The following is a 60948-nucleotide window of genomic DNA, read 5'->3' on the forward strand; positions in this document are numbered from 1 at the left end:
ACACTAAGAGTAGGATGAATTCTCCTGCAGATGTGTGACAGCTGCCATCCAATATCCATCCACACAATAAAGGAAACCCACGGGAAGCACAGGTCCCTGAGCTCAGGAGTCAGAGGCTGATTCTGATCTTATCTGACATCTCTGGACAGCATCAAACGCAGCCACTTAAAAAGCATAGTTTCACAAATGCGTGTTTAGTTGCATTGCTTGTTTAAATCTGTGTTGCCTATATATCTATTGTTTTCTTCCATAGCACTTTCAGTGGTTCCATAAATCTCTTTTTAGAGCTACAACCCCAGTCAAAACAGCTGTTAAAATGCACTGCTGTACAGTCAGAAATGACAGGATCAGAAATACAAGAGCAGCTAGAGTCTGCATAATCTAAAAAAAAAAAAAAAAAAAATCTTCAAACTCTTGTCCTGCAGTGTAATTCTCCGTGGCCTTGGGTTTACTGGAGCCCACAGAGGGTTGATGCTGATTTTGGTGCTGCAAGATGTTAATTGCAAGTTAAGGCAGAGGCATTTTGTGGGCCAGTTGATAAAAGGGTTACATCCTGGCCTAGTCTGGATGGGTGTTGCATGTGTTTCTTTGGCAATGTCAAGATTCCAACCATGCCTCGTTTTTGGCATACCACACCTGTATTCTAACTGCAGGAGGAACAACACAGAACCTGTGCTCAGTATCACTTCTGTTGCCAAAGAAGGTCCTGTGAAATTGCAGGCAGCAGAACAATTCTAAAGTTTTCAAAGTGCCCGGAGAAGCTGTGGAAGTCAGATTGGACGGAGCTTTGAGCAGCCTTGTCTAGTGAAAGGTGTCCCTGCCCACTGCAGGGGGGTTGGAACAAGATGATCTTTAAGGTCCCTTGCAAGCAAAGCTGTTATGTGATTCTGTGAAAAACCAAAATTCATTGCTTTTCACATCCACTTTTATGTCCCAAATACAGTTTTGCTGTCTCAGGTGTGAGTTGTAAGCATGTGATTTCCTTGAAGATAGAACAATTAAAAAGAATCCTTTGTATGCCCTGGGGCATTTTCCTGGAATTACTATTTGCCTGGTAACCCCAGGGATTTTATTTTTAGGCGGCCATGGGATAAAAAATAATTAGCTAGATCTAGTTCCTCCCCTTTTTATCCTCTGTGATGCATCACAAATCAAATCTTATCTGCATTGAACCATACCAGCTTAATAGGCTTTCAAACAGCTCCAAAATATCCCAAACCCAAGGTGTTAGAGATTGATTTTTCTCTTAAAACTCGTAATAGGATCCTTTAATGCTATTCTTGGAACTTAAATATTAACCATCATGCCAGTGTGATGGTGTGTGTCTGTAGCAGGATGTTAAACCCTTTTATAATAGTAAAATGAAATTAGTCTGTTTTAAAGACCACTGTAATAAAATACTGTCCATATCTGCCCATAGGATAGCTATCTAAACATTAAGCAGTTCATCTGCTGAATATCCAGTGGCATCTGGATTTGAAAGGAGATCCAGATCTGCAGAAGTACTTAGCAATGTTGATGCAGTTTTGATGGTATTCTAGACTGCTAGGAAAAAAAAGATAGGATAATGTTTGTTGTTAAATACAATAAGACATTTATGAATAATGAAATATTTAGATTTACCTCAGGATATATCTCTAGACAAACAAAAAATAACTGAAGTATATGTTCTTGTCTCAACAAACTAGAAGTGCTGGCCTCACTTGAATTGATTGGTCCATGCAATGAAGTGGTAGATTGAGCTGCTTCACATGCTGAATGCAACCCAAAGAATGTTTCAGATCATTCTGGAACTGGGGTCTTAATGAAGAACAAACTTGGTGTTTCGTACAAAAAGTATTTCATAATCGAGTAGAACACAATCTGCTTGAACATTTTCTCCATTCTTCAGCCTGAGTTCCATTACATGAGGCTGGGTACAGCCAGTGTCAGATGCTGTTTGATAGGAGTGTTTGTGGTTTTTTTTCCCCCTTCTCTTACTGGCATGTTTTCTGGCAGTGGTGGGACTTAGAGCATGCAAAGTAAAGAACAAATTCTCTCCCTGAGCCAAGAGAGTGGTACTGCTGGCTAACATTGCAGTGTAGTGCTTGCACTGGGAAGTGCCAAATGTGGTTGACCTATGAAAGAGAGAAAAATGAATTTGTGGGAGCCTGAAAGATCTGTAGGACAAAAGGTCATATGTTGATTCATTTTTCCATTGCCAATTCAGATGCTATCACTTTTGCTAAAAACTTTTTGGGATGTAGTGAATTGGATGTCAACTACAAGATTAAGATGCTGTTAAATATGAGCTATTAGATTCAGTACAAGGCACAGGCTACCCTGTGGTGACTCAGTTATTATAAATTAGTACTTATTTAGTTGTTTAAATTTTGTCTTTCCTTTGAGCATCTTAAGGAAATAATGCCCCAGTAGACATTATTAAGTGCATCAGCTATTATCCATTTCTGATTTTATTGTTGTGCTGAATGCTACATATTTTACATTATAAAATATGCTTTACAAGATCTATGATTATTGTAAGAATTAGAGATGGTGGTTGTTTTTTTTTTTTTTGGCTGAAATACTGATACAGATTTGAGGAACACTAGAATTGTATTTATTGCATACGAGACAATTGCACCTGAATTTTAAAATGAATTTTTTTTTAGTGGATTTACTGGAAAGTCTACAAGAATTCAGTTTAATCTACTCAGTCCAAGCCTATTTCTGATTCTTATTTTCTTTGTCTAGCAAAAACAACTCTGATTTTTTTTTTAAATGTATGTTTGAAGAGTGTGCGTTCAAGCTGTAAAATTCTGAACCTAATACTTAATGTATTTTCTCTGTGCTGGCTGATCTCTTCCATGCTGAAAGAATCAGGACTTAGTAAGGGATCTAAATTCCCAGAATATTATCCTAATATATTGACATTTGACTAATTGTATTCTTCAAATTTTCTAGTTGCCAAAACACAACAGAATTTTATTTCCTGCAGTTTGTCTTCTCTCCTGCAGGACTTAGCAATGTGTAAAGTAGGACTGTGGGATGTAATGTCTTTATGTATAAACTTACTCAGATAACTGTATCATAACCTACTTTCAAGATGAAAAGTTAATTTCTGTAAGTAGTGAAGTTTTCATTTTGTTGCTGCTAGATTTCATGTGGCATTTCTTAAATGAGTGCATGTTCTCATTTGAAGGTCCAGGGTCTGCAGGATTTTCTTTGTGCTTTGAAGTAACTGATTCTGCAGGTGGCACAGAAGCTTGTTGGCCACTCTAAGAGGGCAGAGCAAAGCTTTTCCTCTCTGTAGATGTACTGGGACTTCTGAAGCTGCAGCTGGATTGAGTCATCCTAACATTGTGTGGCTAATGTATTAATTAGCCAGTTGTTCTTCTTTTTTGCAGGAGATTATAATGCACGTGCCTCTGACTGGAAAGCATTTGAAAAAGTGTGCTTAGGCTGGGTGACTCCTGGTCTTGCAGGCTGAAACTATCCCTCTTCCTTTTCCTTTTGCAGCGCTTTGTGTGGAAAACATTAATGTTGTTTTCACATTTCAGTCCAGAACGGTTGGGTTTTTCAAACCATCTCAGCTGGCGGACAGGAATGATGATTGATACAGAATCAAAGAATACACTGAGTTGGAAGGGACCACAAGGATCACTGAGTTTGACTCCTGGCCCTGCACAGCACCATGCCCAAGAGTCACACTCTGTGCCTGAGAGCATTGTCCAAAAGCTTCCTGAACTCTGTCAGGCTTGGTGCTGGGACCACTGTCTTGGGAACCTTTTTCCTCTGGTCCTGTCACTGGTCACCACAGAGAAGAGATCAGTGCCTGCCCCTCCTCTTCCCCTCACAAGGAAGTTGTGACTGCAGTGAGGGTTCCTCCTCAGTCTCCTCTTCTCCAGACTGAACAGACCAAGTGACCCCAAAACAGTGATCCTTCTAGGTGCTGTCTAGGTCAGCCCTAGGGTATATAATTAGGCTGATCTCATGGAAAAGCTGTTCAACCTACCCTCTCTTCTGAAGAATAATAGTAAGAAATGTTAAAAAGTAGTTTTGAGTACAGGCATTGCAGGCAATTTTTCTTACTATTTTTTTTAACCATTCTCTGGGCTCAAATCTGAGAATCATCAGGCTTGCTTATCTGCACACTGCTTCTTCAAAGAACTTCTGTATTCTGAACTTCTGGAATAGCTCCTGAAATAAAAGTAGGCCTGGGATTTTTCAGTTCTTTTTCAGTTTTTTTCAATACTGCCAAAAGGGCTGAAAATTAAAGCCAGGAGGCCAGAAGAAATTCTCAAATGTGTAGGCATGGGTGGGTCAGCTCCATCATAATTTGTTAAATAATTATATGAAAGTTAGATGACAAAGTATTTGGAGTAGTATTGTTTAAAGGTTACATCATTCTTGCAAAAACTGGGTGTTGTATTTCAGAAAGTTCCTTTAAAAAGGATAAAGAGACATTTGACTTTGAGTCTCCATTGTTTGTAATATCCTCTTTCAGCATGAAAATATTTTCCGTTCCCATCAGTTTTCCTTTTTTTTTTGTTTGGCAAACATGAATATTTTTCCTGAACTGTGAGTAGAATGAAAAATCGTTATTTTTGTTGGCTTTGAAGACATCGTAACTTCCCCTCCAATAAGACTGGCAGATTTATTTTTAGAGTTCTTACACAGTTATACATCTTTCACAGTTATTTAGTGAAAGTAGATTAGACAAGACTAAAAAATAGATTTAGTTTAGGGCTTGCTTACAAGATTTGAGAAGAGTGAGCTGTATGTGACAGAGAATGGGTTCTTTCTGTCTGTGAATATGCAGTAAGTTTTACTCCATGGTTGCACAGCTATCTGCTCAGTGCTCTTGGCTGTCTCCATCTCCCTCTAATCCAGCTCCAAAGGGACTACTTCTGACATTCCAAACTGCTGAGCAGCTTTCCGACAGCTGCTATTGAAATCTGAATAAAAACAAAACTGTTTGCTTTGCCTTCCTCCCAAATGGGGATCAGGTGAGAACGGAGCCAATTTCATGTGTGTGCCAACTCTACCCCAGTGCTGCACCACCAGTGCAGGGGTGGTCACCTCTGATATGCTTCAAAGACAGAGAGCTGGGGTTGCACTTGGAGAGGACAAGCAATAAGTTCTAAGGGCTGGACACGTGAGTCCTGTGTACAGAGGGACCTGCTTGGCACTGTGAGTGAAGTGCCCTAAGATAAAGAGCAATCATGGGTGACCCTATCATCATGGTCCTGTACCCTTCAACTCTAACATTGAATCTACAGGAAAACTATCTTAGGTATTTCAAGGGTTTAATGATCTAGATGTTAGCTTTCCTGTTCCTGGTAATTCAGTTAGTTGAGTAAAAGATTAGGCACACTGTAAAAATATATATTTAGAATGGGAACAAAAATAAAATGAAAGACTGCAAGTTGAAGAAGATTAGAAATTAGTCTTTTTTTAGTTGAGGGGTTTTTTTCAAGAATGCTGGGAAGCAGCTATTTCCTTTCTAATGAAACATGTACAGAATGTTTATGATTCTTCTAGAGTGCAGTTTATTTTTCGTGCTTGTTGCTTACTGATATTTCTTCACTGGGGTTGCTTAAGGGAGACTTCTGTAATGCCTAGGAAAAAGTCTTTGAGAAAGAAAGAACACAGTGACCTCTTGTTCCATCCCTCCAATTTATTGATTCTTCCAGTGCAAGATGTGTAATGATGTTCTCTCAAGTTTCTGCTTGTAAAAATAGTTTCAATAATGTGTTTAGAAACAGTTACGGAAATTCTGGTTATACTTCATAACACTGGGACTGTTTATATTTCCTCAGGAAGATGATGGTATGCCAGAATTTTGGTCACACTTAAGAAAATTCCATTTTCTGAGTTACAATGCTGTACAGCCATGTACTAATTTAATTGGATTTCTTAATTCCATAAAAATACTTTCATAGATGGAATTTTAGAAAACAATATGACCAGAGAGATTTAGAAGAGGAAAAAGTGAGGATGAAGGAGAATAGGTGTTTTTCATTTCTGTATACATTGGCAAATGACCATGGGGAATGACCTTGAGTGTGCTGAATTCATCAAATCAACTTTTCTGAAATTTTACATCTGTAAGAAAGCCACTCTCTTAGTATATATGAAACAGAATGATACAAATGGGAGTCCACAGCCTGTTCAAGGTCTTTGGACATGAGCATCTGGTTTACAGAACCACAGGCAAAGAATTCACTGATCTAGTTTAAAGCTGGCTTCTATTTGCATTCTCTTTAACTGTCTGGTTCTACAGTATGTGGATCTCAAACAGTTGGCTTCCTATTTGATTAACTTAAAAAAAAAAAAGCTTCATCCAAAGCTTGAAAATACAATCCAGTCTTAGAGCCACTTCTTCATAAAGTTTCACATATTCTAAAATGGAAAAACTCACTACTGAGCCTGCAGCTCTCATGTCCAGGTACTTGTGTATGTAGTTTTTGGGATGAAGGATAACTGGAATATTCAGGTTGAATGAGCACTATTTGCTTGGAGGAAGACAAGGAATTAGGGCTTAGCCTTTCCCTGTGTTACTTCTCAGAAGGCTCTGCAGAATTCTTTATATTTTATTTTTTTAAGTTGAAAATAAATTTTTAAATACTAAAGTTACATTTGTTCTCTTACATTGAGAAAGACTAATAAACTGTGCAAGACTGCAGTTCAGGAGAGGTCATTCCCAGAGACAGGCAGACAAAGGCATCAGGCCCATACCTACCATGGGAAGATGCACACTCAGATCATGGAGAATTGGCAAAGGCAGGTGAGCAGGAGGGCTCTGGACAGAGCAGATACTCTTAGACTGACAGGGAATGTGACAACAGGTACAGTGGCTGCCTTCAGGCAGGTTCACCTTCTGACCTGCCCCCCTTCAGCTTCTCCGCTTCAGGTTTGGTAACCCATCCTTCCATCTGCATGCAAACCTGTGGAAGCTGGAACATGCAAAGGCAAAAGGTCAGTCTTTGACTCTTACTGTACAGTCTTTGACTCTTACCTGCAACAGTTTGATTAGAGAATCTGTGAATTTAAAACAACTTGGAGTAAGTCCCAGGCCTACAGATTTCTATTGTTATGAGGTTTTTTTGTGCTTATAATGTAATCATGTCTATTCCACAGACATTGACCATCTATTGGAGAAAAACGTAGAAGTACTAGATAGTAATTGTAACTTCTTCACTACCTAAAAGTGGAAACTGAAGAGTAAAGGTAATCTTTTACAGTAACCTAGCAGTAGATGTGCAGTTTTGGCTTAGATCCATTTTATTTTGCAGAATCTGTGCACTTTGCATGTAATTACACTGTCATCCTGGAGGAGAATGTTTCAGGCAGAAAAGCGAAGTTTTCCTTCCTCCTTTTGTTTGCTCAGGAAAAGTACTTAGAGTAACTGTTGGAGGGACAGAGGATGGAGGAGCAGCTTTTGGAAGGCAAGTGTCTACATGAGTAAGAAAGTTGTTGCAGGTTTCTCTTATGGTGACTTGTTCATGGTGATAAGCACGTTCTTCAGTTCTAATAACAAACATAGAGAACAACAGGGGTTTGTTCTCCAGCTGTGGAAAGGATTTGTTTAGCACTATTTTGTTTGCTGAGCTCACTCTTGAGATCAAATTAATACCTTAGTACGTACTTTAGCTACTGGTGACATGTCTTTGCATTCACTTAAATTGCAGTGAACTTGTTGGCAACCAGTACTTCCTGCAGTGTAGACAGTACTTGTATGGATCAGTGAATGTTTACTTTTTGGAATTCCCCATTTTGCTTGCTCTTGTCAGGAACACGACTTGTGGGATTTATCTTTTATCCACATCATTGCTTCTTTCTACTTTGTGCCAGAGGGCATCAAATACTGTAGTTTTATAGCAGAATGTTGGTAGTTCCTGCCAAAGGTGAAACAAAGGTCAATGTAAATGTAAAAGGAGTAAAAATATAAAAATATGCAAGAGTGCAAGTGAGCAGTATGTGTTGGGGAGATGTGGGAGAAGTAGATTTAGTGTAATTACAGAATAGTAAGAATTTAGTGTGCATGTTTTTCAGCTTTCACACACAGGCCCCTCACTGTCTTTTTACCACATGGCAAGAGCAATAATAAATGCTAAACTAGAAGGTGGTACATAAAGTTGATTTTCTGCTGTGCTATGCCCTGCCCCAAAGTGTAAAAGTACCAGAGATGCATGTTCCATAAATGCAGCTCAGAATTTACAGCAGTAACAGGAACCTGTTTGTCTGCTTGGACAGCTTTGCATCAGAACACTGCAAAAACCAACTTAGGCTTTAAACTGAAATTCCCAGCATTCTAAATATAACTAGAACTAAAATGTCATCCAGTAATAATGACTCCTCTGCTCTTGCCAACTCACAGTAGACAAGTGGGGGAAGGATCTGGTTTTGGTAGCAAGGTGTGTGTCTGTCTGCCCAGCAGTTGCATTGAACTTGGCTTCCCCTCAATCTGTTGATGACGATGTCCAAGAGCAGCTGGAGTGTGTAACAGCAGCTGTTGCAATTGCTGCCTGGGCCCTGGAGCACTGAGATCCCTCCCACAGAACTGCACAGGGCTTTGCCAAGTGTCAGCCTATGGGGCTGGAGTTTGGCATTTGGTGAGTTTACAGTAGCAATAGTTCTGAGGTACTTGTTTAGCCCAGCCTGAACAGGAGAAGGATGTGTGGGAAAGACACAGAGCAGGCACTAATTCAGCTGGGGAAGAGAAGGGCAGGATGCCTGGTTATCACCTCATCTTCAGCCCTTGCACTTGTTACACTTGGCAGACATGAGAGTTTAGCAAAGTGATTTTCTCTTCAAGTATGAAGTGGCTTCTGCTTTTGACACGTGTCCCTCCATATGAATTAACAGCAGGGCATTCAACTTGAATGAATGGGGACTACTAAAAAAAATTAAATTGAAAACCTTGCCCTTGACTCCTATCCTTTTTTTCCAGATTCCCTTGCATTGTGATCTGCCTGAGACATTGATGGAGCCCTAGCTTATTTTCTTCCTCAGATATGGCTATAAAAAAAAGTAATTGAAAAGTAAGATATGTGGCAATTCCAATTTCCTGACAATTTTTATTATGAGTGCTCTGAGGGTGGCAGAACCAGCCCCTTGTTCCAAACTGCTAAAGTGCATGAGACAACCAGATTTTGATAACATTTGCAGTTAGATGTGGGGTACCTGGGGGTGGGGGAAGAGTGAATTAAAAAAACAAGTCACTTCTATGCATGTCAGACTTCATATGGAACAATGGTGGCATGATAGGCATTGGGAAGAAAAAATGCTTAAGGGATATATAGGCATGCTACAAAGGAAGACAAATGTAAATATTTTACCATATTATTAAATATGGTGGGGTTTGCTGGGTTTCTACTAAAATGTCTGTAAGTGAACTCTGGGATTTAAGAAGATGTTCCCAGTAACATTTCCAGGAATTTTATAAGGTAAATTTTCTGTTCTTTTTCTTGGGACTCATGGAAGCTTAGAAAAAATTATAATATCTTAATAAATTTATATGTAAATTATAATATATGTCTAAATAATTCCTAAAATAACACAAAATGCAAAAAGTTAAAAATAAATAAGAAACCACTTATGTATATGATTTTATGTATATGTTGTAAAGCATTTTAAGATAAGTTTGATTAACACTTTTGAAATGCTCATTGTGAACAGCAGTTTAAAAGTCTATGCAGTTGTAATGGAATTTTAAATATTAGTTTGCAACCCATTTCCTGTAAATATTTTTAATATATCTGTAAAATATTGATTTTACTATCCCAGGGTGGTTTTGGTGGTGATTTTCTTTTTTAAGGATTAAGAGGTAAAGGTGCAATGAAGGGGGAATTTATTTTCTACAATCTTTCCACATTAGTTGTCATTTTGCACTGTATGATTTATAAAGAATACCACATAAGCAATTACATATTATTATGCTGGCATGTACCATAAAGTCCCCATCAGTATTCTGATACTCAGTAGCAGGTATCTGTGCAGGCCATTTGAAGGGAAGAACATCAAAAAGATAACACTTTTTAGAAGGAAATTGTCGATTTATTATTTTGTGGACATAATCAATTCTACTGTTTATTATATAAGCATGTAAATGAGCAGTATGAATGTAAAACTAGAAAATTTTAAATATAGAAATATTCTTTTATCTTATAGCAATCGAGCTTCCCAGCAACACAAAGAACAGAAACAAGAGTGGAACTGAATGGCTGACACATGCTGAGTGCTACTTGTAGACAGTTTATGAAGTGCAACCATGACAAAAGTCATAGAAGGGTGGTGATCTTTGTGCCTTTAACCAAGAGTAGTTATGAGCACAGTCAGGAGGGAGGATTAGCTCCTGGAGAATGGGTGGTGGCTTCAGGCCCAGGTGTGCAGAGGTCTGAGTGTGGGCAGTGGTTCCCCCCAGGGCCCTGCTGGTGCTGCAGGACTGATGTCAGCAGCCAGGGCTGCATCAGAGCATCAGCTGTGCTTGCTTTTCACTCACCCCTGTTCTTCAGGTGCTCAGGAATTCCTCTCAGGGTGGGGGGGAACCTCACAGCACAGGCATGCAGAGTCAGTGTCAATGACAGAAACGTGTGTCAAAGGTGAACAGTGCCTGCTGCCACAGCCCTGCTCTCACAAGAGAGTTAGAAATGTGTGTAGGAAAAGAAATATGGTGACATGGCAGTGGGAACCCAGAGTGTCTGCTATATTGGAGTGTTAGCCTACAGGTCTGTTTAAAAAGAAGAAGAATTTACCTTTTTGATCTTGATGCTCCTGTGAGGAATAAGAAACTAGATACTTTGCTTGTAAAACAGGGACTGGGTACCAAAATAAGGAGAGTAAATGGCAAAAATACACCGCTGCAGAGGGAAATGAAAAAAGTTTCTCTCCAACTTTTTAAAATAGCAGCCCTACAAACTGTTGTATCACAAATTATAAAAAATAAATACAGAATGATGGTAGGAAATGGCAAAGGCTATACTTGAGCTAGCTAAGCAAAATTATTACCTTCAAACATGTCAGCCAAGATGTAAGAGATTACAGTTCAGGCATTCCAAAAGTGAAAATATTTTTCAGTTGCTGCACTATACTGCAGCCAGCTAAGAAAATATTAGAAACAGAGATTTCTTTCATTAAGACAGACTTCTCTGGTATGTAGTATTATTATTCTCAACAATGATCTGGTCAGATTTGTCTGATAATCCTCTGTTTGCATGTAGCAAGCAATACCTATAGATACTGCAGAGGTTCAGAGTGGTGCATGGTGGGATGGTGCACAGCTTGGAAACTGCTTTCCTGACAAGTCATGGCTGCTTTTAATAGGACCATTTGGACCTGCACATTTCAATCACAGCAGCCTAGAGACTGGAAAGCTGAAATAGGGAAACTGTAGTCTCTCATCTCCTGATCTTCGGTGAGTTCATGCTGGATTCTGTGGCGCCAGTACCATACTAAACATCTGTTGTTTTGATTCCTCTGTTTAAATAGATTGGATTAGAAAGGGGAAAAACCATCATCTCCTCCCCCTCACCATTCTGTCCAAAGCTTAGTTACTATGAAGACAAATCTTATTTATTTCCTGTCAGAAAAGGCTTCACTGACATGGAGCATTTGAATTTTTGGAGATTGGTTCTGACTCAGTTTTTTAGCTACATTAAGTTATAAATGTAATTATTGTAAATTGCATGCAGGTAGGCTGCATGTAAGCTCCTCTGTAAATCTGTATTAATGCCATTAATTTGGGTAGGCTTTACTGTATTAACTGACATGCTCTGGAATTAGAGCAGGTTGACTGAAACCAGGATCTCTTTAGATTTGTGCTGTTTAGATCTAGGAAACACTTTATTTAGTATTGTAGCTGCAGCAGATAAGTGCTGTTTTCTGAGAAGCAACAGAGAATATCCATTGAAGGTCTCTGTATACTCTTAAACCTAAAAACAAAACATTATGATGGTTAAATCCATTATTCTTTCATATCCTATACTTATATCAAGAGTACCATTTGCATGTTGATGTAAGATGGAAACAAGATCTTTTGTGTAACATCAAAAGTGTTTTTGATTTCTACTCCAAGCATTAAAAACCTACTGCTGGCGAATTCTAACACCTCATCCTGTGCTCAGAATCCACCAAAAGAAACTACCAATCTGAGACCTGAGAGATAAGATCTCTCTAGTGGAACTCAGGGAAGTTCTGTCAAATGTTGACTTTTCTTTTTCTTTTCTTTTTTTTTTTTTTTTTCTTTTCTTTTCTTTTTTTTTTTTTTTTTCTTTTCTTTTCTTTTTTAAGACCAAAAAATTTTTGCAAATTTGCACAAACCTTTGCACACTTGGGTTTATGCAAAACCTGAAAGGAAAAGAATGGGAGAGCGAGGGAAATTTGTGCTCTCTAAATTAGAAAGTTAATTACTGGCTTTAACAGGGGACATTAGGAAACATGTTTGTTGTGAATTCCAGGCATCATAGTATGAACAACACTTCCCACTAATGCACACCCACACCACACCTTTCAGGCTTTGATTCAGTCTGTGTTTTGAGCAGATGGCTCTGGGTGTCCACATCCACTGTTCAATCAGCAGGGTGCCTAAGGCTTGGAATCACACAAATAGGGAGTTTGTGTCACCTGGTAGCCTTCAATGCTGCAAGGATTTTAAAAAAGGAGAGTGTAGCTTTTTTGTTGTCATCCTCCTGATCCCCAAACAAGTCCACATGACAAAGAATTCTCAGCCTGGCTGCCAGACTCTGTGGTAACACTTTGGTTACTGCAGCAAACTCAAATCTGCTAAGCTGTTCCACCAAGTGTGTGTGCACAGATAGGTGATGACACCACTGAGAGGGGAAAATAGCTTAAGATTCTCTTCCTCTCTGGTGCTGAACAGCTTCAGAAAACAATAATGTCATTCTAACACTTGATACTATTTTTTGGGCTTTGCAAATGATACAGGCAGCTGAGGGTGCTCTGTTGAAAGTAACTAGTATTTGTTGTTGGCACGGAGAATGAGCCATTTTCATCTGTTTATATTCTAACTATCAATTCATACTGACTCTCCTCATGGTTCATAGGTTTATCACTAATCTGGCATCCAGCTCTGCATCAGATGTTACCACATAGTCATCTTCATTCTTTGGTGAATGTTGCAACTTCCAGAATTTTTTCTGTGCTTTGTCAGCTGTATTTTCTGACCTGTCTTGGGAGCAGAAATCTGTGAGAGACTTCTGCTTTGTGCAGAAGTGTGTGTAACAGACTTGAATAGTTTTCAAGAACTGGGAGAGAGAGAGAGTTAAAGGAGAGGAATGAATTCACTGAGCATTTCCTGAAGGCTCTTCCAAGGGATTTCAGCTGTCTTTCACATGCAGTTTAGAACAGCTGTGGTCTGACTGAAATCAGTACTTCCCTTTTCTAAATTTATAAACCATAGACTGTAGGAAGTGTGATGGGGGGACTCTTTTGGATAAGCAATATAGATTATTGGGATGTTTTGCTGTTATCATGTTTCTACATACAGTGTTCTGTGAGTTCTGGTTTGTATACAGAGGTAATTTCCAACACACAAAGAATTTTCTTTGCTTAAATTATACATTATAGGCTGAAAGGGTAAGTACTAACCACAAAGTATTTATTTCAATGTTTATTTAGTTCTGCAGTGTTTTTCTACCAAGATCCCCCGTTGGTCACAGGCTGTTAGTTGTCCAGTGGAATAGATTGCAAAGACATGGAAAATCAGCATTTTGAAGTTTCAAGTATGAATATTTCTGAAATTGCCACATAAATTTACATTTTTGTGGTTTGAGTTACGTTTTCAGCATTCCCTGCCGTACATGTCTTGATTTGGATGGCTCAACAGACTCATCCAGACTGAGCAGCTGTCTCTCCTCAACTAGACTTAGCCAGCTTCTCACTGGCAGCTGAAAAACCACTTTGCATTTCATGCAATTTACAGGACAATTTAAATTGGTTTTCATTACAATTAATTTCAACCTAAGTTTTGCCTGTAATTTGAGATCTCTGCCAATGAGCTTACATCAAACAAAATTGGTGATTCAAACTTGATTGGACTTTTTTTTGGCATTATAAATTGCAAAGTAAGCTACTACAATTTGTTGTTAGCCAGTGAAGTATCTGTGCAGGTCACTGTAGCCTTGTGCTACTCAAATTCAGGCAGGGTGTTAATGCAGAAACTCCATTTACACCTGGACTGGGGTGTGTCAGGGCCAGCTGGGCCCCATTCTGACAGAACTGAAATGTGAAGTGTGTTGACCTAGTTCTCATGAAGTTTTATTCTGATTAAACCTCTTTGCCTTCCCTGCAGCAAGGAAAAAAAACACATACTGAAATTTCAGAGAGCTTATGGAACAGATCAGCCTAAATCACATCCACTACTTGTTTGGGAACTTTTGTTTGTTTGTTTATTGTTGTTTAGAGGGTTGTTTGCTTTTTTAAGAATCATACTTATCATCACATAATTTTGGAGAGAATTTGTACCCTCAGTAATGAGAAAAGCCTTAAAAATTCTGGAATTCTTCAAGTTGTAGCCACATTTAAGCATCAAGTTGATAATTAACAAGATTTAAATCAACTTAAGAGTGTAACAAAAGTGTATTTTTTCTTTGGGGAATCTGTGCATGTGCCTATCTAGTGCTTTCTGTTGCAGAAATGTCATAATATTCAGGAGAAAATCTCATACCTCAGGAGTTTTCATTAGAAGTGTATTTCTTTGTGTTTCTTTCCAATCTTGCTGAAACACTTTTGTTTAAATTGTGGAAGTCACTTTAAGCATATGTGGTTAGATCTGTTTCCTAAGGTATGCATGCTAAAATCCAGAGGAGTACGTTGAGTTTTTCCTGGAAATTTATCAGCCTGTACAAAACCAATTAAAACTTCAATAAGTTTATCTTCACTAAGGCCAAACCTCACCCCAGGTGTTGGAATGTAGGTTGAAAGGGACAGGCAGAGCAGCACTGGCTGGAGATCTCCATTGCTGGCCCGAACTCACATATCCACATTATCCACACACACACATTCAGGTTGTGTGCCACTGGAATATTTACTGTTTCCTTCCCCCTTCCCTTGTTTTTAATTCAATCTCCCAGTTGTGAGAAGACTGAGATTCAGAAAATTAACCAATTGCCAACAAGAGAGAAAAACAGTGCTCTGCCAGGGCTGGCTCTAGGGAAGGGATGGCATACATCCAGAAGCAAAGACGAAATTCTCAAAGCAAGAAGAAAGCTGAAAGAACCAGCTGGGTGAAAGGAAGCACATGAACAGAAAATGCAAGTGTGACCCTAAGCCAGGGACCAAGCAGGTGAACCCTTGTCTTGAATTAATGCTTTTAATGGGCTTTAGTGCATGGAGGCATTTGAACTGTGTTTAGAGGCAGCACACATGTGCTGGGGGACAGTTTATGCCAGGTGTCAGTGCAGAATGAAAAGACAGAAATAGAACTACAGAGCCTCTGAAAAACAAGCCAATTCCCAGCTCCCATCAATTAAAAAAAACAAATGTAGGTCAGTCTTGCAGTAGCTGATTATTGTCTTTATTCCCCTCACTTGTAGTATCACTTTAAGCAAAATTGGCAATTAGTGCATAAAAATTATTTTTGTATTATGCTACTAGGGCACTAGGAATATGGAGAAATGGTCTTTAGTGGAGGAAAAAAGTATTTTTTGTGAGTAGAGTCACTATCAGCACCTTGATTCTGTATTACCATGTTTTTGACTCAGTTCTTCTGCAGTTTTAAAATCAACTCATGTTGACCATTGTAATTTCACATGATTATTGTAAATGGAAGAACTGCATGTTTTTAAGCAAAGTCTTATTAAAACATTTTATTTAAGATTACAGATTATCCAAAGAACTGTCAGCCAAATGCAAAAAGTATTGGTTTCAGGATAATTTATGGATGGTAATACAGATATGTTCCAAAAATATGTTGTACTTACACAGCTATCACTGCATGTTATTATGGTTTACTTAGTTCCTTGTCTGTTCCTTTGCCACAGTACTTTTCCAGACAAGAGGGTATAAAAATGGTCCTGCTTTTCACTGTGATCAATCAAAACCTACCCTCCTGGATACATTCTGTGTATTTATTACAAGTGAGTGTAGATCTGATGGATTCACTATTTGAAACTAAAACAACGAATGCCAGCTGGGTTTTCTTAAGTCTAAGTATTAGTCAAAGATAAACTGACACTTCAAGTGACATGATCTTTATAAAAAGTGTTTTGTAAATCTTCCTGGGAAGGCAAGAGAACCATACTAAGGTTACTTACCTTGCATTTATGAGTCTTTAGACACAGCCATGTAAATTGTTAGTTGCAGTACTTCACTTGCAGAACAAAGGGATCAGAGATCATTCCCCTGTCCTCTGCCATTTTCACCAGTGTTTATCCTCTATCAATCTAAAAGCTATTGCAACTTTTTCTATTCTAAGAACTAATTACTTTTACTTCTGCTTTCTCTGTGTGATCCACTATTTTTTTTACACATCTGCTTTTAGGACCAAGACAGCACATTAGTGGTACTGCAACAAGTCCCACAAGTACTGTGGTACATGGCTGGTATTCTTATAATCTACAGCCCTAATTTATGAGCTACTAAAATATGGAATTTCATCTGCCAGTACAGCTGTCAAGTCCCTCTCTATCATGCAGTTTACACTGCACATATACCAAGTCTTCATCCTAGAAAGAAGCCTGGGTCTTAATTAAGGACCAAATCATAAGAACTGCCAACAGCCACACTGAAATCTCATTTTTATCTGAAATGACACACTAAACCAATGAACTGTTGATAAAAGCTTTATTTTTTTTTTTTCCAATGGAAAGCAGGTAAACTCAAAAAATAATTTAGTCAGTACATAGTTTTTCTGTAAGCATCAGCAAAGAGTTTACTTCTTATTAAAAGGGCTATACAAATAGTAATTTAAAAAGATGTTAATTCAAAGCCATCAAAAAGGGAGGAAATTACCTTGGCTTTGTTTCACATGAATCCCATTTAGGCTTTGCTATTTTTCTGTGACAAGTATGGATATGGTTTACCAATACAAAACCAGGAACAGCTCTCTGAGCAACAAATTCCTTTCTTTTCCAACAAATTTCCTTTCTTTGGAAGTTAATTGTGTAGAGATGCTAATAGAGAGCAACTTCTGCAAAAATCTGTTTTTAAAAAGTCTTCTGGCTGTTGACCTTCATGCCCCAACATCAGAGGCTGTAGCTGGGTATCTGTAGCAATACAGTTTGTTGTCTGCTCCTCCACTCAGTAACAACTGATGAGAGAAGGAAACTGATTAATATCAGAACTAAGCAAAGTAAGTACACAAAAGTTAAGAACTCAATTTTTCTTTCCTTTATAAAAAGCACTAATGAATAATGAACTGTTAATGCATGACTAAAACCTGGAATCAAAGTGCAGAAGCAACCTTGTCTCTTACGATCCTCTTAAAATTGTGGAAGCTGCTTAGGAAAGCTGCCAAAGCTTTCCCTGACTTGTACAGTGAACAGGAGCCACACTGAGCATCTTGGAACATTCACAGAATGAGGATTTTTGGTAATTTCAAATATGTGTGTACCCCTACAGTAGCAGAACAGCTTGCTATAAAGGATTATACAGTTTCCCCCATGTGCCACACCCCAGCTTTACTTCATGCTGCTGCTTTAGTCCCAATGGCAGAAAACAACCTTGGAACATGTGTTTTCTGAATAAGGTGCAGTGCTGTTCTCACCCCTCCTTGTTTGCAATATAACTATAATGCTCAGTTAAAGCCACAGAGCTTCTGCTCCCACCATTCCCCTTTGCAGAGTGTGGGGATATGCTGCAGTGCCTGTGACACCACAACCCAAACATCAAATACAGCACAACTACAACTGCCTGTTCTCTTCTAGCTTTAAGCATAAGGAAGTAACAGCCCATGACTGCTTTTAGCTCTCTTCCTAAACACCATGTGTATAAATCAAGTAACTTGCTCTTCAGATTCTTACCCCTGCTTCTGTCCAGTCCACACACAAAACCTTGTCTTCGTGAGCAGCCAAGTCATACAGAGGAGCTTTGCAACTAGTGGAAAAACAGGTTTGAAGTTATGTGAGCAATCACAAACAACTGGTCCCAGGGAGAAATGCTATCCCAATCAAAGAGATGTGATCAAGCAGTTACAAACAGTGAGAGAGAGCTCAGACATCGACCATACTTCCTCTGCTTTCCCCAGAGCCAATCACATTAATATTATCCTCTCCTCCATCCCCAAACAGAAAAGCAGCAAGTTGTAAAAGCAGCAGTTGTAAACAACTTCAAGACTGAAATTCAATCGGTTGTTAGGAAGAATTTATGATAGCTTCCTTCTTCCATGTGTAGATGTTGCTCAACAGCATGTTTTCCAGCCCTGTGGTAGACTACAAGTATTTTTCTCCCTTTTATCCTATGTTTGACTTCCAAAACCTAGGTTTTCACAAATGCCACAGGTGTTTCACTGAATGCCTCTGACTGCTTTTGCTATTTCATGAGGGGTAGCTCACCCTGTAAGCTTACATGCCTTTGAATAGCAACATACACAGGTTTATTTTACCTCCTTGTGTCCCAAAGCTTTACAATGTTGTCCAGAGAACCAGAGATCAGCTGATGCTCATGGGTAGGGGACCACTTCACAGATGTAACCCAGCCTGTGTGAGAAGTTAGAGACAGAAGAACCAAGGAGCCATCTGAATAGAAAGAGGAAAAAACACAGACATCAGCAGATGCTGAAACCAGCACTTTGAATATGTGTACAAAAGCCAGTGTGAATGCAATTCAAGTTAAGTGTTAACTGAACTTTAAATAAAGTGAATAAAAATGTAAGCCACACAAGTTCTGGGGAAGGAAAAAACTCAAAGAAACAAACCAAACTGAATAAAAGAGAAACCAACCCAAAACCCCTTAAAATATATTTTCTTGTCACTAAACTTCCTTTTCAAAGATTTTTTTCTTTAAAGCAAACAAAAAAATTGCTTTCTTTAAAAGCATGTAATATACTAGTGAACTTCGGATTACATTTACAGAGGCTAAACAAGTAAATGCTATTTACTATTTGTGGCCTTCTACTGCCTAAACAGAGCCTCCAAAAAAGATGTGCTCAAGGCCAGGCTGAGTGGGGCTCTGAGCAATCTGCTCTGGTGGAAGGAGTCTCTGCCCAGGACAGGAGGGTTGGAACTAGATGATCTCTAAGGTCCCTTCCAACCCAGACCATTCTATGAAATATGTCTGTGACAATAAATCTGGTAGGCTCAATCATAATACCTGTAATTTCATCTGTTTATGAAATATGTCCAAGCAATTGCTGTTTCACTTTAATGATTATTAGACTAGCGTCAGTCTGAACTTTACAAAAACAAAGAAAAAAAATCCATTCTGCAACTGCACAGTTGAACATTCACTAGTAAGTTAAAAAAAAAAAAAAAAAAAAAAAATCTGAATTTTTAGGTAAGAAATTAAAAGTCTTGCACAGAGTACACAAAATAGATGTAAGGTTTGTATTTAATAAAAGCCCCCAAATGGCTGGTTTCAAGTAGAGGGACCAGGAAAGTTTGTGCAATGTCTCTTGACAGGACAAAGTTCTGATCTTTGAGACTGTGCATGTTTAAGCTCACCTTTGCCACGAGGATCCCATAGTCTGATATGTCTGTCAGTGCTCCCTGATGCAAGACGTCGACACAGGGGTGAGTAGGAGACAGAATTAAACACTTTGTTTCCTGTCTGTCAGTAAAGAACAGAAGAACTTTAAGACAGGAGCTACTATTTTATGCAGCTTTTTCTTTTTCTCTGAGCTGGACTTCAGCTGAACCTACAGCTAGAGTATAGTGATCTTACCAAAGTTGATTTGAGATCTCCAGTCTCAGCATCCCAGAGTTTAATGGTATGGTCCCATGATGCACTGCAAATTTCTTCAGCATCTGACCACAGCACAGAGGAGATGGCTTCTGTGTGGCCAGAGAGGGTTGCCAGGGGAGTCTAAAATTTAATAGTGACAGATTGAGAAAGTTATAAAAAAAAATCCATTATTTCAACAAATAAAAAAGTCTGATTATTATTAAAAGCCTGAGACATACCAGCAGAAGTTTTAAAGTCACTTTTAGCAAAGAGAAATTATTTTTTGTTGCTACACTTCTAAAGAAAAATCCTTGTCAATCCCAGAGCTCATCTTACCCTTGTTAGTCCCAGCTGTTCAGTTTTCTGCTTTTTCCGTGGTCTGTTTGCTGCTTCTTCCATTTCATCCTCTTCATCTGTAGGTACTGGGACAAAAGACAGGCAACTTGAGCTACAGGCTTTTTAGTTCCCATCTCCATGTAAATAATTAAGCAAATCCCCATATTTATGGTGCCTACAACCACCATGCAGGTGATAACAGGATCTGAAATTGTATAATTAACCTAACCAGTAACTCAGCATAGTGATGTATAGCATTACAAACTTACATCTTACCTGCAGACCAGATCTTTAACATCTTATCCCAGGATCCACTGCAGAACTGTGTGAACAGAAACATTTTGTTAAATGTTGATGCACATAGACCTTGGAAAAGAGACCTGCTTGAAAAATAACCAATGGGTTGTAACACACAAATAACAGTGCTGGGCTCCTAAAATCGCCCCAAAAATGTTTGACATACATCAAATTATTCTTTTTACTTCATTTGTAGGAAAAATATCTACAAAATACCTATTTCCTTCAGCACCAAGAAGTTTGACTTTAACCTGATATTGAGTCAAGCTGGAAGCAATGACTCCACCTTTGGTGGGAGTGCTCATAACTGTTGAATTCCTGGGTGAAGGGAAAGAACCTCTTTGCCACCTGCTTCTTCCAAGAACTCTGGAAAATTTTTTCCCTCCAAAACCACCAAGAAAATTTAGTTCCAATTTGAAAAAACTTCGTTATAGCACAAAATTCTCATTTAAAGTACACTTTAAAAATTAACTTGTTTTCTAAACTAATGATTTAGTGATTCTGTGGCTTAGCACTGATGTTACACTCCTAATTCTGACTGAAAGTTCCTAAGACTGAAAAAATTATCACTGTGCCTAAAATCATGATGATGAATACCCATGCAAGGACAAACCAGAATTTTTGAGGTGCAGGCTGCTAAATCCCAAAACACAAAGGTTTCTTTCCAGAAGTCACTCACTTTGGTTCTTGTACAATCGACAGCCACAGACTCGACACTGCCAGCGTGTCCCCTGCAGCAGTGAAGGGCTTTCACTTTGTTCTTCTCCACGTTCCACTCCCAGAGCAGGACAGTTTGGTCCATGGAAGCACTGAGTAACAGGCATGATAAACTATCTGAGGAAGAAAAAAGTTACACTCACACCCAACTCAGCTTTCCAAAGTCTTTATAAATAACTGTTCTCATCCTAGAAGAAACAGCAGATAGACAGAAACTCATATGTGGTTCACTTTACATCATGTTACCTGCAAGTACAATTAATATACAATCAATGTAACTACATACACACCAGTATTTGCTAATGGAGACTGCAAGGTGGATAGACAACAATCATTTTAAAGCAACTATATTTGTTATTGTCAAAGGACTATTTTATGCACACCATGACTTCATTTCTTACACCACTGACAGAGACTGAAATAATTACATTTAGATAATTAAATATTCATAGTAAAGGAATGCTAATGTTTCTCCCCCAGTAAATCAAACTACTACTCTTCCCCTGCTATATGTACTGACCTTGCTTCACCCATGCCACATCCTTCACTACTTCTGTGTGCCCAGCTATTGTCATGATAGATTTTCCTTCCACAGACCAGATCCGAGCAGTCTGATCGTAGCAGCCAGTTAATATCCTACAAGGTACAGCATTGGAAACACTGTTTAAGACCAACAGATGCTTTAATGAAATAAAGCCTCAACCCTAAACTTGGAAAACTATTAGCACAGTAACTGGTTTGAAAGAAATAGCTTGAAAGAGGAAAAAATATCTTTTTGCTACAGAGCAAAGCCTCATTAAAGCCTTGCAACTGGGAGGCCAAGAGTACAGGCTAGAAAGACAAGCAGTGAGAGTACTGCATGTCCTGGCTAATGGCACTTAAGATCCCTTACACAATTTACATAATTCAAAACTTAATTTGTTATTTTTAGTATGTTGCCAGACGTTCTCAAAGCATTTTCAAATCCCTGTTTAAAATATGAACATTACCTAGTTGATTGGAAAATTAATGTGAAAATACAGTAGAAAAAGGCAATTATATTTAGCTTTTTTTGGGAAAATCTCTGCAGAAAGGTATGCTATTCTCTTTGTTGCTAACAGGTGTCACATTGGAAGTCAAGGGCCTAAGCAAAAAAAGAGATGAGGAAAACTTGCTTTCCTTTAAGAAAAAGGATACTAAACAGTATTTGTTTCGTTCCTTTATATCTCAAGTTCAGTCTCTAGCTGTTTTCTACCTGTGTTAAAGTCACTGTCATGTAGAAGCATGACAGTGAAACCAGTGAACTGCTTACAAAAGCAAGTACTTGACAGGTTAAAAAAAAAAAGAAAACTAAAGAGGGAAAAAAAACTATCCAAGGGATTACAAAAGAGAGAATACTGCTGCTCTATTTGATACCATGGAGGAACATGAATAAAAGCAAGACAAAACTTAGAACTGGCTTAGTGTGGTACCATTCTTCAGTGGCTTGAACAGAACTGATCCAGTCGTCATGGAAGATGCATTCTTCTGGCTGAGGGGCCATGTATTTCTCCACATACTCTATTTCCACCACTTCTTCCTGAGCTCACAGACAAAATACTTATTTAGTGATGTAGCGTGGTTTTGTTTCTTTAATCACTAACAGTAAGATTTAACAGAAGTGTGGCACAAATATACAATTTTATTGAGCAACGGTCTTGGTATCCAAATCCTTCACCACATCAGTAGAACTGAAGTATTTAGAAAAAAAGCATGAATTACATTGCTTTCCATATTTTTTATCAAATTACTACTAACAGCTGGAAGCAAAAGCAAGTGATTTCACTCTTTCTACATTCCTCTTCTTCTATATTTGCAAATACAAAACTGGTATCTAAAACACTTTGCAACATCTTCTAGAGGTAATATTAAACATCCCCATTATCCCCCACCATAAGAGACAAAAATGTATTAATGATGAACTGAGTAAGAGAAGAATTTCCCCTCTGAACTATACATGGACAACAGAGTAGGTAACATTCCTTGCACTGCTCTTTCTGTAGTCTTTAAGCACTGCAGTTCATAAAAGATTTAAAATACAGGGAATTCTCCTGGCAAAGTCAGAAAAGAAATGAAACTGAGCTAGGAAATCTACCTAGCTGACAGTGTAGTACCTAAATCAGATTGAAGTAAACTGGCTAAGTCTGTTCTACTGTCCAAGAAGGGGTGACACAGAATACGACTTACTGTGGAAATATTTTCCATTTCCATGTGTGTGACCAGTGGCAATCGCAAGAACTGGCCATTGATAAGGAAGTCAAATTCCACATACTTATGATCCTCTGAAACAAATGGGAAAAAATTAACGTTCAGGTGTCACTATTCATTTGATACCATCAAGAATGGCATCATTTTGTGACTGGTTCAGAAAAATGGAGCCAGGACAAGTTTAAAAAAGACCCAAACATGATAAACAACCCCCCAAAACCCCAACACAAATGACAACAAGAACAAAAACCCCAACCAATTAGTTTCTTCTTCCAGTTTTAAATGGGCAGCCCATTACTTCCACAGGATTATTTAAGTTAAGAGGAAGGAAAATTTGCTCTTGGGGTTCAAAGAGTTGTTTGCCTCTTATTATGATTTCTCCGTAGCTATGTGTGATCAAATCCTAGCAGTGCTTCCTGACTGTTCTGTATGGATCTTGTCACTTGCTACCACCAGCTAGAGCCCTGCATTTGTGGCAGCAGTAGGAAAATCCTGAGGACTTTTGGTTTGTATTTCTCCATTTGGATGGCATAAATGACAAAAGCTCTGCATTTTGTCAGAAGCATAGCACTGTGCACTAGTTTTCTGTTCAAGACTGTTTGCAATGTCCTGGGTCAAAAGCAACTTGCAGAATTTCAAGAAGCAGGGTATAATACCACTGACCCAGTTTCTTATAGGAAATGGGATTTTCCAACAATATTGGACAAGTTAAGCTTTCAAGTCAGTCGGCCCATTTCAGCACTGACAGAATAGCTGAGGTTTCTTTAAAGGCTGTTATAAAAACCCAACTCTAGTTTCATTAGTTCTCGTGCCAGGTTTTGGGCAACACTTCCACAGCCATGTGTGGCAGCCTGGCCTGTGGCCCTCGGTCCCTTTCTCCCGGGGTGCCCGGCCGCGTTTCAGACCCACTCCGGCAGTGCCTCAGGCCGGAGCGGGCAGGGCCGGCCCGGCTGTGACAGCCCCGCGGGCCCGGCCGGCACACGAGGCTCCGGGGCCGCCCCCGGCACCTACCGTGCGCTGCCGCCAGCAGCTTGTTGATGAGCTGGCTGAGGTCGGGGGTCTCGGAGGTCGCGGGCACCGAGAAGGGCACATCCTCCACGGCGAACCTGCGGGCACAGCGCTCCGTTACCGCCTCCGCGTCACCCGCCCCCGGACCCACCCCCGGCCCGGGAGGGGAGGGGAGGCCGCTCACCTGCGGTTCTCGGTGCGGAACCGCGCCGTGAGCTGCGCCATCGCTGCTGTCGCCGCTGCCGGCACCGAGCACGTGTCGCGGCGCGCCCCGGCCGAGCCCCCCGCGGGACCGCGCACCGCCCGCGTGCCGCGCGCCCGCCGCGCTCCCGAGAGGCCGCGCGCGCCGCCTTCCCGGCGCCCCCCGCGCGCTCCCGCCCCGCTCCGCGCTGAGGGCGGGCGCGCGTGCGCGGAGCGGAGGCGCGCATGGCGGCGGGGCTGCGGGAGCCGAGCCCAGGTGGAGTAACGCGCCTCCGGCATCTCCCCCCGGGCCGCCGCCACGGGGCCCCGGCCGCGCCTTCCGCCGCGGGGCTGCGGTGCCGCGGGGCTGCTGTGCCGCGGGGCCGAGGCGCCCTCCGCGCTGCTGAGGGCTGCGGCGCGGGGCCGCGGTGCGGGTCCCCGGCAGGTGGGGAGCGGCTCCTGTGCCGGGCCGGGCAGCGCCCCGTGTGGCGCCCGGGGTCGCTGGAGTGGTGGTCTCCGCTTGGAGTCACTCGGGTTGTGTTTCTCTGCGTGTCGAGCGGCACACCCACAATAAACTGCCTACTAGAAGTAATAAACCAGCGCGCGGTGGACTTTAAAAGAGGCTGTAAGTGAGTTTGGTGCTTTGGGAGAACGCTGCTTGTGTGAGGACGTGTTGTGTGCTTGCGCTGTGCGTAAGTTTTTTTTCCCGCACCTTTTTGACAGTCCTTCGTGGTCTCTGGGGACCGGCTGGGGTTTCCTGGAGTGGGCTCGGGCTTTGGAGGCTCCGCTTGTTGGAGCGGGCGGGTGAGGAGTGTTTGCTGTTTCGTGAGACTCTGAAATCTCATCTGTTTCTATAGCATACCTCAAGGACTTAACGTTGTTTGTCGGCGAAATTGACACAGGTGCATTTTCCAGTTACTGGTGATGTCTACAAAAAACTGACTTGAGGAACCTTTTAAGTGTGAGTCCCCAGATCTTCTGTGTATTCTTAACATCATCTGCCTCGTCTTCCGTGGCAGAGATAATGCTAAATCTCAAGCCTGGTACAAGTTGACAAAGTTAATTGTAACTTCTTTACTGGGGAGTATCACTATGCCCTAATTTCCTCCCTGCTATGTTTTACTGTAATTCAGTTTGTCAATTTGTGCCACTCTGAATAGTTGTTGGGAAATGCCCTCAGAGGGAGCTTTTTCAGACAGCATATTTGGATTGCTGTAAGCTATGCAGTTATCTGAAGTCTTCCTATAAAACCTCTGCAACATTTTGCAGGAAACACAGAAGAGATTGATGGTGAACCATTCAACTGTATGTATTTTGTGTTAAGTATAGCCAACACCCTGCATACAGTGCTCATGATGGTTATCGTGTTTGCCTGTGCTAGTGGTTTCTCTGGCTGCTCGCTGTCTTTGTAGAGGTGAACCAAGGACAACAATGGGCCTTGATTCCCATTTATTTGAGAAAAGTGCTTCCCAAATGGAAGCAGGGTGAAGGAAATAGACCTGTGGCGTTAGAACACACTAACCCATGTGTTGGAGATGACCCTGGAGTTCCGGACTCGGGAAGCAGCCTGTGAGGTGGTGGGGGTGGAGTTGTGTTAAGGCTGAAGCTGAGGCATAGGGAGCTGCCTGTGTGCTTTGGGGATGCACCTCTTGTTCCCACTGTACACCAACATCGAACTTCCCCATTTCTCCTTCATCTGACTGTTAAATGTGTGTTACAGTGGGAATTTCTGTGCTGCTCACTTAATGTTTATGAAGAGATACTTAAGTGTTATTTACACATTCATGACAAAATATCTGTACCTATGCATAAACATACAGGATTTAACTCTCCTGTGTGGGGAATTGGTCAGCAATATTTATACAACCATAAGATCTATTAACTGTGTATGTACTTTTAAACCTCTGTGGAAGCATATTTCTATAAGACAAAATATAATAATCTTTGTTTGTGGTTGCACACAAGCACTTAGGTTAATGAAACCTGGATGGTTAAAACGTGAAGTTGATTTTCCAAGTGATGCATGTGCCAGTGGTTTGCCTGGGTTACAACAGTGATTGGAAAAAATCATGGGGCAAAACTGTACCATGGGGATTATTTTATATACAAATATAAAACTTCAGGTATTTCTGAGCTGCTGCATAAATATCACTATGTATTTGGCCTGCTGCTGCATTTTTTTCCCTGAGCTTTGCTATTAACTGTTGTTAGATAGAGGATATTGGGCTGCCTGGGTCATTGGTCTCCCCCATGAGCTGTCCTTGTGTCTTGGTTTTGGGTTCCACCATGCTCAGAATACACTTCATCAGTATCTCTGGAACAAACTCAGTTTATCTCAAAGAACTGAATGTGCTGCTTTGGCAAAACTGCCGTCTCTTCTTTACATCTTTGAACTGAGAGGAAATGGTTGAGTGATGATGAAATCTAGTTTTCTGGGGTTTTGTTTTTTTTTTAATTGCTGCTCAGATGCTTCAGACATTGTAACTGAAACATCTTATAATTGTTCTCAGGTCCAAAGCTCAAAAATATTTGGAAAACATGAGGTAACTTCATTTGGAACTTGATCTGGAGTGTCATCACTTGAAAATTGAATGGAAAAATAAATCTGCTTTAGATTAAAGTATTAATATATTGAGCATATGAGCAGCTTAACTTCTCAATGTTGTTTGTATCAGCAGGATGCTTTATTCAGCTCCAAAAGCCAAGGAGATGTAGGTTTACTTTGTCTGTGTCCTTTATACCTTTGCAAAGCAGAGTAAGTCTGTAAGCCTTAAGAGTTGTACAGTTCTTTTGAAGTTACTCTCTGGCTTGTTGCAGTCTCCTTACAAAAGCTGTAAACAGTTGAAATACCACAGCTAAGAAGGTCCATCTTGAGGAATTTACTTGCGTGGTGTGGTGAAGAAGATACAGCTGGTAGGAGTCATGTGCTAATATAATGCAGCTTGCCTTTGAAATAAATACTGCAAGGAAAAATCGTGACTCCCCTTCTCCCTCCTTAACCCAAACTACAGGAGTTTTCTTCTATTCAGTTGGGTATGTTTTGCCTGTAGTCTTGTATATGTATACTCTTGCTAGTAGGGGCCAAGTTAATTGTCATTTTGTCCTGTTGCTTGTGAGTGTTTGGGAGTGGTTGCTGCTTTAAAAGGTGTGCTGTGTGCATGAGAGCATTATCCTGTAGATGTGGCAATTCACTGTCCAATATTACCTGTCTGTTTGAAGGTTTGTAATGGGCAACTGAGTATCTTGAAGCTTTCTTTGGGGTAGGAGGTAGATCTCTGAAGTGCTGGGAGCTCTGTCTTTTTGTCTTTTACCACGTGATTAATGCCCAGTTTTGTTTTACGTATCTGGTGCTTTTTTTCCTGCTGAAAGCATACCACTGTAGACTAACAATAGTAATTTTATTTCATTTAGATGCTGCCTTATAAGCCATTAAAACAAATCTATTTACTTCAAGATGCCTGCATGACAGAGCTGCATAATGCAAATTCTGTCTGGTGATTATGGAAGAGGGTGACTAATGTATTTATAAAGCACTGCTGGCATGTGCTTAAATATCAAGTGTTCTCTAGTTGTGTGTGGTTGTTGGTTCAGTGCTTTTGGACATATTCAGATGAAAATGGTGGGTGTATGTGTGTTTTGTATCTGTGTATGCAATGACAAATCAAGCAAATCATCTCATATAAAAGGCTAAGCTGTTCTGGAGCAATACACTGAAATTTTTCTGCAGTGAGTGATAAAGTGATAAGGAGGCAAGGGTTTCTTAAGAACTTTGCTGTTATCTTGCAACAGTATTAGAACTTGTAGCACTAAATTTGTAAGACCTAAAGACAACACCTGCTACAATCTCCTGTCAAGAGGCTAAAATGAACTTTTATAACCTTTTCAGGTCACCTTGTAATGGAACAAAGTGGAGCTGACCATGATACTACTATGGAAGGATCTAACCATTTGTTCATAGGCAGCTGTAATGGTACAGAAGAGTCAGAAACAAATGGTCAGGTGGTTTTTCAGGTGAGGTATGAATGCTTTGTCCTTGTAGATGCTTCCTTTACATCCACTCTGATGAGTTCAAAATATGCTGTTTCATCAAAGCAGGTTTTTTTCCTTGTCTTTAGAGTAATACATCCTGCCTTTTAGAGATGTACATCCTTCCCTTTGGAGTCCTGTGCCATTCAGTTTTGAGCTGATGAGTATCCAGATGTTACATGTAATGACAACCTTTAGTAATGATGTCCTGCTACAGTGCTGAAAAAATACATATTTTATTTGGTTAACCCTTTAAAAAAGAATACTTTATGACATGTGTTGGAGTAGGAGGGGTTCAGAACAGGTGAAAATATGGTGGCATTGCTTAGTGACTAAATGTGACAAATAAAAGAGTCCAGGGACACAGGACACCTGTGTATTTATAGAGGGAAAGGAGTCTTGCATGTATTTTTTATCAGATATTGCCAGATCTTATTTGAGGAGGTTTCTGTGAATGCTCTTTTGCAGAATGTTCTTCTAACATAAAATGTCATTCAGTGATTCACTTGTGCTTATGGTCTCCGCACAATGTCTTTAACACAACAGGTGCCATGTGTTTGTTGCTGCTTTTCTGCTGTAGTTCACAGTAGACAGTTTCAGCAAAAAAGATTTATACCTTCAGTATTTTTGATGAGGTTGTTTAGATAAGTTCTGACTTTTATGTAAAATTTAGAAACATTTTTCCTCATTCTTTGATTTGTAGTGTATTAATTTTTGTCACAAAAACATCAGAGTTGTTTGTGCAGTTGCTGCAAGAGATACAACAAATTGCAGCCCTTCTTGCATTGGCCATATGACAGCTTGACATGCTATTGTGCATAAGGACTGCCTATTTTTCCATTATTTTTACATGCTTAATGTTTGTGTTGTCAGAGTTTCAAGTATTTGTACCTATGCACTTAAATTTAATGAAAATGGGATGTACTTGTAAGACTTTGGTTCTGCACACTTGATAAAGATACACTATTTTTAAAATATTTTGAGAATCTGATTCATGGCCTTGAATTAGAGGCTGTGTTGCTTGTGTTTCTTCTGGGATAAACAATTTTAAAAGTGTGTAGAGATGTTTTTTTCTTCATAGCTAAGTACATGTATAGAAAGGCCAAGTGGGGTAGTATCTAGGATTTCTTCTGAAGTCAAATCAAGTTGGTGAATATTTTACAGTTTTGTTTTTGGTGTTAGTCTTCTCAATTTCTGGGCAGACTTGAGATGTTTTAAAGTGGTAAGTGGTTTTGGGAAGCAGATTTTAAGCGGAAGGGATTTTCTTTTGCCTTAGTAGAGAGACTTTGTTCTAGGAAGCAGATATATGAATACTTTTTCAGCATGGAAATAGAAAACAAAAGTAGAACTGCTAGTGTTAGCCTCTTGATCCAGAAGGACAAGAGCTCCTCTGAGTATACAGTATAGCACACTGGTTTTAAATGTTCTTTTCTCTTTCTTGTTGTTTTGTTTTGTTTGTTTCTTCGTAGAAGTTGCTACTCAAAGTACATTTTACTGTTTTTCCTCTGTGAAAGCAACTAACGTGCATGGATTCCAGGGATTCATTGTTTGGCCAGAGTGACTCTCCCCCAGCCCTGCCCATCACAGTCCCCCTCTCGGGCAGCCCTCCAGCATCGGCAGTGCCGGCGCGGCCGCCGCAGCCGCGGTCCCACTCTGCAGAGGAGTTCCACCTGGCAGAGCAGCCCAGGCAGCCCCTGTGCGAGCTGCAGCCCCTGGGAGGGCCTGGTGCACCCATGGTGAGTGTGTCTGCACGCGGGTGGGGCTGTGCTCACACATCAGGGAGCTCTTTGGAGAGCTCTCTTAGGTGGTGGTTTGGTGTAGCAGCAGCTGATTCAGACTTTATCTCTAGCAACAAGGTGGAGCTTTTCAGTGCTACAGTTCAAGCTCCAGTTGCCCTTCTTCAGGTAGGCAAATCCTGTCTGCAGCCATTACTAATTCTATTAAACAAAAACTGATGTATTTTGTTAGTATCCAGCCTGGATGCTGTAGTGTGACAGGGTCTTGTATTTCTACTGCTGCTGCTTTCTCTGTATTCTCTGGATAAATCTCTCTGTGGAATCAGAACATTAGCAGTAAGCTAAGTCATTATATCTCACCTTTCCCCCAGCCCTCAATTAATTTCCTTAAAATGCTGCTTTATAATTTGTAACATCTATTTCATAATAAAGGTAACTGTCTCACCCAGACTCCTTTGTTATTATGGGTAAATATACCACAAGAAGTTGTTCAAGTTTTTCAGAATCCCATGTAATTTAATTTGTATTGTTTTTTTAAGCCCTGGAGCTTTTCTTCTCTCTGCTTTTGCATGGAATGCTGCCCATAGAGGTCAGTTTCTTAGAAGTAAGGGTCACAATTTTAATGTTATTATTAGTTCTGCTAGTCCATTAATGGAGTTACAGTGAATCCAACTATGAATGGCTTTCAGGTGTTTGATAGCTTTAATAACAGAGTTGTCTGTTTCAAATAAATGTGTCATTCATTGTAGAATCAGGTAAAGTAGTGGGATTTTTTCTTTCCTTAATTAAAGGCCTATTTTAAAATAAGGGGAAAGTAATTTTAAGAAATTGACAAAAAAGAGACAATTTTCTTGTTATGTAAAGTCAAGTAAATAGACAGGCCCTAACTCTAAGCAAAATATTTCCTATTCTGGTAATAATCAAACCCAGTCATGCTGCATGATCACCATACAAACTAGAGCCATTCATGCTTGTGTGTGACTGCCTTACAGATGATTGTTGCCAGCCAGTCAGAAAATGGACAGGTGCTGCATGTCATTCCTCCTGCCCAGCCAGGAGTGACCCAAGTGATTATCCCTCCAGGTCAGCTTCTGGATGTGACCGGCTCACAGGGTGAGTTTAACCTGTGGGACTGGAGGGTTTGTGCTCCTGTGACTAAGCTCATCCTCCATTTTTTAAGCATCTTATTTCCTTTCCTTAGTCAGTTATAAGACAAATTACACACTGAATCTGCTTTCTGATTGTGAATCTGGTGCCTCACACACCACATTTTCTGCTGGGTAAAAGCCTTATGAAAGCTTATAACAGCTATTATGCCCCCTTTCTGAAGGGTATGTCATGGATAGATTGATATACCAAGCACAGAGTTGTTTCTTGCCTTATTTACCTTTAATAAGGATATTTGTGCTCTCAGCTGTACTATCAGCTTCAAATTTTCAGTATTTGTTTACTTCGTTGTGAATGAAGTAGTTAATTACTGTAGTGCACGCAGGCCGAAAGATCATTAAATCTTATGTTCCAGAGATCACTGGTGATGATGCATTTTCTGTGAAGCCAGGAATGAATCACATAGAAATTCAGTTCCCAGTCAAGGAAAATGAGATGTAACTTTTCATTCATTGGAATGTGTTGTCAGATTTTAAGCAGGTGCTGAGATACACAATTAGAAGCACAAATTTTAAGCTTTTCTCTAGAAAATTGACATTATCCATTATCTCTAGAAGATGGACATACTGAAATCTGAAAGCATTGGTTATTTATCTGCAATCCTTGCTGGATGGCAAAAGGCTGTGTATTAGTTTGCATTCACAGAGTGAGGCTGAGAACGAGGTGGTCACATTTTGTTAAACTCTCAAATATTTTTTTAAACTGTTTTTTCATTCTCTCTATAAAATTCTCAAGATTTGAGGACTGGTTAAATGTTCCTGTGGAATGATAGCTCAGAGTAAGAATAGAGTCCTGGTGCTAGGTGGGTAGGAGAAAGGTTTGGGAATCAAACCATGATATAGCCCTTTTCACTTATGGTTCAATATGGTTTTCTGACCTTGCATTGAAAAACTTGTTCCTACCCTAATGCTCAACCTTCCTCTCCACCTTTAGCAGGGGTAAAACCAGGTTTGGTTACAGCAGAGTCTTACATTACTTTAAAGCCGACTGGGAGCCTTTAGTTACAAAATAATTACTGCTACTCTTTGTAAGCACTAAGTTGTAATACTAAATAGTAGTTTTGCCTTTCCATTATTCATTGGACATGGGGCTTGGTGTCATAGTATTTGTCATTTGTGGGGTTTTTTTGGTTTGTTTTGTTTTTTTTCTAGAGACTTGCTGTGTAAAAGACTTTGTACTGATTTGGTCTTTAAAAGACGGTTGGGGAGACTTGTCAGCAGTTTACTGTGGAGGAGAATGGCCTGTCAGTTCCTGAGTTTCACTTGTCTGCACATAGGTGGTTATTCATGGAATGGTGCAGACTTCAGAGTAGCCTGCTCTACTGTCTGTAGTGTCTAAAGTGTCTTAAGGGCACATCTCTGTAGGAGGAACCAGTGCTTTGAGCCAGAGTGGTGTTAATCCAAGTGCACACTTATGAATCTTCTTATGGAGCTTTGTGTGGATCCATTTCTGTATCGTGTCAATAGCTTACCAGTCTCCCTGGATGAGGAAAAGAAGCTTTCATAACTGAAGGGCAAAAATCCCTCATCTAAAGAGACCTCGTGTGTTTATGTTGAGACCAAAATATTGAATGTCTGCTTTCACAGTTTTCCATTATGTTTTTGTTTAACTGTACACACAGGCTTCAATCTAAGAGCAATTTTTGGCTTGTAGATTTCTCCCTATTACCAAGAAAGGCTAAAACATTTGTTCTAACAGCATGTCAGATTCAATTACAAGGGGCCTGTTTTTCTTGTTTAAGTGTTCTTTTCTAAGTACAAAGCAGTATCATTACCTCATTTTTTTCTTGTTTTAAAAGCAACCAGTATGTGACTTGCAGCTGAACAAAATACTTGTGCAATCCTATATGGATTCCTGGAAGTAATTTGCAAGTTGTTCTGATTATTTGCCTTGTTGTGGAAGGATTCATAGACAGTAGCACAATTACCAAATCTTTAAATATAAGCAGCCTTATCAAGTGTATCTTCATATCTGTGCTGGGAGTTTGAGCACTGATTCACAACTATTAGATTATCGTCTATAAAATTTCTTTCCTATGTCAAAAGACTTGCTTTAACAACACACGGAGTTTAATCATAGCTTGTTTTTCCCCATTCTACATTCAGTTATTAACCAAGAAGCTGCTGGTTTTTTTGTAAAGATATTTCAGAAGAGAAGTGTGGTGATGGGAACCTGCAGACTGTGGTGGTGGCTTCTATAGCAGACAGTGCAAGCAGTTACATTCTACATCCACAGGCATCTCTCACCATATCTAAAAAAACAAGCACAAGGTAGGTCAGGGGTTAAAGGGATGAAAAATCACTTTGATCCACTGTTAGCACTGCCTTTTTTTCTTATAGTTTGTTTTTGCAATGGTTGTCACAAAATTACCATGGAACAGAGGTTATGAACCCACAGTGTACTGAATGCTTGGAGGACTTGAATGTAGAAACCTGTGGGGTTTTTTAATACGTTTATTCATTGTAAATTATTTTAACAATTAAAAAGAATATAAAGAAAATGAACCACAGGTTTTTACGGCATATTGGTACAATATCTATGGTTTGATCATGTGCTCTAGGGTTATACATAATACACTGATTTGATCTTACCTGTAGTTTAGACTAAGCTGTTGCTCTTCTGAATGTCTATATAGACTTCTATTATTTTTTTCAGGGTAGTGGAAGATTCTTTTCCCGTCCCTCTTCAGCCGTTGCCACTAAATACACCTGCATGGGCACGCCGTCTCAGGAACTGTGAGGTGAGTCACAAAGAATTCTGACCTAATATTTTATCATCCAGCTCTGAGACAGTGTCCCTATTCCTTGAAAGGAGTAATTCATACCTGTAGAAGTGTTCAAGCTTCCTGGTATATAGCACTGGTACTGCTAGCACAGTTAAACATAAAATGCTGTGAAATTCCTTTCTATTTTGAGAATTTTAGAATAACTGGCCATCAACAGCTCCTAAAGTAAAAGAAGTGCTGCTGAAAACCCGATACCTTGTAGTGCTGGGAAGAGGCATTTGCTGTGACCAACAGTGCAGACTTTGCTGACTTCTGCAACTGTTCATGTGGTTTGTGTTATCACATAGCAATCAAAATCCATGTGATTGGCCAGTGTCAAGTCTGAGCTTAATGCACCCAAATTTCAGTATTTCACTAAGGATTCCTATTTTAGATAATCTTGCTGACTTTTTTTTTTTTTTGTCCCAGCAAGTTAGGTTACTCTTTTGTTAAAAAATCCTCTGTTTTTATGTTCTGTGATGGCTTTTGACCTAAACAGAACTCTTCCTTTTTTGCATGTTGTTAGATATTTGCAGAGCTGTCCTGGTGACTAGGATGATATCAGCAGCTAATCAGGATGATATCAGCATCATAAGTCCCTTAACAGGAAGGGAGGGGAGATGGGAAGTTCTTGAGATATCAGCTACCCCTTCCTCCTGCTGCCAGACTCTTCCTGATAGGTGTTTATTTTACTTTCTCTTAATCTTTTTTGAAGGAAAGTTCATACTCTATAGCTGCCTAATCTCTTTAGATATCTCTACCACTTTTTTTCTTCTATTGGCTTGGCCACTGATAACTAGAAGTTGCAGTTGGAGGGACCTAGAAATTTAATTTCTTTCTGTATCTGCTTAGAAACAGTTCTTAAATTAAATATATTCATCTGGTCCTTTTGTGTTATGCCATTTATTTTGCACAAACGGTACCACTCTTACATCCACTCTTATGTCCACATAAATGTTAAGAAGTCAGAAAATTAATAGCATGAATTCTTCCATGGTGGAGATAGAGTTTTTACAGAATCAGTTGCTTCATTCAGTTGGTCAGTTAATTCATAAGGTTCACTGTGTTTTTAGCACTTTGTGGTACATTCTTTCCTGTCTTAACATCTGTACGGCTTATCTGAATCATTTATTATTGGTATCATATTATCGGAGGACTTTTCTGCTTTGTCTCTCTATTACAAGAAATTTCGCCCACTCTGTTTAAAATTCACAGCAGCATTTATAGAGGAGTTCTTATTTTTAAAGAAAAGTATATAGAAATGGTGTCTTGTTTGAATATGTTCTGAGGACACAAACATCTCCCTCTGCTGTTCAGCAGAACTGTTGCCTCTATGCATTAATCCTCCCTGATCCACAAGAAAGTGCTGGGAAGTATTGTGCCTTTTTTGGGCACAGACTAGAGACACTGGGGTTTTGAGGTGTCATTTATCTTTCAGATGTCAAAATGTTTTGTTACTAGTAACAGAATTGAAGGATCCTACTGAAATTCAGAGATCCAGTTGGGAGAGATGCTGGTAGATATGTCAGCTCACAACTCTGCTCTTTCAGTTGTCTGCCAGGATTGAAAAAAGGCTTAAAACAGTGTTGTGGTCTCTGTGACTCACACAAGGTGACAGCAGGTGAAGCCACTGCACTCCAAAGGGCAGTGACTCCCTTGGCAGTTGGTACTGTGGGCAAACAGAGAGCAATAAAAGCTGACTGCCTTGACATTCAGCTTACACTTGCTGTGTCTGGACTGCAAAGTACCTCTGGTACCCTGCTGCTGTGAGTTTTCTCAAGGAAACCACAGTCTTGGTGTGTGTACTTTAGGGTAACTTTTATGTACTTTGCTGAGGCAAGGGCTGGGGAGAAGGAAGGAATCACTTAAGATTTTGGCTTGAACCTTGGAGTTAACGGGTTGAAAAGAGTGTGATTACTTCAAGGTAATTACATTGTTACAGCGTTAATTTAAAAACAATTGTTTTCAATAACTTATATTTAGTTTTCAGTGGTCTGAACAGAATGCATTTCCTGCATGTATCAGCCTACTGAAATAAAATGTAATTGAAAGCTGCATTAATTAAATATACAAAGTTAATTTATTAGTCTGGAGAAGGTAAGTCTTGTTTGTCCATTTTTTCCTACTTGGGAAGCCTGTAGAAAGCATGGGTCTTATGTGCTGTGTGGTTTTCCTCTCATTCTCCTCCCCTTCCACCAATTTTGGAAAAATTATCTAACTTGTGCAAAAGTAAAGGCAGAATAGGACAGAGTGCCTTAACTGTTTTTGCTGCTTTACTGGCACAACAGTTTTATCAGTCTTCTCATCTCTCTAGAATAAGATCAATGACCTATTTTCAGAGACAAGTATAAGATACGGGAAAAAAACCCATAGCTGGTTTTGCAGTACTTGTTATGTGCAGTGGTGCTGTAATCTCTCTTCTGAAAGGCAGCATCCCAGATTTCTGGAAAGAAGGAAGTTCTGGTACTTTTCAGGCTACTTTGCTTCTCCTGATTTTTCAGATCAAGTTTATTTCAGAAGTATTAGTTATAATTTCTGGCTAAACAATTGCCGGGGTCTCTTGCTCCCCAAAGCCGTGTGAGTGCAGCCAGTGCAGACCTGGTTAGCTGCTGCAGCAGTGCCTGCAGAGCAGTGAGTCTGAGGTGTGAGCAGCTCGTGTCTCAGTGGCTCACACCCAGTGCACACACAGCCCTCCATGTCTGGCCTTGCGCTAGCAGCAGCAACTGTGCTGGCCCAGTTCATTCACAAGATCTTCATTGGTTCATTGCTGACTTTAGGTCTTGCTAACCACAGACATTCTGTTTCTCTTAGATGAGTGTGAGGCAAGTTTTAAGCCCTTGTTGCTAAGGTATCTGTGTGATAGTCTTGGAAGGACACTGTTGCTCTTTTGCTGTCAGTATTATTTAAACATCTGGCTGTTCTGTCTCTGAATGTGGCAAAACTAATCTATCAGACCTTAGTACTCATTCACCATATGTTTGTCCGATAGATGTACTTTAAGACTGAGCTGGCAGACTACTGTGGCTGTTACTGCTGGTTGGCCAGCCTGACCCTGAGCTGCATGCAACCATTTGGATGAGAAGTTCTTCTCTGTCTCAGTAATCTTGTTGCTTGCTATCTGGCCTTTGCAGGCCAGCACTGAACCCACTGTGATGGTACTGAGTAGCTGGATAACTACTTTGAGTCAAGTTATGTGCAGTTTTTGTGGAGTTGCCCAGACATTAGCAGAGTTCATTGAAACCATCATCAGTTTGCACATGGCAAATCTGGTATAGTATGTTGCTGTGTAATGCTGAGAATGAAGAACGCCTTGAAGGTTGGGAGGGATGCTGTATGAGACTTTGAGTTCAAAGTTAGTGCACTAAGTAGGTGAGACAGCTAATGGTGGTATGGGCAGGTGCATTCTGCTCCAGGTCAGTGCAGCATGTTTGCAGAGACAATTATTAGTGATGCCACAGAGATTCTCTGTGGCAATCAAGTGAAAAACTTCATCTAATACTAATTTGTCTAATCAGTGACTGCAACTGAAGTGTGTGTTGGAGTACACCACAGGAGTGAAGTTGTCCTCTGGAAATCAAGAGTTGGCAGTGACTGTAACCTTTTCAGGGGCTCTTGGTATTCTTAGGGTCTTGGATGGCTGACAAACTCCTGACCTCAGTGGGGACTGCTCTTCTGTTAGATCCTATGATAAATCTCTTTATGAGGATACTACTGTGGGGACAAAAACCATGGAAATGCCAAAAATCTGGGCCTGTATTCTCACCTGCCGGAGCCCCTGAGTGCTTTTGTTTCCTTGTGTAAGTCCAGCAGTCAGATGGGTGAATAATGCTGTTGTTTCCCGTGCTTTCCCTGCAGAGAATTGGGGACTCGTACCGCGGCTATTGCGTGAGCGAGGCAGAGTTAGAGAGCGTTCTCACGCTCCACAAGCAGCAAACACAGAGTGTCTGGGGGACGCGCCAGTCTCCAAGCCCAGCCAAACCCGCCACACGCTTGATGTGGAAATCTCAGTATGTCCCATATGATGGGATCCCCTTTGTCAATGCAGGTAACTAACTTTTATTTTAATAACTGCTTCCAAAATTTTACTGTCACCTCCCAACTGGCCACAAAGAAGAATCTTTATGTTGTTCCTTAGTTTTGATAAGGTCTAGACACAAACGTTAAAAAAGGAGCAGCTTGCACACTGCTGTGAGAATCTGAAGGAGCTTGTTTGCTTTTCTGTGTTCTGCTGTGATTATTTCCTTTTGTCCTTTAGAGATTAGCTAAGTACCGTTCGATGGGGGTTCTTGTGATGAGGTCTTTAGGTGGAGGTCCCACCTGCTCTGTTAGGGCATGAATGTTCTCGTAAGGGTAAGAGCTTGTTAGATTATTCTTGCCTAACTTGAGGATCTTTAGAAGAGTTTGCTCCACAGGAGGCAATAAATTGCAAATATTAAAGTAATAAATAAATTCAAAATAAAAAAAAAAACAAGCAAGATAAACATCAACAGACATCAGCAGAGAGACTTTTGTCATCTGAGGTTCTTTTTGAGATGTATATGCAGACTTCACGTCTTGGTAATTACATATTTAGCTCATGCAGTGCATATGTGAAATTACCAAGAGTTTAATTTGGGTATAAAATGAATGGGCTTTACTTGCTACACAGAGAAAATGAGTGACAGGAATGTACGTTATGTTTGGGGGTTTTTCTTCTTTTTTTCCCTAAAAGTTATTGAAAAAGGGAAATGTTAGCAGCAGTTTTAAAGCTTCAGCCATAAACTGTGAGATAAAAGAAAACTAAGAATAAAATCACAGCAGCTTATCCATTTTTTTCTGCAACATGTGTATGAGACATCTATAGTCTCATCTAGATCATTTTGGTATCTTATGGAAACAGATTATGTTGCTGTTATAATACTTGAAAAGTTTCTGGGTATATCACTTGTGGCATAAGCAGCTCCTGGCCTGCATACTAGAGTACATGAACTATAAATAAGAGATAAATAAAAGTGACATGGAAGAAATTTGGAAGATGTTTGTTTCTTGACCACTTTAACAATCAATTTGTCAATCCCTTTTGTTAGAGGTGTGATGGAAGAAGTCACTTAATTCAAGTTCAGAGCAAAGCAGTATTTGTTTGAGCCTGTTTTGTGCTGAAACTGTGTTATTTAGCAGTTAGGATTTCTTAACTGCAAGGCTGAGCTGTTATGGGACAGCATGGTCTGAAGTGTTGATTTAAGCCAGGAGGCTGGAAATGGCTGCTGACCTTGTGTCATGGTTTGACCCCAGCTGGAAATCACCACAAAACTGCCCAGTCATTCCCCCGGTGGGATGGGGGAGAGAACCAGAAAGGTAAAAGTGAGAAAACACATGAGCTGAGATGGAAACTGTTTAAAAGATACAGGAAAATACACACACACAAGCAAAGCAAAGTAATTCACAACTTCCCATGCCCAGGACAGCAGGACACCATCATTTGTAATGGTTACCTGGAAAGACAAACACTCTTAACTTTGAATGTCCCTCCCACTTCCTCCTGCTTCCCACAGCTTCATATGCTGCACATGGTGCCATATGGTATGGAATATGACCTTGGTCATTTTGGGTCAGCTGTCCCAGCTGTGTCCCCTCCCTTGTGTCCCTCAGCCTCCTCATTAGTGAGGTGGGGTGAGAGGCAGAAAAGACCTTGACTCTGTGTAAGCCCTGCTCTGCAGTAACTAAACATCCCTCTGTTATCAGCACTGTTTCCAGACAAATCCAAAACACAGCCTACATTGGCTAATCTGAAGAAAGTTAAGTGTGTCCCAGCCAAAACCATCAAACCTTTGATTTCTGCTGGAGATTTTCTCTCTTGTTTTGGGGATTCTGCTTTTTTTTTACTATTATTATTACCAGTATTGTGTTCCTTTGCTAGCTTTCAAGACTTCTCATCTTGTAAAGTATTAGTGCTTGCCAGGGCAAAGTCCAATATTTTGCCTTCACATATGTTGAGGAGTGCTGTGAGGTGTAATAAGTTTGAGAAATGGTTTAAAGTGCTCTGTGCTCTTACATGCTGGGAGAGAAGCATTTGTATTGTATTTGCTTTCTATACCTGAGGGTTCTGCCTTCTGAAGAGCCTGATGGCAAACAGAAATAACTACTTCAGAACTCTCATCTCTTCTGTAGTCATTATTTTACTTTAATGAATTCAGTGATTCCTTGAACACTGTGCATTACTTTCTGCTTCCAGGAAGCAGAGCCATTGTAATGGAGTGCCAGTATGGGCCAAGGAGGAAAGGATTTCAGCCCAAAAAAGCTGGTGAGCAGGAAAGCACCTCTGGCCAGCTGTACAAAGCCACTTGTCCAGCAAGGTAAGGATTATCTATAAAGCTGAAAGAGTGAGCATTCTAAGAAAGCATTCTTTCTGTGAGCCATGACAGAGCACTGGTTTGGGGTGGCAGCTGATACTCACTGTAGCTCTTAGCTTTATCTCCTTGATAAGTTGAGGTTGATACTCATTTAGAGGTAAAGAGGAAATACAGTACTGTTTGACTGAATAAGGCTGAAATTTGATAGGCTCCCTGAATGCCAAGTAGCAGTACATCACTCTATAAAATACAAGTGGGATTCATTATCTACATGAGCATTCATGAGTGTGTTCTTTAGTGACTATTTTCTGCTCCTAAAACTTTGTCATCTTACTTATTGTTCCTTCTTCAGGCTTTTAATTGCACTGATATCAGTCAATCCTTCTAGTTTAGCACATGTCCTGTGTGCTGAAGGAGTTACAGTTCTTCCTGTTCACTGGGAGTTTTCTCCTTCTCCAACACTAACGTTTTTTCCTCACCCTTGAGCATTCTCCTGGGTGCTTGTTCAGTTTTTTTCTGAGCTAAGAGTGTTTGATGAATAGTTGCAGCTAGGTCCATATGTGCTCAATTCTGCATAGCTGGGTGAACTGCAGCCTGTTCACAATTGATGTTGTGCTTTTGCTGAGGAGTAAAATCACTCTGGCTGAGTGACTTCCAGCTAAGAACAAAAGTGTGTCTGTCTGCATCCATATCTATTAATGTATCCTTAAGAACTTTACAGTTCTTTTAGAGACTGCTCACACCCTACATCACTCTGCTTGAACTTTTTCTATATTAATGGCTGATATGAAGTAAGTGGGATTTTTGCCTTTCCCTTCCCAAGGACCAAGTATACTGATGGAGAATTTTTTTTATTCCTCCTTGGAAGGATCTATATTAAAAAGGTTCAAAAGTTTCCAGAATACAGGGTTCCTACTGACCCTAAAATTGACAAGAAAATCATAAGAATGGAGCAGGAGAAAGCATTCAACATGCTGAAGAAGAACTTGATAGATGCTGGTGGTGTCCTCAGGTGAAACTTCCACTTTTTTCTTTATTTTCACAAATGAAGCAGAAAAGAGCAGTATTTTACTTGGTCTTTTTTTTTTTTTTTCCTTAGTCATTTATTAATAGTAGAAAAATCCACAATATCAGTAAGACTTCTGTAGCACTGAAGTATTCATTTGGTAAATTTGTTAAGCACTAAGTTACAGAACTTCAGCAGGTGTTTCCATGCAGGGTATCGATATAAATAGTTGTATAGTTTTGGGTTTGATCTGGTTTGTTTTGCACTGAAATGTTTGAGAGGGCCCTGAGTTCTGAAAGATATCTTCTTGCTCAGGGGCTGTAAAAACTTGTCCCACTGACTAGGTTGTTGGTAGTTCTCAGACTGTTCCCCCAAGACACTAATTCTTTACCTTTGAGAATTGTGTATATAAGCTCTCTCCTTCTTGCTAGGTGGTATGTACAGTTACCTACTCAGCAAGCCCACCAATATCATGAAATGGACACTTCCTGCCTCCCTCCTTCACCGTCCCATCTTTCTGTGTCTTCTCCTGAGGAGGAGGAGGAAGTAATTCGAGATGAGAACAGTACGCCACCTTCTCGACTTCATCCTCAAGTGGCAGACAAGATCCGAGAGCTGGTGTCTCAGGGAATAGAGCAGGTCTATGCAGTGAGGAAGCAACTGAGGTACAGAACTCTGCAGTGCTCTCAGTCTATAGTGCTGTATCTACTTCTGTATTTGATTAATTTGGTTTGCAGCTAAAAGGCAGTGCTGGTACATTATTGAATCTAATTCCCAGATGTCATGAGTCTGTTTTTCCCAGCTTTTGATATCTTTTCATATCATTGTGGATAGCTGCTATACTCTTTAAAGTTGCTTAAATAAATGGGGGTTTTAAATTCCAGACTCTGTAGCAGATGCACAAGGAACTGGCTCAGAAGGTCATCTAGCTTGCTTTTGTCTTGTCATTGCAACAAGGGGAGGGAGAAGGTAGCAGTGTCTCAAAGCGGGAAACAGCAGAATATATTTATGTGTGCTAATAAATGTCCTTTAACGCATGACAGAAAGTATGTGGAGAGAGAATTGTTCACGCCTGATGAAGTGCCAGAAAGACATAACCTGTCCTTCTTCCCCACTGTGAATGACATCAAGAACCACATTCATGAAGTGCAGAAGTCCCTAAGGAATGGAGAGATAGTGTATAGTTCGGAAAGTATCCCAGCAACGGTATGTTGGCCTTTGTGTTTCTTTCTGATTTTTGGACTTAAATTCTGGAAATCTTCATTTTTACCACTTAGCTGGATTTCATCCAAAATTCTCTGTGACTATATTTCCAGCAGCAATATTTTCAGTGGAATCTCAGGCTGAGCAAGATTGGATTAAATGTGAATAAAGCTTTCTGACCTTATTTGGTATTTATCTCATCAGCATTAGATTGCTGTTGGTTGACAAATTACACGGTATTAGTACTTTTTGATGGCTGCATGAACTGGACGCCATTGGTGTAGAAAAATTGGCTTGTGGCATAAAATTTTATTTATGATTTTGTCACTGTCTATGTTTTGAAGAAGTCACTTCTGCTTTTCAGTAGATAAAAAAATGGGAATGAAATGTGTCTCAGGTGCAATCTGAATGAGCACTTAATAAACATTTTGAATGCATAAATAGTAATAAATGCACTTCATAGTAAGTGCAGTGAGATTGGAGTTGAATCTTCCAAATGCTCAGTATCTCTTAAATCTTGTTCCTTAATTTTCTTCCATGTATTGAGTAATAAAGGGTACACAGTGATCCTAGTTTTCCCAGTTATGAGACTAACTGCTAAGAAATGACTGATTTAGAATCAGCTTTGACAAACAGTACTGTTAAGTCATCCTATGTCATCAGTCTTTTCCCTCTCCCTACACTGGTGTAGCCCAGGTAAGGGAGTGTGCTTGTTAGTTAGCAGAATGGTTTGACTATTTTCTATTTTAAAGTCATTAAAGTGTCATGCGCAGATAAGGCAGATAGCCCTCCTGATAAACAGTGCATATTTCAAAATCTTTTACAGTGCATTTTTTTTTGTGAATCAGGAGGTCCTAAAACACATTATTACTAAAAAGTAAGAAAACATAGTTTTAGACGCTGTTTTCTTATCAGACCTGTATTGAGCCTGTAGACAAGTGTGCAGCCTTTCTGAAAACTGAGTTCTTTTTCATTTCAGCTGCAGTGGACCACAGACAGTGGGAATGTCCTCACTGAAACAGTGACTGTTGCATTTGCCTCACCACCTTCAGATGGTAAGACTGCATATATAACCTGTCTGTCTCCAAATGTATTTTATTAACTGTGTCACAGAAGTTCACTTTCCTTCCAGGGAGGTTGCTGTCATGTCCTGTCACTCAGGTGAACTTAAAAAGGATTATTTTGCTGTAACTATTTCCGTTTACTTTTTTTTCTATTTGACTGCATGTGTGGAAAAAGTATGTGTAGTCATAATGTTGTTGGCAGAAGTATTAAAATTATGAACTTGGCTTTTATTTAACATCTTCAGGCAAACAAAAATTTTAATGGGATAGTTGTCTGGAGAGTACCTTTTACCTTGGATGAAGGTCCTAATAATGCCTGTTTAGAGAGAATTAAGTTACTACTGAACAGATATGTCTATCAGGAGACACAATTCTCAGGATCCAGCAGGGTTCTTGAGTTTCCAGGTGGTTTGTGCTTCTCATATGTTTAAATGTATTGCTGAAAGGGATTTCAATGCATATTGAGGCTCCTACTTCTCAGAAGTCATTGCCTGATGAGTTCCAGTGTTAGGATCAGGCACTGAAAAACAAGCATTGTATTTCTGGTGTTGGAATTGAGATCAGTCTTTTCCATTTTTCCTTGATGCTTAGAGCAGAAGTAGAAACATGGATATTAAGTGGCAGTAGGGCTGAGAGATGTTTCTTCAGTTCTTTGTCATATAACTTCTTTATTAATGTGGCACCCAAGTATCATCTCTTCCCAGTGATTGTTGAGCCACAAAGTGTTGAATTTCTCCCCAGTCTGTTTCAAAACTAGAGTGTAGATAAGGTAGATTTCTATACAAACTTACTTTTATGCAGTCTTGGTTGAAGGACTGGTTTTGTTTTTTTTTGAAGATGTTATACTGTTTCTCCTTTGTTGCAAGCGGGTTCCTACTACTATTTCTTCAACTTCAAAACATGTACTAAGACAAAATACAGATGTTTGTAACTAGATCTACTTGCTACCCACACAATTAGAATTACACATAGCTAAGATGTTCTGTTGGATTATAGTGGCTGGTAAAAAATTTAAAATTAGATTATTCTTCCCTTCCCACCCTTGTTTCAAGAATATTTTGTCTAGTGTGGCACCAAATGAACTTCTCCTCATGTTTGTAGATGCTTTCCCCATCCTCTGTGTAATAGGTTTGATGTGGAACTCATCAGAGCTGTTCGTGGCTTTTAGCAGGGATTGATTGAAGTGAGATGGAAGAGCCTAATTGTTTTTTGTGCACAATTGTTCATATCATGCTGCAGACTGCACAGATGTTTTTAATCTCAGTAGCAGAGCCAGCTGTTTTCCCCATTTAACTGAAATATGGTGGTGGGTACATTTTGTTCTAGACAGCTGATAGAGAAGTCTACAGGGACCAGAGGGGCAGTGCCACAGTTGTCATGTTCAGGATTTACTGGTGTCAACAGTTATCCTGTGGTTCTTGTCTGAAGAAGTTCTGATGTGTTTGTGTCCCTTTCCCCTTAGGTCAGAGATTGACGTGGGCCAATTTCTTATTTGTTGTAGCAGGAAATACAAACCCCCAGAGGTTTGGCTCACTGTATGAGTTCTCCTCAACGACTTTGTGAACCTGATTTATGTGAGGCAGTTTCATGTGCACCAGTGCATTTACTGTTAAGAAAAGGCAAAGGTTGGGCTGTGTTTCATTTGGGATTTTTTAACTTATTTTGGCTATTGTTTCAATGGATTAATTTGAACATAATGCTGAAAAGCGTTATGTATGCTTGGTGCTTTTAGGGAAGAATTCCAATGTTTACAACTTGAGAGAATAGGTTAAGTTTTAGACTCAACTTGAACAACATCCCTCTTTTTTAATTAAATCTTGTTTTTTAGGAAAAAAAGAAATTTGCAATGTGAACAGACTTACTGTGCTTAAGCTTGCATGCCTATGTTAATATTGCCATTACTGTTTTTTTAATGGAGAGACACAGAATAGTTGTGCCTTCAACAACTGTTGAGCTGTAGAGCTCAGTAGGAATGCTGGAGAACACTCAGAACAATTTTTGCTTTCTTTGTTTCACACAGAATTTTCTAAGACAAAGTAGCCTATCAAATGTGTAAACATTCACCCAGTGACACACTGAATTTTGCAGGAAGCAAGAGTATGGGATTTATTTAGTTTTCTGCACATGTGAACCAGCTCAGTGAATATAAGCAGAAACTCTTAATGCAGCATGTCTTGTCTCCACTTTTATGTGTGGGTATGTGTTTGTACACATTTCAACACATTTATAACTGTATTACAAAAAATAAGCCTAACTTCCTAAAAATGAGCTTTCATTGATGTTTGTGAAGTGGTAGCAAGGAAAAACAGCATTGACTTTTCAGACTACTCTTTGTATATGTATATTTTTAAAAATTCCACCTTGTGCCAAATGGAGACAACTGTTTAAGAAATTAGGCAGAGCTTGTTTGTGCAGAACTCCTGTCTCCATGTGATACAACTTTGTAGCAAGTAGAGGAGTTGAACTATTACCTTTTTTCTCAGGGGTATTGCTGTAGAATACAACCCAGGGAGAAAACTCCTCTCTCTTCATGCATGTGAACATTCACATATGCATATGGGATCTCTGTATAATATTCAGAAGAGTCTAAATATTTGAAGTACTTGTGTTCAAGAAGATTTATAGATTTGTATGTATCTTCCTGTCAGTTATGGTAGTTAAGAGTCTGCAGGTCATTATATATGTTGAAAAATCTACCTCCACTCAGATTGCTGGAAACTTTTCTTACAATTTTCTGATACAAAATGTTTTGCAATTGACCATTCTTATTTTTTTTTGCATTCACCAGACAAATCTGCATTCACAGGGCAAGTTCTTTTAGCAGTGGGACTGAGAAATAAGAAACTGAGCAATGTCTGCTTTTGTCTGCATAAAGCTTAACCAAAATGTTCTGGGTGGCTCAAACAGGAAATAGAATGATCTCATGAGAAGTTTTCTTGCAGAAATTATTATTAGCAAATCTCAGTTTTTGCAAAACTTCAGGAAATGAAGTCATCATTCTTGCATTAAATAAGAATTTTGAGGCTATAATATAATCTTCAGGCTGACAGACCTCCAGATAAATGGACTTTGGATGATATTACATAGAAGCTATGCTAATTTCATGAAGATGGGAAGGGAGTGGTGAGACATAGAAAATTTCCTAGATTTTAATTTTGAAAGACAACCCTTTTCTTTTGATACCTGTGTGGTTTTAAGCTCTTCTTGAGGTATAGATATTGTCAAATTATTTGCTGCTTTGCTAGAAATGTTTCAGATTTTGGCTCTCAGGAAAAGATTTATTGGTGCCTCTGGCTTTTGCTCTGTACAGATACATACAAACTTCCTTCAGTATTGTCTTTTTGTCATACTCAGTCTTCTTTCTTTGGCATCCAAGTTCTGCAAAGAGAACAGCATATATGGATGTGTATATATGTCTTCTGTATGTCTGTATTGAGATTGAAGGGAGTTTGTTTGGTTCACAGGGGAGGCTTTTATTAAACAGGAAGAAGAGATTTGTCATAACTGTCTGCTTCCTCGTTTTGGCACTGTAGGGAGCTCAGGAGTGGAGTCAGTCATCACCAAAGCAGAATCTTGCCAGAGTGGGGAGTCCTTGGTACCAGAAACAACTCAGCTGTTGTCTTCACTCTCTTCACTTCAGCCCAAGATATTTGCACAATTTCAGGTACAGTCATGTCATTTACAATGCTGTGCTGGAATTGCTGAAGGCAAGCTGAGAACAGCAAGTTCCCTCTCAGCTGATCCCAAACATAGCTGGGTAACATGGACTTTGAAATAGTTGTCAGCTCGTAGGCAGGTTGCTCTTGCACGCCACATTAGCATATGGCTGTGGTGCAGGGGATACCACTACTATCTTTTGACACTTTGGAGTTAGGATCTCTTGTGAGGGCAAAACCAAGAGGATAAAGGCAGTGGATTTTTACCTCAAACCAAGTACCTCTTCATTTTCCACGTGGTCCAGTCATTTCATAATGAAAATGCTGCAAAACTGCAGGGAGATAAGGCAGTCTTGTTTATTCCTTTTAAATCCTTCTCCAGCCTCTTAAGAAAATATCTTAAAATCCTGAAACTGCTCCTAGCTCAGAGCTGTAAACTTGCAGGTTGAAAGGCTGAAGAGGGAGGGGTAAGAATGTCATGCTAAAAGAGCTTCTTCTAAAGCTCATCTCCCTTCAAAGCTCGCTCTCTTATCCTTTAACTACTTTGAAAATCAGCCTTCCTATTTCCTGAACCCCAACGAAATGCATGACCTTTTCCCTAAAAATAGAATCGGTAGTAAGATTCTGTTCTACTTGCTGTTTCCCCTCTTTCTGATGACAGCCTGCTTGCACCTCACATCATTTTATTTTTAAAGCAGTGTGTTTAGCTTGTAGTACCCACCTCTTGTGGGAAAGGGGTAGTGCTGGGGAATGATCTGAACCTGAGTATCAATCCGAAATTAGAGCTTGATTATCAAAAGCAGTCTTCTAAATGCTGCTGGATTCCACTGTTCTAATTGTCTTCAACTAGGTTTCGAGCCTAGAGTTACTGGGATTGAGTGTTTAGAAGAGTTAACGAGTAGGAAGTCAGAAGCTATCTAGACAATACAGGCTGTTAAATGCAAACTCCCTCTGCTGTAAATGCTGCTCTATTGGTACTTCTGCCTTTTCTTTCGCAGGGATTGCAGCTGCAGTCAACATTTACCTCAACAAATGGATCAACAGCCCTGCTAGCTGTAAATAACCATTCCCCTCCCAGCCCTGCAAGTCTCCTGGATTCCCTGGGCAGTGCAATAAGCACCCATTCTCTAGCACTGAGTCAGGGGCATGGTCTGCAAGCAGCTGCTGGCCTCACACAGGACAGTGGTGCTGCGCCTGCTTTTGGGACTCTGCCTGGCTCTGATCAGAGTCTGGTTGCCGTGGGCCAGCTGGTACCAGCTGAAGGGCTGGATGACTCCAGAAGCCTGGAAGGAGGAGTGCACCAGATTCTCTTGGGAGATGTACAGACTGTTCCAGTACGGATTGTGGACAGCCAGCCAGCACTTAGTAAGTTGCAGTTTTCTCAATAATATGTGTGTATAGAAAATGCAGTGGATTTTGTTCTGTGTGTCTTGAAGAAAGGACACACAGAACAAAAAGTGTTGATAGTGGGGAACTCCAAGACAGACTTTTTTCAGCCAATTCTAATTATTTTTTTATTTTTCCATGGGAAAGAGGAAAGATGTTTTGTGTGAAAGTGATTTGGTATCTCCAGACATTTTATTTTTTAAATTGGTTTAAATATTGTTACTCAAGGGGAGCCTTACCTGCAGTAAGTTCATGTCAACTTGCAGTGTTTTAGGGTGAAGTAGGTGACATATCTGGCTGTCAAGCTAAAAAGCAGTAAACTTCATATATGCCTTAACTATTAGCTTGAGTGCCTGAAATATTTTTCTTTTAAGTGCACAGTTATTGGGGTTGAAGCATTGTCAATGGAGTTTGAATGTCAATGTTTGATTTTTGTTTTGTTTTTAAGCTGAAGAAAATACCGAGGGTATTGTTACCTGTGTTAAACAAGAACCAAAAGAAAAAGCATTGTCTATGGAGACAGATAAAATCAGAGACTGCCACAGTTCCTCACCATAGTTCTTCACCTTCACCTGTGAAGCCTGGAAGGATTTTTCAAATTGGAGAACTCTAAATGTCTTGGAAGGAAGGGCAGGTGCTCCCAAAGTCCTGCCATTCTTTTCAAATTGTATTATGACATTCAGACTAAGCATATTTTAGAGTACTTCTGACAGAAAGCTGTTTTGGTTTGACTGATGTGGCTCACTGCCAACTCCAGGTCATGCAGTTGCTCTGTGGAACACCATCTCTCTCTTCTGTTTCAAGTTTTGAGTAATTTGGATTCTATCCAAATGGCACATTTTGTTCATTGTTTCTGAAGGTCTTCCACAATTTAATTCCTTAGCTTTAGAATGTGGATCACAATGCTGGGATCACATTTTCTCCTTGAGACCCTTGACTCTTATTGCACTACAGAGACCATAGAATTTGTCAGCTCCAAGATCACAGAATCCAACAGCAAAGTGGACCAGTATGGCAATGGTTTTGTGACAAAGGAAGGTCCAGGATGCTAAACTTCAAAGTGATAAAGGACATGGATGCTTAAGAAAATGCAACTTTGACCATAATGTTAATGATGTGAAGATCAAGGAGAGGAGAAAGGTGAGGTTGCCAGGTGAATGTAAGGTTGTATGATAAAGGAAAGTGTGTGAATTGTAACGGTGAATGTTTTTGACTTGTCAGCTTTGAACTTAAGTTCTGGCTTCATAATGAGGGTTATTGATGCATGCAGCTTTCCTTTGCAGTGATATTGTATTTGCAGTTGGTCATAACAATGCAGGAGTCTTTCTCATGGAAAGTGATTGATGCTGCTATTTCAGCTTACCTACCTCTTGCTTTCTGCACTTAAAGCTACCAGCTCAGACAGATGTGCTGTTGTTTGGTATGTAGAGCTTGTGGATGCATTCCTTACAAAGAGAAGCCCAAGAAAACAAAGGAAGTAATCAAAGTAATATGTCCAAGTATACTGTCACCACAGCATTCAGAAAACAAACTCTTCTTTTTCAAAAGTGGCATATTCTAAGACTTATGTGGTCCATACAATTAAAATAGTTACCAGGAATCTTTAGAAAATTGAGTGATAAAAATTAAGGTTTAGTAATATTTGAGTTAAAGCCATAGTAAGTGAGTGACAAGCACTGAGCTGCGTAATGTGTGACAGAAGTTTCCTGAAGAAAAAAAAATTGCACCTACAAAAAACTTGGAATCAATTTAAAGCTATAAATTAAATTAAACTGATGCCAACATAGATACCAAGTTAGGCAATTGCATTGTTTCCTTCAGATGTTGAATTCCTAGAGCAACATTCAGAGAAGTTTTCATACAGCAATAGGAGCCTTTCTGGTTTTAGTTCCTATTAAGTGGTTGAGAGCTTGATCATAAAATTAGAGGGTTTTTTCCTGCACGCTATATAAGAACTCTGTGTGAGGGACTTTTCTCTTTTTCAGACTTGAAAACAAATGAACAAACAAAGAACCCCAGGAAAATTTTTAGTTCATTTATGTAGAAAATAAAGTGTTGTAAATATTATATGAACCAAAATATTAATATTTTATATTGTTACATTTAACTTGCATAAAAGCATTCACAAGCATCTTCTAAATAGTGGCCATTTAAAATTATTTCTCATTTTCTTTTGAGTATTCAAAACTAAAACTTTCAGAAGTCTTATATTGAACTTGTGTTCCAAATGCCTTTGCAACATCTGTTCATTAAGTGCTATATCTTAGATGTAATGTACATTAACCTCTCTGAGGTTAATAACTTTGTAAGCACTTTTGTTTAAAGCTGATATTTATGGGTTAGCTCCTATTAGAATTTTCCAAAAGGATCATGCTCTTATTAAACTTATTTAATTTAAAGTCAGTATTTTATCATGCAAGAGCATAAAAAATTCTCCATTTTTTTTTGGAGCCTCTAATTTTTAGTATCTACACTGGCTTGTTTTATGGTATGCTTTACTCATTTCTGGCTAGGAAAAGCCCCACAAGATTCACCTGTGGATGTTATTTATTTGGTAGGGGTTTTTTTATTTTGTTTTATTTGTTTGTTGGTTGGTTTTTTGGTAGGTTGTTTTGCTCATTGTCAAAATATCTCCCAGATGGATGTTCTCTGCTGCAGTGGTAGTTCTGGAGCACTCAGCCAGCAGTCCCCTTCTCTTTTCCAGCTCACAAACTGCATACCAGAATGGGTACCTCCTTCCATTCTGCTGTATTCAGTAATCCATCACCATCAATTTTTCTTGAAGTTTAAACTAATGCATTCCAACCTATATTCTCTTTCCTTATATTGCTCTTTTTTTGAGAATTTTCCCTCATTGTTGAGAGTGCTTCCTTTCAAAAGAATAAATTACAGCTAAAGATTACCAGCAAGAGGTTATTTCAGTTTTAGTTCTCTTCAAAGCCAACAATACATTTGTGATTGAGGTAAAAGCTCAAGGGAAGTTACATTTCTATCAGTTCTTGCTTAGTTCTCTCATTAAGAGTTCTGGTTGTAACACAGTTCTTTCCACCATGAGCTACAGTCTCATCCTGTGCTGCTCAGTATTTCTGACAGTATTTCTGGGTTTGACCTCGTGCTCATAGCTGAAGAAAACACTTTAGCCCAACTTTAATTGCAGGCTCTGAAAGGAATTTTGTGTTCTATCCTGATTTGCATGGTACTCTGAAAACAATAGAAGAAAAAGCTGGAAGAATTTTAAAGAAGCAATAAAGAATTAGTTGTTCTTAAAAACTGATGATTAAACTTGAAATTTTGTTTATTGGAAATTTATTTTAAATTATTCTTCAGCCAGTACTCATATTTTTGTCTTCAGTTTTCTTCATTTTCACAGAATTTCAGTTCTTTTGTCTTCCAAATACATATTTCTGTTTATTACTGTGTTGGTTTTTTAAATTTAATGCCATTTTTTTTTTCAAAGTGTGTGTTTTACATTTGTTTTGTGCATGTTGCTGAAGGAGGAACATTAACTCATCCCCTATGTCCAGTCTCTAGATTCCATGTAAAGCCTTTGTTCACTAATATTCACCTAAATTTTGCAGAGAATACTGTTATGTATTTGAAAAACCAGAAGTAAGTGCTACCAATTTCAATGGTTAAAGTTATTTAAGTAGAATATGCGAGACTGATTTTTCAGAGTAATCTATGTAGCTTGATGCAAAGTAGTTGGTTATTACTTTGTGTTGGAATTGTAGATGTTTTTCTGATGTTTACTTTGGTTTCTTGTGGTTGTTGTGTGCAAGCACTTGTTTTGCAAACCTAGAATTCCTGACCTTCAACAGTACTGTAAATGAACAATTGATTTTCTAGTTATTCTTATTATTGGCTGTCTGTAAGAGTGATTGGTTGCTTTACAAGAATAGATGTGTTCTCTATGTGCATGCAAAAATTACTTTTTGGCAAAATGTAGAGAAGGTGTAAAAAGGTATACATCCATAGCTCTCCTTCAAGGCTGGAGACCTCTTGGATGGAAACCAGTGCTGCTAATAAGTGCTTTTTGTGGTACAAAATTATTGCAGTTTCTACAAAATTTAGAGGCACAAATATCTGTATATGTATGTGTATGTATTTTTTTTTCTTTAGTAACTTAATGTATAATATTCCTATTCAAATGTAAACTACTTGTTCTTTTACAGTAATGGTCTGTTTTGTGGCTATGGGGGCTTAAGGCAGAGAAATGCAAGAGCTCTTTCAGGGCAGTGGATTTTAGGGATGATGGAGACCAGGTAAGACAGTTCCAGGGAGACCAGATGCAAGAAGTTTCTGAAAGGCAAGGAATCCTGCTGGGAGGGCTAGTGGGGGCTGTGCTGGGGGACTTTGGGAGCCCAAACGCTCGGTGCAGTTCCTGAGTCTATCCTTAGTCCTCTCTATGCCAGCAGAGGATAGTGTGAGTTCATGGTAGGAATTTAAAGGTATGGAAGAAAAGGGAAGCCTGCCCTGCCCTTAAAAACAGAAAAGTTGTGTTTTGGTAAGCACCAAAGGCAGATAAATGATTCCTCTGTGTAGTCTGAGGTGCCCATTCTTAGCTTCTAATAGGAAGAAGAAAGTCCTCTTGAAACTTCAGCCCAGGGCTGTAGACTCTTTCTTTACCTGTTACCAAGGAAAACAAACTTTTCTTCCCAGCTGAATTAACTTACTGCTTTCCTCATCCCACTGACTGCAGCTCAGTATCCACCCAAATATCTCCACACTTACTAAAGCTTCCACAGAAATCCCATGCCCTCAGGTCCTCCAATTCTCAATGTTTCACTGTTGAACTGTTGAAGGAGCTGCTGAGTTCACTGCACAGGTAAACACTGATGAGCTTTGCCCCATCAGTTTTTCTCCCTCCTTCCCTGCGTACGTATATTCCTTTAAATTGAGGTTTTTTACTTGCTTGCTTCGAGGTCTGTCATCATTATCAGAATTAATATGAAGGGACTCCATTTCACAGACCATTTGCATTCACAGCAACTGAAAAGATTTGATAAAACAAGGAGGAAAGGATGTCTTCTTCCAGCTCTTAGGGACGGCCTCTTTCAGACCACTTGAATTCCTGATTCTGTCTGTGGATAGTAGCTGCCTGTTAGGTTGTCTGTCTGTTGGCAAAAGTGCAATTTTCTCCCTTAAGCCTATTCAAGCAGATACATTCTCAGATGTTTAGGTAGGAAGAATCTGTTCCATTAGGGATAGAAAGTGTGATACAGCTGAGGATGGTGCTGGGAAAAGTTACTGCTCTTCATGGGTCTCAGATGAGAAAATTGTCTTTGGTCTGCCTTGCCTTTCTGAACAGAGCTTTCATAGGAATGGACTTCAGAGCCTATCCCATCAGTGACAATTACCTTCTCCCAGCAGCAATGCACCTCATTAATGAATGAAACCAGCCTTATGTAAAACAGGTGGTGTAAATTTTTTAGGTCAGAAGCTGTCCAGCTGGTCTATCCAACAGCAGCAGCTAAGGTATGATTTGGGGGGGAAGGAGGGGAGAACAAATAACAGGAGTGTATGTGCATGCATTTTTTTTTTCCAGTATAAGCTCTTACATCTTAGTATCCCATTCCATTTCTGATGCACATGACAAATGACATGTTTATATTCTGAAGGGATTTGAAGTGTTTTCTAGAGAATCTTCAAAGGAGTGATCGTAAACAGTACTGCTGTATCATACAAACTACTAGTATATGTTTGTCAATTAGGACCTCATTTTGTTGTTGTACAGAAGGAGTTTTAAAAGCATAGAAAGCTTTACGAGGACAAATACTGAGTGTCTTTGTCCTAAAGAGTCTTCCCTGGACATGAAAATAGGAGCTGTGGGAGTAATTCTCATCAGTAGTCTGGTAGCCTCTGATAGATAGAATAAACCTTGCAAAAAGTATCCAAATGATGGTCCCTTACACAGGTTACCTCTGGATACTTAATGGTTTTAAAATACATTTGCATACATATATAGATGTATGTACCTCAAAATGGTAACATGGCTATAGTTGTTTGCACATAGTTCTTTAATACCATTTTAATTACACTTATCTGCATTAAATATTGAAGATATTTTAGGGCATATGTAATCAGATCTTTTAATGTGGATAATTGGAATTCATGTTTTTACTACAACCATCCTTTGCTCTCTTCAGCGCAGCTCAGTTGGTCATTTGGCATGTACTGGCTTCTGTTAATGAGATTCTGCCTGTTTAAACAAGAGCATGCTGTTCTAAGCAAATTAAATTTCTCACTCTTCCTGATCATTTTCTAATAGGGATTGATAAGGCTCATCATGAAAATCTGTTTGTAGTATAAAAGTTGATTTCTGGGTCCTCACTAGGAATGAACTAGAGAACAAAAGCTGACACACTATTGGATCTGCTGTTTGGACATTTGTCTAATGTACTTGGATTTCTAAAGCAGGACAGTGTCAATGCAGCATAAACTGCCACTGAAATACTGTAAAAATTTCAACTCTCTCCCTTGGTCAAATGTTGACAGTTCAGTGGCTCCAGGAAACATCATAGGAATATTTCTGGTCTTCGGAGAGCAGTTTCTGTCAGTAGATACTATTTAAAGCATAATTAGGTGTGGCAATCAAGTGGCAGTAGGAGAGCCAGAAACAGAGAGGCGTGTGTTGGCAGATCAGTGAGAGAGGGAGAAGTTCAGTCCCAGTGTCCTTGTGCCAGACTAACATTCTCTGTGCTAGTCCTGATAGCACCCTTGAGAAGCAGTGATTGTCTTTCTGTGCTGACATAGCTGTTCTTTCTGCTTGCCCACTCAAGAAGTTCTACAAGCATTCAAGGGACACGGAGAGCATGAAGATGTGTAAGATCTTATGAGAGGGCCTGCAAGGATGAAACAGAGGAGATTAAAGTCTGATGACGTGACTTCTATGTAATATACTTTCTTTGGTGGGAGGAAGAGGATTTTCCAATAGAGATTAAAAGTATATCTTCTTTTTCAGAATATTAGTATTTCTGCTGACTCTCTCCAGTCTGCTCCAAGATGCCTAGTGTTTGGACAGGTCTCAGTGTTTTTGATTGTGTCCCAAAATGTTAATGTGTACTCATTCATACATTGCCATCTTTGCATGTCATACTGAAACTGTAGGCCAGTGCCATCTCTTTCTATTGTCTCTGTGCATTTTCTTAAAGTAAATTAAAGCTTGTTTTATAAAACAGCTGGGAGTTTTTATCCAGAGTCCTTTCATATATATACTTTTCACAGAGTAAGCTTCAACTTAATAATGTTGTATATTTCTAATGCTTTAATAACCTAAAATAACCAAAGCCTTTTCACTTTTTTTTTCTTCTTTTTATCCAGAACATGAAGCATTCCAAGCTACCCCTCAAAGCCACCGTGCTCAGAGTCTGAAAGGTTTGGCACTTTTCTTCCTCTGTGGGTGATCTTCCATCTGTACTGTGTTCAGTGTCTTGCATCTAACACCAGAATCCATAGTTAAGACCTATCCAATTACATGAGGGGACTTTTTCATTTGCAAAACCTACCTGGTCACTTGACAACATGTCAGTAACAATACCTGCTAACCAATTTGTTAATTAACATCTGTCGTATCAGTTCTAGATGTGGCAAATTTTCTTTTTGCATGGAATTTGCTTTGGTTTAGTGAAACCAATATGGTGTCCAAAATGGTCAAGTCTCGTGAACTGAGAGCATTTTGTTGTGAATTTGATCTTAATCTGAGCTCTGACTGAGCTAGGGACAAGCTCTGAGGCTATGCCCATGTTCTGCAGTGCTTGTTGTGCAGAACAAGAACCTTCCAGCTCCTGAGAACATCTGCATTTGTGCTTCTGCCTGATGCAAAGCTACTCATAATTATCTCTTGAAGGATGGCTCATGGAATTCTGCTTTCCAGCTTAATGGAGGATAAAGTCTCTGTGTATGAAAATTTGATGGAAAATGTACAGAGAGTTGGGAGCACCTAGAACAGTCACCCTCAAGTGTACTTAATTTAGGAGTAGGAGCTGGTAGAAGGCATAAGAAACTGAAGAATATCATGATAAAAGTAGGCATTCTTGCTCTTTACATAGCACTGCCCTTACACAATTCTTTTTCTTAAGTAAGTTCTTGACAAACACTGGTCAACAGGGAGAAGAAAACAAATCTAAATTTCTGTCCACTGCCAGCTTTCAGTTTAACAAAGCTTCTGCAAATTAATCACAAGTTGGGCCTAAAATTCTTTCCTAGATCTAAGTTCAGTTTTGCTTTGTCAGGTCACTGTTAAGTTAGATAAATTTAAATTTTTCACATAGCCATTTCTTTTAAAACTGAAATTAAATGTTAAATTTTGGTTCTTACAGAGGACATGTCAGTTCTCTGAAGTGTGCAGGTGTTTCCCACTTGTCTTCCACTTTTGTCTCTTAGTTCACTATGTGTTGGCTGTTTTCTCAGGATCATTTACCTCTGAGACTACTCCAGCTAACTGTTGAGAGACCAGAGCAGAGAACAGAAGAGGAAGAGAAATTTGCAAAATGCTGCCTGCAGGAGATAGAAAGCTCTCAAAGTTACAGCTGAAGACTTCAGTTTTTCGTGGCTGAAATGGCTCACTTTGGATGGTAAATGTTTTTTTAATATACTGCTTTTTAATTTTTGATTTTGTTACTATTCATGCTCTGAGATTGCATCTAATCAAAGCTAGAAACTGTGCATTTTTCTTTTATCTTCAGTGCACTAGTTACCTTCTGAATGCAAACTGGTCTGATAACTCCATGTTTCTGGGTGTTGACAAAGCTGTTACCGCATCTGAGGTGTTCTGTACATGGAAGCAGATGGAGGAAGTGGGAACATTCTTAACCTTACTTCTACTGAGAACAGATGATCTGTGGAAAGAGGAATTTACCAGTTAAAATCAATATCCTCACAATAATTTGGTGGGTGTACAGGTTTTTCATGTCAGGTGCTAGTGCATGTCTAACTTTGTACATAATACAAGCCATAAAATTGCCTCTCATTAGCCTGTTGTCTCCTACCCACTGTACTCAATGCTTTTTGGGAGTGGGGAAATTGTTTTAACATGTTCTAATTTTCCACTTTTCTGCTTTTCTCCTGTTGCCTCTTTTTCATACCCAGAGCAGCACAGAAACAAATTTCTCATTTAAAAAAAAATTTCTCTATATTCAATTTCCCGTGTTTTGGAGTTTCTTCTTTGCTTTATTATGCTGGAGTTTGATTTCTTACATGACTGAAATGTAAGCTATCATTGTGTTTTGCCTAAGGCGTGGGAAATACTGGGGTAAGCTTCACTGCAGAAGTCCTCAGAGGTAGCACCTGGCACAGGTACTGCTCCTGCACCTGCATCTCCACACAGGCCAGCAAAAACACAGAACTGTGCTGATGACAGCAATGTCTTGCACTTTGTGTACCAGCATGTTATCAGTACAAAGTTATTGCTGTGAATCCAAATCAGTCTGTGGGTCTGCCCCACTGTGTCCCCACAAATGACTTTGGGCACAGCTTGAAAGAGCACAGGAGACAGCCAGGAAGTTCTTAGTGCTCAACTTTTAGTGTGTGCTTCTGTATTGAGTTCAGGTACCCTGGTGTGGGTGGCCCCGTGCAGGACACAGCTGATTCCAGGCAGCTCTGCAAGGAACCCACCACAGGATGCAGCTGAGTACATCGGTGAAGCACAGCACATCTGTGGAGGTCTCTAAGAAAGGGCAAAATGCTGCATGTCAGAGGAGGAAGGTGAAACAGTCATCTGAGCACCAAGGTGAGAGAAGGAGAGGGAGGAATTGCTCCAGGTGCTGGGGCCGGTGTCTTCCCTGCAGACCACAGAGCTATGAGCAGGTGCAGATTTTTCTGAAGGAACTGGAGTCCATGGAGAGGAGCCATGCCAGAATAGGCTTCTGCTGAAGGACTGCAGCCTGTGGAGAGGACCCATGATGGAGCAACAGAAAGAAGCTGTTACAGACTGACTGCAATGCCCCTATTCCACTTTGCCCTGTGCTGCCTTGGACAAAGGGAGACAGAGAAATTGGGAGTTCAAAGTGTGAAGTTGAGTCTGAGCAAAGAGGGCAACAGGAAGGGAATGTGCTGTTTTAATTTGCTTTTGTTTCTCAGTGATTTAATCTGTTTTAATTGGCAATAAATTAAATTAGCTTTCCTCATATTGATTCAAATATTGAAGTTTACATTTGGATGCAAGTCATGGTGAAAAAACCTGATTTCTGTTTGATCACTGCAAGTCACTATTGCCTTTAATTTTTTAAGTAATCAAATTTTAATTTTTATTAATTCATTCTGTATGAAGGAAGTAGTATATCTTGTCTAAATCAGGAATTGCATTTCTGGATGTGTTCTGGTTAGGCCTTTCAAGTTCAGCATACTCACCTGTTCACCAGAGTAGATCTCAGGTAGATAGTAACTCAGGAACATGTCTAATCCATTATATTTCAGCTGGAAAAGAATACCAGCCATATTTTTACCCGTTTGAGCATGGAGGAGTCATTCTGAGGAGAGGATGCTGCAGCAGTAGATTCTACTTTATCTACTTTGGTAAAGCTGTTCTTACAGGTATTAAGGATGTGGCATCTTCCCAGTGTTACATCTAGCAGTGCTTCAGAATTGAGAAAAGTTTGTGGTGAGTGGCATCTTTGGTGAAAGTGCTGTTAATTTTGGGAAAATAAATAAGCAGTTTGGGAATGAGATTTATATTCTTGTGCTTTTCAGAGCTATTCCTGAATAAGAAGGGAAATTCCTTTAGAGGGTAAGTTTTATATATATGTCCTTACACCACCTTTAGAAAATACCTGACACTGGACAGCATAGGTATCTAGACAGGTATCTAGGTGACATGACACACTTACTAGTTTATAATCAATGCACTGGAATATAAAATTGATGGATAGCTTCCATTAGCTAATTTTTTTTTTCCGTCCTCTCTCTTTACATTTCACTCTAAAGAGAAGAGTCTCTGTTAAAGTGAACATGGTGGATTGTTAGTTGTCCATAAAACTGTTTATGAGCAGTTGGATGAAAAGGACTTCTTTGATAATGAATTAGATGAGCTTCAGAAAGAATGGCACTGTCATTGTAACTTCAAGTATTTTCTTCCAATGATATCTCTCGCTATTGATTATTGTCTTACTGTTTATTTGTTGTCTAATTTATTTGTTAAGCTCTTCTGGCCATGTCAGGGCCATAGAAATAATGCATGTGGCAATTTTCTTTTCTCTTGGAAGTTTTATAAAAGGGAAAGGAATTCTTTATTTGGCATTTATCTACCAGTTGCTCTGGAAAAATCCATGATTATATGTGTTCCATAGCTACCAAAAAATCTTTTGTGCTGAAGTATTCCATAAACTTGTGATTTTTTTCTTGGATCAGGCAAAGTGAATTTGACATCTTTAAAAAATGAATAAAAGGCAGACTACATGGGAGCCAAATTTAGCATCTTCAGGAGCTGTGACCTAGGGTTCATCAGTTGCAATTGTAAAAAGATTGATGTTTTCGTAGTGAAATGTTTTTATTAATCTAGTTTCATCTATGAACAAAAGTGTCTCCATTCCTCTTATTTCAGACTTCTGAACTCCTTTGCAAAATGAGAAATGCTAGTGAGATTAGCTAATAACTGCAAAAGTGGAAAAGTTTCACTGGGGACAGGTGCTAACAAAATGTACCATAAAGTCAGCCACCATAATTGACATTAGTAAGGTAAGATCTTTCAGAGATTAACTACAGGCTAATGCTTTTGGTGGTACACTGATGTTTATTCTGATCTTGCAAACAAAAGTAATGTTTATGAGCCATTGCAGAAAGAACTGGGAAATAAAGCACTTTGTAAAATACCAGTCTTGTCTTGGGTTTGGTTTCTGTTGGGTTTGTCAAGCTTTTACTTGGTGTTTATTCCTTTTTGTATCCATTGTAGGGTCTGTTTTATCTGATCTCTTATGTAGAGTAATTTAAGTTAATAGTCAATACTTAGAGCATAAGACACTTAATGGCAAGATATAATATTTCATATATTTTCTAACAAACAGTAAAAGTTGAATATTCCTGATAATTATCGG

General features: G+C 39.5%; 2 protein-coding genes across 9 annotated transcripts; one reads left to right on the plus strand and one right to left on the minus strand.

The window, feature by feature from the left end:
• Positions 1–16768: 16768 nt before the first annotated feature.
• WDR12 (WD repeat domain 12) lies at positions 16769–24766 on the minus strand. The gene is made up of 13 exons (XM_056496253.1): positions 24590–24766; positions 24409–24503; positions 23377–23471; positions 22623–22729; positions 21692–21807; positions 21134–21288; positions 20434–20479; positions 20158–20243; positions 19822–19962; positions 19602–19707; positions 18545–18677; positions 17964–18036; positions 16769–17251 (listed from the first exon to the last, which is right to left on the minus strand). The coding sequence occupies exons 1-13, from the start codon at positions 24628–24630 to the stop codon at positions 17174–17176; spliced, it is 1272 nt and encodes a 423-aa protein (XP_056352228.1). The 5' UTR covers positions 24631–24766; the 3' UTR covers positions 16769–17173.
• A 13-nt stretch (positions 24767–24779) lies between these two features.
• On the plus strand, positions 24780–60729 carry CARF (calcium responsive transcription factor). 8 transcript variants are annotated; one of them, XM_056496248.1, is made up of 19 exons: positions 24780–24862; positions 28472–28596; positions 30081–30347; positions 31340–31460; positions 33655–33784; positions 34170–34254; positions 38134–38323; positions 40490–40610; positions 41476–41619; positions 42045–42278; positions 42657–42819; positions 43796–43871; positions 47414–47544; positions 48535–48901; positions 49371–54397; positions 55702–55865; positions 56243–56296; positions 57332–57495; positions 57607–60729. In XM_056496248.1, exons 3-15 carry the CDS (start codon positions 30138–30140, stop codon positions 49478–49480), a joined length of 2082 nt encoding a protein of 693 aa, XP_056352223.1. In that variant the 5' UTR covers positions 24780–24862; positions 28472–28596; positions 30081–30137; the 3' UTR covers positions 49481–54397; positions 55702–55865; positions 56243–56296; positions 57332–57495; positions 57607–60729. The 8 variants fall into 8 exon arrangements, with proteins under 8 accessions (XP_056352223.1, XP_056352224.1, XP_056352221.1 ...); XM_056496249.1 differs by having other exon boundaries at positions 49371–50062; XM_056496246.1 differs by having other exon boundaries at positions 49371–55865.
• Positions 60730–60948: the final 219 nt, after the last annotated feature.

This window comes from Oenanthe melanoleuca, chromosome 7 (assembly GCF_029582105.1).
Source record: "Oenanthe melanoleuca isolate GR-GAL-2019-014 chromosome 7, OMel1.0, whole genome shotgun sequence".
Classification (NCBI taxonomy): domain Eukaryota; kingdom Metazoa; phylum Chordata; class Aves; order Passeriformes; family Muscicapidae; genus Oenanthe; species Oenanthe melanoleuca.

Bases quoted from the DNA above. Each gene is read 5' to 3' on its own strand.
- WDR12 (XM_056496253.1), bottom strand. From the start codon at position 24,630: ATGGCGCAGCTCACGGCGCGGTTCCGCACCGAGAACCGCAG. The intron at 24,504-24,589 runs GTGAGCGGCCTC...CTGTGCCCGCAG, and splicing joins TTCCGCACCGAGAACCGCAG to GTTCGCCGTGGAGGATGTGC. The intron at 21,289-21,691 runs GTCAGTACATAT...TTTCTTCCTCAG, and splicing joins TGTGGCATGGGTGAAGCAAG to ATAGTTTATCATGCCTGTTA.
- CARF (XM_056496246.1), top strand. From the start codon at position 30,138: ATGGATTCCAGGGATTCATTGTTTGGCCAGAGTGACTCTCCCCCAGCC. The intron at 33,785-34,169 runs GTAGGTCAGGGG...TATTTTTTTCAG, and splicing joins TCTAAAAAAACAAGCACAAG to GGTAGTGGAAGATTCTTTTC. The intron at 34,255-38,133 runs GTGAGTCACAAA...CTTTCCCTGCAG, and splicing joins GCCGTCTCAGGAACTGTGAG to AGAATTGGGGACTCGTACCG.